The sequence below is a fragment of the Carcharodon carcharias genome, chromosome 33, assembly GCF_017639515.1.
Source record: "Carcharodon carcharias isolate sCarCar2 chromosome 33, sCarCar2.pri, whole genome shotgun sequence".
NCBI lineage: Eukaryota > Metazoa > Chordata > Chondrichthyes > Lamniformes > Lamnidae > Carcharodon > Carcharodon carcharias.
Window position 1 is genome coordinate 16,442,997 of NC_054499.1, and position 71,265 is coordinate 16,514,261.

Genomic DNA, 71,265 nt, shown 5'->3' on the forward strand with positions numbered 1-71,265 from the left:
GAGCCCAAGTTCACGGAGGGTAGAAGATGGGAGGTCAGCTAGGAGTGCAGTGGAACAGTTAAATCCAGGGGAAACAAAGGGACAGATGAGCTGAGGCCGAGAGGAGAGTGCAAGTACAGAGGGAGCAGCAGAGGGCAGGGGAGGGGAAGGAGGACAGAAAGGAAACGGACAGAAGAATGAGACGGTGGAATAAAGAGACAATCCACGCTGAAAAGGTGATGTCAGTCTGCTATTCTTGAGGATTCTTGAGTACTTTGAGTGAGAATGAACCAGTTCCTTTAAACTTTATTTCTCATACACAACCGACAACTTCACATCTGCTCCCCAGCAGTAAAACCAGACACATGCACTCATTGTGTGAACTCAAATTCCGATCGAACAAGTCACTGGCACCGAAGCAACAAAACCAGAGAGCGAAAACCAGCCGTAAGTGAAACAGGGTGACAGTTTGGCCCATTTCACAATACTGGCCTAAGCAGCTTCCAGCGAAGGAGAGGAGGGAGAGGTGGTGGGGGAGGGCGGCTCTGGAGAATCGCAGATATACTTCAATCCGTGCTTGCTACAGCCACAAGGTGCCTCGTTCAGAACGTGAACTCTCCTGTCCCGCCCTGCTCCATCCAGAAGGTGAAAGCCGCTGGCAGCTATCAAAAGAAGAGGCCTCGCATGCGTCGGCCAATGCCCTGCCGATCATACAGGATGTTGAACTTGTTCACAAACTGGTTCATGGTGTTGCAGGTCTTGGTGATGGTGCCAAGGTAAGCCATCAATCCCACATCGTTACATTGCTGTGAGGGAGAGAAAGAGACACAGCAGTGATAACACAGTGATATCTAGTTAGAAAACTTCACATTATCACAGTGCCAGGTACTGCCCGCCTGGCCAGGCCACTGACCTCCGCTCGCCTGGCTGGGCCATTGACCCCTGCCCACTTGTCCGGGCCACTGACAGCTGCCTGCTGGCTCTGCCCGGTTATATGCTCGTGCAATAATTAGGTACAAAAAGACAAATGTAAAAGGCAAGTGGAATTCTTGCCTTTATAACAGGAGCTTAAGTGTAAAAGGGATGAGGTTTTATTACAGTTATAGAAAGCTCTGGTTAGGTCACATCTGCAGTACTATAGCATTCTGGGCACCAGGAGGCTGAATTAGGTTTACTGCGCATGTATGTAAACCAATGAAGTTTGGACAATACAGTTGGCGAGCTCCATACATAAAAAGCCACATGCAAGTGTGATGTTGCTATCAAAGAGACTTGGCTCAAAACAAAGAGAGTAGGACTGGGGTATGAAATATTCCTGGATACAAGGTGTTCAGGAAAGACAGAGAAAGGAGGATTGGCTGTATTGATTACGGAGAATATTACAGTGCTAGACAGGACAGGACACCCTCGAGGGATCAGGGACAGATTCTATTTGGTTAGAGTTACAAAACACCAGAGGTGCCATTCCAATACTGGGTTATCTATAGGCCACCAACTAGTGGGAAAGATATAGAGGAGCAAATTTGCAGGGAAATCACAGAAAGGTACAAAAACTGTAGTGATAATGGGAGATTAATAGGTAGTTATTCCACTAAAAACTTGGCAAGACAGAAGTAAGAGTTTTTAAACTTTTTTTTGATTATTCTTTCATGGGTCACGGGAATTGCTGGCAAGGCCAATATTTGTTGTCCACCTTGAATTGCCCTTGAGCTGAGTGGCTTGCCCGGCCAATTCGGAGGGGCAGTTAACCACATTGCTGTGAATCTGGAGTCACATATAGGCCAGACCAGGAAAGGATGACAGATTTCCTTCCCTAAAAGACATTAGTGAACTAGATGCTTTTTTTTCTTACAACGATCGAGAGTGATTCATGTTCATTAATACCGAGATCAGCTTTCAAATTCAGATTGAATTCAAATTCCATCAGCTTCGAACCCATGTTCCCACAGCATTAGCCTGGGCCTCTGGATTACCAGGTCAATGACACTACCACTAGGCCAATGTCCTCCCCAAATCCTTCTGAATGGTGGTCAGGAGAATTTTCTTGATCAGTATGTTTCCAGCTCAATGAGGAAGGAGGCGCTGTCGGATTAGATTTGAGGTGAGCCAAATGTCAGTAGGGGAACACTTAGGGATCAGTGATCATAATATCATAAAGCTTAGATTAACTATGGAAAAGGAGGAATCTAGAATAAAAAATACTGGGGTTAATGAGACAAAAGCAGATCTGTCCTGGTAAACTGGAAATAAAGATAGGTAGGCAAAACTGTAAACAAATAACAAACTCCCTTTAAAGAGATGGATCAGCCACAGTTGAGGTACATACGTTCATGAGGGGGAAAGGTAGGGAAAGTAAATAAATCCAGAGCTCCATGGATGATGGGAGAAAGAGTAAGATGAAGCAGTAAAATGGGGGTTCTATGACAGATGTCAGGTTGATAACACAAGTGAAAAGCTGGCTGAATATAGAAAGTGCAGAGAGGAAGTGAAGAAAGAGATAAGCGATGCAAAGAGAGTATGAGAAGAGACTGGCAGCTAATATAATATGGAATTCAAAAGTCTTCCATAGGCACATAAATAGTAAAAGGGTGGTACAAAGAGGGGTGGGGTTGATTAGGAGCCAAAAGGTAATCCATGCATGAAAGCAGAGGGAATGGCTGAGGTATTAAATGAATACTTTGGCATCTGTCTTTACCAAGGAAGATAGTCTTCATTAAAGAGGGGATAGTTGACAATAATTGATAAAGAGGTATTAGAAAGGCTGACTGTACTTAAAGTTGATAAATCACTAGGATTGAACTGATTCTGCTGGGCAGTTAAGATGGAGGCTGCAAAGGCAATGGCCATAATCTTCCAACCCTCCTGAGGTACAAGGTTGGTGCCAGAGGACTGGAGAAATGCAAATGCTTTTGTTCCAGAAAGGGTGTAAGTATAAGCCCAGCAACTATAGGCCACTCAGTTTACCCTCAATGCTGAGGAAGCTTTTAGAAACAATAACTTGGGACAAAATTAACAGCCACTTGGACAAGTGTAGATTAATTAAAGAAAGTTGGTATGGATTTGCGTCCGGGCAGGGCAGGTTGAGAAAGTGGTTAACAAAACACATGGGATCCTGGTATTTTTAATAGAGGCATGGAGTACAAAAACAAGGAAGTTATGATGAATCTTTATAAAACCCAGGTTTGGCCTCTATTGGAGTAGTGTGTCCAGTTCTGGACCACATGTTTTAGGAAGGATGAGAAGACATTAGAGGGGATGCAGAAAAGATTCACAAGAACGGGTTCAGGGATGAGGAACTTCATCTATGTGGATAGATTGGAGCAGTTGGGAGTGTTCGCCGTAGAGAAAAAAAAGGCTGAGAACAGATTTGACTGAGGTGCTCCGAGTCATGAGGTGTTTGGGCAGAGTAGATAGATTGGCAGCAGGATGGGAACCAGAGTACACCTATTTAGGGTGATTAGCAAAAGAACCAAAGGCGGCATGAGGTAAAGCTTTTCCTTTTTTTCTTAAATGCAGCAAGTGGTCAGGATCTGAAATGCACTGCCTGAGAGAGTGGTGGAGACAGGGTCAATCGAGTGGTTAGGATCTGAAATGCACTGTCTGAGAGTGTGGTGGAGGCAGGTTCAACTGAAGTGTTCAAAAGAAAATTGGATAAGCACCTGAATGGAAAATAATTGCTGGGTGAAAGTGTCGGGGGAGTGGGACTAGCTAACTTGCTCAGGCAGAGAGCTGGCACAGACACAATGGTCCAAATGGCCTCCTTTGGCGTTGCAGCCATTCTGTAACCAGACCTTAGAAAGAACACAGGAAGTACAGATACCGGACTCCTTATTTGGCAGGACCCAAAAACTGGGTCCCACCCTGGGAACCTCAATCCCCATCAGGCATTATTGTCCATCACATCTGGGTCGCGGCATACCGATCCCCTGCTCTTCCGGTCCGGTTTTATTTATTCCATGTCGGGATTAACGGTGCGGAAGCCGGCCTAGTCCGTCCCTCGTCCCTCCTCTGGGGCAGAGAAATCAGCCTAGCTTTATGTTTTAATTAATTCCCAAAATCCAGAAAATCCGCAAATCCGGAACACGTCCGGTCGCAAGTGCCCCGGATCCAGAGTCCGGTGCCTGTAGTGCGGTGCAGCTTCATGAGAATGTAGCCAGAGCTCCGAGGGTTAGCTTATGACATAAACTAGATTTTTACTCCTGCTGCTGCGGGGGAGTCTAGGAACAAGGGGCATAACCTTAAAAAAGAGTGAGGGCATTTGGGATGGAAGATTGGAAGCTCCGCTTCGTACAGTGGAATGGCAATGATAAACTTTCACTTGCCAAGAGTAATGAGAGTCTGGAGCCTGAAGCAAACAGATTGAGTTAAAATACAGATCAGCTCTGACCTCATTGAATGGTCTCTTCTTGTTCCCACTAAGGCTTCCTGGCAGAGTGATGGGTTTCGTTTTGAAAGTTACAGCCCTATCTTGGAGCAGCTACACTTTCCAGATGAGCGACTGACTCTGACTTACATCATAGAAGTCTGTCTTAAACTTGTCGGTGCTGAGGACAGGCAGCCGGTGACACAGGGCGTAGGCCTCACGCAGGATTTCATGGTTAAACGGCACTTCACCTGTCAGAAAGCATGAATGTGACATCAGCAAACCAGCTCACCACACATCAACCCCATATCGTCCTGCACTGACCCTCAGAGATCCTCCAACACTGGCACCTACGCCCAGCTTCCATACCCCACCGCACCAACCCTGAAACTCCCAAGGCCCTGTCCCCATTCCCCCCCAAAACTGCCTAACACCCCACACTCTCCCTTAGGCACCATCCCTCCTTCCCCCAAACCTTGCACTGGCCCACAGGCCCTGGATGGGACAGCTCGGTGCTTGATGGGTGATGTGGGAGGGGCTCTCTTACCCGATTCCACAGCTTTCACGTACTCCAGGATAACTCGGACCCGACTGTGCAGCATCTTGATGGCGCTGTGCTGCGCAATTAGATGCTCAGCCACTGTAAAAGGAACAGAAATAAGAGAATTTAATTAATAGTTTGGGGGAAGGGGGCAGCAGTAAAGTACCAGGTTGGTGTTGAGGGGGTGGATGCTATTGTGGGTGAGCATATTTGATTCTCACTGAACTACCACTTCAAAGGAACATTACCAGACAAATGATCCCAAATCACAAAGAGGGGTTAGGGTCTATGGCTAAAAACTTGGTCAAAGTGGTAGGTTTTAAAGGAAGAGAGGTGAAGGGGCAAAGAAAGTTAGGTAGGAACTTCTAAAGCTTATGGCTTAGACTGCTGAAAACAATTCCGCCATTACAGAGAAGCACAGAACTCTGAGGGCTTCAGAGCAAAAGGTTACAGGGGTCTGTGGAGTGGGAGCAGATTTTTAAAAAAATGTATTAATTCGGAGGAGACGGTAGCGTACTGGTAATGTCACTGCACTAATAGTCCAAAGGCCCAGACTAATGCTCAGAGGACATGGGTCCAAACCCAGCATGGCAGCTGGTGGAATTTGAATTCAATTAATAAATCTGGGAATTTAAAGCTAGTCTCAGTAATGGTGACCATGAAACGATCGTGGACTGTCATAAAAACCCATCTGGTTCACTTATGTCCTTTAGGGAAGGGAATCTGCCATTTTTACCTGGTCGGGCCTACACCTCCAGAGCTAAAGCCAAATGGTTGACTCTTAACTGCCCTCTGAAATGGCCTAGCAAGCCATTTAGTTCAAGGGCAATTATGGATGGCAACAAATACTGGCCTTGCCAGTGATGCTCACATCCCATGAAAAGAATAAAGAAAAAAAATTCATGGGATGTGGGTGTCACAGGCTAGGCCAACATTTATTGCCCATACCTAATTGCCTTGGAGGTGGTGGTGGTGGTGAGCTGCTTTCTTGAACCTCTGCAGTCCATGTGGTGTAGGTACACCCACAGTGCTGTTAGGGAGGGGATTCCAGGGTTTTGAAGGAATGGCGATATATTTCCAAATTAGGAAGGTGTGCGACTTTGTGGGAAATTTGCACTTGATGGTGTTCCCATGCGTCTGCTGCCCTTGCCCTTCTAGGTAGTAGAGGTTTCGGATTTGGAAGCTGCTGTTGACTGCATCTTGGCAAGCTGCTGCTGTGCACCTTGTGGATAGTACACACTGCTGCCACTGTGCATCGATGGTGGAGTGAGTGAATATTTAAGGTGATGGATAAGGTACCATTCAGATGGGTTGCTTTGTTCTGGATAATGTTGAGCGACTGAGTATTGTTGGAATTTCGCTCATCTGGGAAAGTGGGGAGTATTCCATCACACTCCTGACTTGTGTCTCGTAGATGGTGGACAGGTTTTGGAGAGTCAGGAGGTGAGCTACTCAACTGATGCATTCTCCATGGAACGCTTCTACCAATCAGAGTCCAATTGCCAACCAATCAGCACTCTCTTCTCATACAGTATAAATATGTCGTTTCCCCAGACATTGGTATTTTTGTGAATTGTCCTGAGTGAAGATGAAAAGCTTTGACAAAAAATGTCTCTTTTTTTCAGCAATACTCAAGTTCTGTACTACCAAATGAGTAGCTACTCTCTGCAGAATTCCCAGTCTCTGACCTGCTCTTGAGGCCACGTATTTTTGATGGCTGGTCCAGTTAAGTTTCTGGTCACTGGTTAACTCCCCAGGGTGTTCATAGTGGGGGATTCAGCGATGGTAATGCTGCTGAATGTCAAGGGGAGATAATTAGATAGCCTCTTGCTGGAGATGGTCATTGCCTGGAAATTATGTGGCAGGATGCAGAGGTCTACAGGAGGAGGCTGCAGAGATAGGGAGAGGTTGTGCCAAGGAGTGACGAACTTTAGGTGCAATACCTCTAGAATCTCGAGACCACCCACAGTTTTTAATATGTAGTGTTCGTGTTTTATATACAATTACCAATCTTGTTAAGACACAGAAAAGATGCAAAATGCAACTAAGTCTGTCACTGATTTGACCAGTCTATGGGAGAATGTTCCAAAATCACTATATTGGCCAAATATTAACTGCAAATTTCTCGTCTCTTGTCTTTCAATTTGTATACTTTATACATGCTGCGTGTACTACAAACTGGCCTGCTATTTGATCCTAAGCTGAGCTGCAACCCCATAACCTCTCCAACTCTGCTGCCTGTATCCTAACTCACACCAAGTCATGTTCATCCAGTACCCCTGTGCTCGCTGATTGACACTGGCTTCCAGTCCAGCAACGCCTCAATTTTCATCCGTTTTTTTCAAATTCTTCCATGACCTTTTCTCTCTGTAACCTCCTCCAACCCTGAGATCTCTGTGCTCCTCCAATCCCAGCCCCTTGGACATTCCCGATTTCCATCGCTCCACTATTGGCAGCTGTGCTTTCAGCTTCCTCGGCCCCAAGCTCTAGAATTCCCTCCCTAAACCTCTGCGACTCTTCGGCTCTCTTTTCCCCTTCAGTTCGCTCCTTAAAACCTGCCTCGCTGACCAATCTTTCAGTCACCCCTTCTAATGTCTCGTTCTTTGGCCCAGTGTTAAATTGTCTGATTAGTCTTCTGTGAAGTGTCTTGGGATGCTATATAAATGAAAGTTGTTGTTGAAAGGGTCAGAGGTTAACCTGTTTGGCTTCCTGGCAAGTGAAAAAAAAGATGATCACCATGTGGGGAGGTATTATGGAGGGCAGGGTGAGTGAGTAGGATAGTTACTTCATCACGAGTTGCTTAGTTGGAGAAAGGACAATGTTCGGCCTGGGACACCGGGACAGTAAAGCTTGTTATTTTCCATTCTTGTTCTTGTTGAATGGAGCTAGGGTTTACACCAGTTTCCCAGCAGCTGTGGTAGGACAGGCAGCAACACCCCACCACGCCCCCTCAACTCAACACATCGGTTTACAGAACAATGGCACGCCCTTGCCTGTGGAGTTCTCCCCTGTGCCCGTAGCCGTCATGCGAGCCACATGGTCGACTCCGATGCGCTCCGCCTCCTCTGTGGCCAAGGTGTAGGTCAGTTCGGCAAACAGCACCGTGGCCTGGACAAAGAACAGAACAAAAAACAATCAGCGTGGTGGACTCTGTCAGCACAGGGGAGTGTGAGCATTCTCTAGGGAAGCACTAAGAACTGGGCCCCGCCCACTAAGCTGTGGGTCCTGCTTCAAGTCCTGGTTGTGAGGCAGTGACAGCAGCATCATTATATTCCCAGTCATCACTCACCAGGGTTTGTTGCTAGAATAGGTCGGGCAAGGACAGAATCAGGGTCCTACTGTGATGCACTTTCCAGTGGAATAGCTCGCTGGCTCTCATTAGGACTCAGTACTCACACATCAAGTGTCACTTGGTCAGTCAGCCGGCACACACGGAGCTGTATCCCAGCCGGAGTCAGTGAATGCAGCAGAGAAGGCTAAAATAGGAAGAATGGAAAGGATCAGCCAGCCTGAGAGGGACGGGATGGGGTGGGGCTTTTTGGGGGCTTGATCAGCGCCTGCCGACCTAGGGGCAGGGGCGATGGGTAGTGGTCAGAGCCTGCCTGGCTGGCGGGGGTAGGAGCGAATTAAGAGTTTGCTGTTGTGTGAATGCAGCACCTCAGTTGCGGTGCAGAATGGAAAAGTTGTGTCCCACACCAGGCTCCGAGTCCCTTCCCTGGGACAGAAGAGGCTGGCTGACTCCCGATAGCTAGGGTTTACTGTAGCTCCTGCGTGTGGTCAGTGTTGGCATTTGAACACAGCAGGTGGCTGGGGCTGATCCCAAACCTGGAAAGTCATAGATGGGGAGACTGGACTTCCAAGACATCACTCCTCGAGCATTCAAGCTCTCTGGTTAATTGGCGATGGGGACTGAAGGAGAGGCTGGGGAGCAGAAAGTGGTCTAAACTGGGGAAGGGGCCCAGAGATGCTGCAGCCTGGGAAAGGTGGGGGCAGGTGCTAGGAGATTCCCAGCAGTCAGCACTTTAATTCTTGGCATATTTGGCAATTTAGGCTGAGAACAACTACCACAGTCTCTGCATTTTCTAACAAAAGGAATTGGTAAACAGTGAAGAAGCCTGCAAAAGACCGACAGGTCAACAGAGAACAGGCAAAACGGGGGCAGATACTGTTTAATGTGAAAGGGTCTGAGGTGATACATTTTTGGAGGAAAAATAAGCATTCATATTACATTGAAAGGAAAGATACTGGAAGGTGTGAATGAAGAGAGAGAGAAAGGTCCCGAGGTACAGATAGACTCTTCTTAAAGTGAGAGAGCAGGGGACAAAGGTCAATAGAAATAGCCGTTTTTAAAAGTAGTGACATAGTGTGCAAGAGACAATAAATAATGACAAATTTGCACACAACATTGATCAGTTCCCAGCTGGAGCAGTATATCCAGTTTTGTACATGCCACTAGAGAAAGGACATTAAAGTCATAGGGAGAGTATTGATTCACCAGGGCGATGACAAAAATAAGAAACTATAGTTATGAGGAGAGATTTGTGATACAGAGGGAGATTTAATAGGGGTATTCATAGAGTGAAGTGAGCAAGAATATTTCCTCTTGATGGGGGGTCAATAGTTAGGGGTTATTGGTTAAAAATTGCCACTAAGAGAGTGGCAAAGTCAGCAGAAATTTCTTTACAGGGAGGATGGCTAGAGCTGGAATGCTTTACCACAGGGAATAGTGAAGGCAAGTGGAGGAAGCTACAGAATTGTGGACAACGCTGGCCAATGGGATTGATACAGGGCTAAGGGGAGAGAGCAGGACAGTGGGATTAGTTTGGGATTGAAAAAGGGCTTTGAGGAGAGAGTGAGCAGTGGGGTTAGTTTGGGATTGATATAGGGCTATGAGGAGAGAATGGGGCAGTGGGATTTGTTTGGGATTAATACTGGGCCATGGGGATAGTGAGGCAACGGGATCAGTTTGGGATTGATAGAGGGCTATGGGGAGAGAGTGGGGCAGTGGGATTAATTTTGGATTGATACATGACAATGAGGAGAAAGTGGGGCAGTGGGATTAGTTTGGGATTGATACAGGACTATGGGGAGAGAATTGGGCAGTGGGATTAGTTTGGGATTGATACAGGGCTATGGGGAGACAGTTGGGCAGTGGGATTAGTTTGGGATTGATACACACCAATGGGGAGAAAGTGGGGCAGTGGGATTAGTTTGGGAGTAATATAGCACTACTTGAAGAGCGCATGCAATGGGATTAGTTGGTTGTTTTCTCTAGCAACGAGCCAGTACAGACACTGTCAAATGGCACCTCCCCCACCCCCTCGGTACAACGCCTCTGCTTCAGTGAACAGTTGAAATATAATGCAGCTGGATTGAGAGCTGGCCAACTGAGGAGGAGGTGATAAATAGAGAGCCCCGTACATCAGAAAGTGATGTAGCTCTGCTCTTACATTATGCGAATGGTATGGACCAGGTTTGCTATAGTTAGTTCAACATTTTTTGGTTTGAGAAAGTTTTTCTGGCAGGTAACAGGGAAAGAAGAATAGAAAAGAAATCTAGAGAGAAACTGGAGGTAATTGTGGAGACTGGCTGAGTTATGGCTAATCTAAGTAAATGCATACATGGGAAACATTAAAGAGATGCATAACATTATAAGGCTTTCCAGAGGAAAAGGCCAACCTGAATGCAACATATGCACAGACTGAAAGAACAGAGCAGGACTGTATATAGTGCAGGGTATAAACACAGACTGACAGGAACAGACAAGAGACTGTACATTGTGCAGGGTAAACACACAGGCTGAACATAGCACAGGATATATACGCAATGTACAGTCTCTGTGTGTATACTCTGCACTATGTACAGTCTCTTGCCTGTTCCTGTCAGTCTATGTATATATCCTGCACTGACTGACAGGAACAGACAGGCTGTACATCACGCATGATATACACACAGACTGACTGGAACGGACACAATACTGTACATAGTGCAGTGCAAGGTATACACAGACTGACAGGAACAGACAGAGACTGCATATAGTGCGGGACATACACACAGACTGACAGGAACAGAGACCGTACATAGTGCAGGATATACACAGACTGACAAGGAACAGGCTGGGACTGTACACAGTACAGGATATGTACACGGATTGACATGAACAGGGCAGGACCGTACATTGTGCAGGATATACACACACAGAGAGCAAGGAATGGAGAGGGGCTGTGTATAATGCAGAATGTATACACAGATTGACAGGAACAGAGAGGAACTGTACATAGATCAGAATACAAACACAGGCTGACTGTTATAGAGAGGTACTACAACATCATGCATGATACACACACACACACACACACACACACACACACCGAGACAGGACAGAACTGAAGCCAATTAATTCCATACCTCTCCAGCGATGATATCGATGACTGACTCATAAACACTAACTGGAAGCTGTAAGATAAGACACACAGAGTCAGGCGGCAAACATTTATTACATTTAGTCTTTTTTCTGAAGCCAAGTCTTTCCCAATTAAGTGTTACATGGCGGGATCAAGCTGTGGACCCTTTAGAACAGAAACGTGCTTTCAATTTTCCAATCTGGTAGCTTTTATGTTTTCCTGTAATTACCTGCTGTATTTTCAAAGGCAGCATCCTCCTGTGTTCAAAACCTATCCCACTGGAGTCAAACCTTTCCTACTTGGACACCTTTTTCCAGGGCCCCCTCGCCTCCTTCAGTTTCCAATCCTCCTACAGGTCAATGGCTTTAGAAACTCAAGCTTGGCCCCATCTAACCAGTGCCTTCTACTGAACCTCCTCCTCCCTCGCTCCTTGCTGGGGCCCTACACTAACTGCCTTGTTCCTCCCTCCATGATAGTAGGTTCTGGGCAGCACTCAACAAATTGGAGATGAAACCCCCATAGTTTTACTTCAGGCAAATTTCACATTTAAAATATTAACAAGGGCTCTTTTTTCTATTACAAACAGGTTCAGTCAACTGTAATTAACAGCATCTGTGGGAGCTTCCATTTACATTGAGAAAGCCGAACAAGGAGGATTCATTAAGAGTGAGTTTGCTTTTCTCAGCTGTGATGTCAAACAGCTTTTCAGTATTTAAAGAGGGCTGGAAAAGGAAGGTGAATTTTTGGGCCGTTTTTAACTTTGTTGTTGGGAGATTGCTTACCTTCACTTCTGACCCCTCGTCAAAAATCTCAAAGGGTTCTGGGGCTAGAGGGGTTTACAGAAATACGAGGGTGTGAAGGCATGGAGGAATTAAAAATTGTTTAATTTTGAAGAGTTGAATACTGGGAGCTAACGCAAATCAGCAAGCACAGCGTTGACGGGTGAATGAGGCTTGGTGTGGGTTAGGTGATGGATAGGAGAGTTTTGCAGGGGTAAATAAAGAGGGAAAAACCTACTCGACCTGGTCCTCACCAATGTCTGGCCAAAACAGTATTGGTAGGAGTGACCAATGCACAGTCTTCGTGGAGCCAAAGTCTCACTTTCACACTGAGAATGTCCTCTATTCTGCTGACGCTGTTTCTGTCTGGAACTACCACTGTGCCAAATGGAACAGATTCAGAACAGACCTAGCAGCTCAAACTGGCATCCGTGAGGTGCTGTGGGCCGTCAGCAGCAGCAGAATTGTATTCAACCACAATCTGTAACCTCATGGGCCTGGCATATCCCTCACCCTGACCATGACCATCAACTCTGGTTCAATGAGGAGTGCAGGAGAGCATGCCAGGAGCAGCACCAAGCATACTTAAAAGTGAGGTGCCAACCCGGTGAAGCTATAATACAAGACTACATGCATGCTGAACACCGGAAGCAGCATGCGGTAAACAGAGCAAAGTGATGCCATATCTAAGAAGTCAGATTAAAGCTCTGCAGTCCTGCCACATCCATTGGCGAGGGTGGTGGAAAATTAAACAAATAACCAGGTTGAGGAGGCTCCAACATCCCCTCCTCAATGATGGAGGAGCCCAGCACACCAATGTAAAAGACAAGACTGAAACAGGTGTAACAATCTTCACAGCCAGAAGTGTCAAGTGGATGATCCAGCTCGGCCTCTTCCTGAGGTCCCCAGCATCACTGATGCCAGTCATCAGCCAATTCGATTCAACCCACGTGATATCGAGAAACAGCTGAAGGCACTGGATACAGCAAAGGCTCTGACTACTTCCCGCTGTAGTACTGAACACTTAAGCTCCAGAACTAGCCAAGCTGTCCCAGTACAGCTTATGATCCCCATGGGGGAAACAACAAACCAAAATAATCAAACTTCCTGAATGAGCCCCAAATGAAGAAATTACCAACAAGAGTTCACTTTCTGCAGCTTTTACTTTGATACGAATCAGAACCAACGCATATCAACATCTTGGGGTTACTATTGACCAGAAACTGAACTACAGCAGCCAGATAAATACTGTGGCTACAAGAACGGGTTAGAGACTTGGAATTTTTAGGTCAGTAACTCATTTCTGGACTCCCCAAAGCTTCTCCACCACCTACAAGGCACAAGTCAGGAGTGATGGAATACTCTCCACTTTCCTGGATGAGTGCAGCTCCCACAATACTCAAGAAGCTCAACACCATCCAGGACAAAGCAGCCCGCTTAATTGGCACCACATCCACAAACATTCACTCCCTCCACCACCGATGCAGCAGTGTGTACCAACTACAAGATGCACAGTCATCAAGGCTCCGTCGACAGCACCTTCCAAACCTGCGATACCCATCACCTAGAAGGGCAAGGGCAGCAGATACATGGGAACGCCAGATGGACCACAGAGATTCATGGCGGCAGCTCACTAGCACCTACTCGAGGGCAATTAGGGATGGGCAATAAATGCTGGCCTAGCCAGCAAGGCCCACATCCCATGAAATAATTTTTTAAAAAACAGAAGGAAGGTGGGAGAGGGAGGCCCAGCCAGGACAGCATTTGAATAAAAACAGAAAATGCTGTAAAAACTCAGGAAGTCTGACAGCATCTGTGGAGAGAGCAACAGAGTTAACAATTCACATCTGTATGACCCTTCTTCAGAGCATTTGAATAATTCAGTCTGGAGATGACAAAAGCATTGATGAGGGTTTCAGAGAAAAATGGGCCAAGGCAGAGGAGAAGAAAGGGAATAAATAGTACAAAGGTGCAAGTGGGCGGCCTTCGTGATGGAGAAAATATGGGGTCAGAATTTCAGCTTGGGGTCAAAGAGCTGGTGAATATTCTGTTTCACTCAAAAACAGCGGGTGGGCAAGAAACTGGTGGTGAGGGTATAAAGTTTGTGGCAGCTATGGAAGACAATGCCTTTGCTCTTCCCGGTGCTCAGTTGAAGGAAGCCATGGTTCCTGCAGGAATGTATATCTGACATCACGGGAAGAGTGGAGGGCTTGAGTGCAGTGGTGGTGGGGTAGAGCTGGGCGTCATCAGTAAATGTATGGAATTTGATCCCAAAGGGATGATTCTATCGAGGAGTAGGGGAGAAATGGGAAGGGGGGTCCAGGATAGATCTTTGGGGGAACTCCAGAACTAATAGAGCTGGAAGAGAAGCCATTTCAGGAGACTCTCTGACTATATTGGGGAGCTAGTAGCAGAGCAGGCAAGGGCAGTGCCACACAGTTGGTCAGGAAGGAGAAGTGATGGACAAGGATGGTGTGGGCAACAGTGCCAAAGGCTGCAGGCCAATTGAGAAGGACAAGGAGGGGTAGCTTACTGTGGTCACAGTCACAGAGGATGTCATTTGTGATGCGGGTTCTTGCTGTTTCAAAGCCATAACAGGGGCAGAAACCCAAACGGGGAGATTTAAAACAGAGTTGGAGGTCAGATGAATATGAACCTGGGAAGGTACCAAAACTTAAGAGGTTAGAGGTGGCAGCAAAAGATTTAAGGGTAGAGGCTGTTTTTATTTCAGGAGAGCGAGTGACAGTAGGTATGAAAGGGAGGGGGACGGTTTCTAAAGAGAGGTGACTGTCTGTTATGTCAGCAACATGGGAGCTAGGAAGAATTGTTGAGTGGTCAACGGTTTGATTGGCACCACATCCACAAACATTTACTCCCTCCACCACCAACATACAGTAGTAGCAGTGGGTACCATCTACAAGGTGCACTGCAGGAATTCACTAAGGCTCCTTCAACAGCACCTTTGAAACCCATGACCACTACCATCCAGGACAAGGGCAGCAGACACATGGGAACACCACCTCCTAGAAGTTCCCCTCCAAGCCACTCACCATCCTGACTTGGAAATATATCCCCACTTCTCCACTGTCGTTGGGCCAAAATCCTGGAACTCCCTTCCTAACAGCACTGTGGGTGTACCTACACCACAAGAACTGCAGCGGTTCAAGAAAGCAGGTCACCACCACCTTCTCAAGGTCATCTAGGGATGGGCAATAAACACTGGCCCAGCCAGCGAAGCCCACATCCCATAAATTAATTTTTAAAAAGTTTAGTGGGAGTGAGATCGAGAGAGCAGCAGGTGATTCTTGTGGATAAGATGAGCTAGGAGATATAGGAGAGAAAGCAGAGAGCAGGATGTAAAATCATGGCTAGGGTACAAGGGGAGGGAAGGGATATTTGAGTAGCTGGGAAGTATTAGGTCAAAGAGGTTACTGAATGAATAGTCTTAATTTTCATAACTAGGGAGGGAAAGAACGTCTCATTAGTTGCCAGAGGCAGGAGAAAGGGGTTCAAAGACAATACTTGATGACATTGAAGCCAATAAATCTCCTGAAAGGGAAAAGCGGAACAGACTAATAGTGAGTTAGTGCTTCTGTCCAATCCATTTACACAGAGTTTCTTCCTCCTCCTCTTCTTCTTCTTTAGTCACCGGAGCAGCTTTTCACATGAAACAACTGCAGTTCCTTAAGTATCGACAAAGCTAGGTACTGGAGCCCTCTAACGACAAGATTTAACATAAACTCCTATCAAACACACAGATTATGGTTTTGTTTGAAAGCGGTTTGGCAAAAACTTCAATCTTTGCGGACAATTAAACATTTGTACAGAGGCTAAATTAGTGCAATGTTTTGGCAGCGGTTAGTTTTTCAACTCTACTGTGTATCGTGGCTGGATTTAAATGGTGCAGTCACTATGTCAGAACAAGAGAATAAAAAAACGCATGACACAGATACAATGTGTGCCACTAAGGGGGAAGAGAAGGGCAAAGGACAAGTGATGACTGGGGAGAGAGTTTGCAGCAGAGGGGCAATGTGAAGAGTGGCAGATGTAGCAAACAGAGAGAAGGGCAACAGCAGGAAAGGTGAACAGAAACGAGTTGAACACATAGGTGGAGGAAAATGAGTAGCAACAGTGAGACATAACAAGGGCCAGCTTAATGGTACCGGGGTTTAATGAGGGCCAGTGCAATGGTGGGATTTGACAAGTTCAGTGGGTTCACAACAAGGGACAGTGCAACAGGTCAGCAGGATTTGATGAGGTGCAGTGCAAGAGGGCGGCAGGATTGGCATCTAATGAGGGGCAGTGTAATTTAACAAGGACAGATGCAATGCTAGCAGGGTCTAACAAGAGGCATTGTCATCGAACAGCTGGATCGGGATCCAACGAAGGGCAGTGCCATGGAAAGCGGGTTTGGGATCCAATGAGGGGCAGTGTCACGGAACAGCGGGATCGGGATCTAACGAGGGGCAGTGTCATTGAATAGCGGGATCTGGATCTAATGAGGAGCAGTGTCAGTGAACAGAGAGGTTGGGATCTAACGAGGGGCAGTCCCTTGGAACAGTAGGATCTGGATCTTATGAGGGGCAACATCAGCGAACAGCAGGATTGGGATCTAACAAGGGGCAGTGTCATGGAACAGCGGATCGGGATCTAACGAGGGGCAGTGTCACAGAATATTGAGGTCGGGATCTAACGAGGGGCAGTGTTACAGAACAGTGAGGTCGGGATCTAACGAGGGGCACTGTTACAGAACAGTGAGGTCGGGATCTAACGAGGGCAGTGTCACCGAACAGTGGGATCAGGATGTAAAGGTGGCGGTGCCATGGAACAGTGGGATCTGGATCTAATGAGGGCAGTGTCACTGAACAGTGGGATCAGGATGTAAAGGTGGCAGTGCCATGGAACAGTGAGATCTAGATCTAACGAGGGGCAGTGTCATCGAACAGCAGGATTTAACAAGAAGCAGTGTAATATTACAGCGGGATTTAATGATGGGTAGAGCAACAGCACAGCAGGATTTAACATGAATACTTTTCTTTGAACACAGTCCACCTTTAAGTTAACACATATTACTTACATCTGTGTGCTTCGTCATGGGATTCAACTTGAGGAAGAGTGGGCTTTCAATAATCTCACACACCTGCAAGTGGCAGAGGAAAGGTCGGGGTTAGGGGAAAATTCTTTAATTCTGCACAGGAAGATCTTTAACAGAGGTAGCGGCTACCCAGCACATTTGTGGCATGCAACAGCAAGAGAGCCAGTGGCTGTATAGAAAAAGCACTACTGGCCCAAGAGATCTTACAGGAGATCAGAAAACCAACAGTGCAGCATACAGATAGAGCGCCTGCTGGACTATCTCACCCAAAAACCAGGCTCCAGTCCCTGGTGCATCAGGCACTGGCTTTTCGTTTCCGTATCCTGCGTGCAAATCCAATCAGAGCTGAATCCATAATCAAGGCTGACACAATGCAAGGCCGAGGGAGTGCTGTGGTGTCTTTGGCTGGGGCGTTAAACAGGAGACCTATCTGCCTTCTCAGGTGGGCAGAAAACATCCCATGGCATAACTCAACGAATAGAAATGCAGTTCTCCCTGATATCTTGACCAATATTTATCTGCCACATTGTCTACACATTACAAAAGTGACTGCATTTCAAAAATACTTCATTGGCTGTAAAATACTTACAGAAGTAAAAGTAGGGGAATTTTTAGGCAATAGCAACCATAACATAATACACTTTAAGGTGATGATAGAGAAGGACATAAGTATGATGAAAACCAAGTTAATAGATTATAAAAAACTGATTCTGAGATACTAAGAATCGAACTTGGTCAAATAAAATGGGAAATTATATTGGCAAACATCTATGTGGAACAACAATGGGAAACACTTAAAAAGCTGTTCAAAAGAATGCAAGAAAAATGTATTCTGCTAAAAGGAAAAGCAAACTAAACATGAGTGGGAACTCCATTGATGAATAAAGAATAAGAATAACGAATAAGGTTGAGAAACGTATCAGCCATGATTGAACGGCAGAGCAGACTCAATGGGCCGAATGGTCTAATTTCTGCTCCTATGTCTTATGGTCTTAAAGACATAAAGGAGCAATGGAGGGTTAGGAAAGAGGCAAACATTAAATACAAACAGATAGCAGAGGAGGGCATGATAAGAGAGAATACAAAGGGATTAGGAGAGAAAGTTAAAAAAAAATTAGGAACTATTATATTAAATCATCATGACACACAAAACAAATAGTGAAATAGGCAAATAATAAAAAAGGGAGGCTGTAAAGAGAATTGGGCCATTAGGGGATAGACAGGATAAAACCACAGGTAACAATAGACAGATGGCAGAAATATTAAATCAATATTACACTCTGGCATTTATCAGGGAGATAGAATAGGGAGATATGACGTTGACTGATGAGAAGAGTAATGAGGTAAATGCACTTAGAATTGAAAAAGTGGATGTATTGAATAAACTAAACAACTTTCAAAGAGGGTAATACTCCTGGTCCAGATGGATTGGATCCACATATATTTAAAGAATTGAGGGAAGAGATAGCATAAGCATTACTGATTATGTAATAATTTGTTCGAAAAAGGTGTAATGCCAGAGGACTGGCACATGGATAATGTGATTCCTAAATCTCAGAAGGGGACAGACGATGTCCAGGGAATTATAAACCAGTCAGCTTAACATGGGTTGTCAGAAAAATAATAGAATTCCAACTAAAGGCAAGAATAGAAGGACATCTAGAAATGTGAAACATAATAATAGTCAGCATTGATTTCCAAAGGGAAAGCCTTGCTTGACCAAACTTTTGGAATTTTTTGAGGAGCTAACCGAGAGAGTTACATACAATCATACAAATTAGGAGCAGGAGTGAGCCATTTGGCCCCTCAAGCCTGCTCCACCAGTCAATGAGATCATGGCTGATCTGATGGAGGCCCTTGTGGTCTCAATTCCACTTCCTGTCTATTCCCTGATATCCTTAGATTCTTGACTAACAAGGGAGTCAATCTACATCAGCCTTAAAAGTATTCAATGACCCTGCCTCCACCGCTGTCTGCGGAAGAGTTCCACAGATTCATGACCCTCAGAGAAAAATTTCTCTTCACCTCCATTTTAAATGGGAGACTTTTAAAACTGTGTCCCCTAGTTCTAGTCTCTCCCACAAAGGGAAACATCCTTTCAGCATCCACCATATCAAGTCTCCTCCGGATCTTATATTTTTCAATAAGGTTGCCTCTAATTCTTCTAAACGCCAATGGGTACAGGACCAACCTGTCCAACTTTTCTTTATAGGATAACCCATCCCATCCCAGGTATCAGTCAAGTGTACCTTCCCTGAACTGCCTCTAATGCAATTATGCCCTTTCTTAAATAAGGAGATCAAAACTGTACACAGTACTCCAGTTGCAATCTTACTAATGTCCTGTACAACTGTAGCAAAACTTTACTTGTATCTTTCATTCCCCTTGCAATAAGCAACATTCCATTTGCCTTCCTGATTATTTGCTGTACCTGCATACTAACTTTTTTTTTGTGATTCATGTGCCAGGACATCCATCTCTCTGTACCTCAGAGCTCTGCAATCTCTATTTTAATAATATGCAGCTTTTGTATTCTTTCTGCCAAAGTGGACAAGTTCACATGTTCCCACATTGTACGCCATCTGCCAAATTTTTGCCCACTCACTTAACCTATCTAGGTTCCTTTGCAATTACAATTCCTTACAATTTACTTTCTCACCTACCTTTGTGTCATCAACAAATTTAGCAACCATGCATCCGGTCCCATCATCCAAGTTATTGATACAGATTGCAAATAGTTGAAGCCCCAGCAATAATCACGGTGGCACGACACTTGTCACATCTTGCCAATCCGAAAATGACCCATTTATACTTTAAAAGCTATTAAGGTCAACCAAAACTCTGTTACCTGTGTCCTTACTCACACCAAGTCCAGCTAACCCACCAGCCCTGTGATCGCTGGCCCACACTGGTTTACCAGTCAGCAACACCTTGATTTTAAATTTCTCAGCTTGGTTTTCCATAGAAAAGTTACAGCACACAAAGAGGCCAGTCAGCCCATTGTGTCTGTGCCAGCCAAAAAAAAAACTAACTGACCATTTTAATCCCACCTTCCAATGCCTGGTCCATAGCCTCGCAGGTTACAGCAAATCAAATCCCTCCATGGCCTCTCCTTTCTCGCTATCTCTGTATTCTTCCCCCCGTCCCACAACACTCCGAATCTCTGCGTTCCTCTAACTCTGCCCTCTTCAGCATCCCTGAATTGCTCCAACATCGGCAGCCATTTCCTCAGCTGCCTGGGTTCCGTGCTGGAATTCCTTCTGCAAAAGGAGGAAAGAGGGCAAAACAGGTTATAAAATGCCTTGAAAACTACCCCATCAAGCTTTTGCCCATCTATCCTCCTAACGTCTTATGTGGCCAAGTGTCAAATTTAAAATGTTCCTGTGAAGCACCTTGGCACATTTTATTATGATAAAGGCACTATATAAATATAATTTGTTGTTGCTGTTTTTGATGATAGGGCAGAGATAAATGTTTCCAATAGCAAGACAAGACCTCGGGGTCACAAATATAAAGTAATCATAAATTCAATGGGAAACTCAGAAGAAGCCATGAAGAGAGTGGTTGAAATTTGGAACTTACTATCATGGAAGTAGTTGAGACAAAGGCTGAAAGTGATCATTTAGACACTTGAAGGGTTTAAAATTAATAAGGTGGTGATATTTGAAAGGCTGTTTGTACTTAAATGTTGATAATGCACCAGGACCAGATAAGAAGCATCCAGGGATACTAAGGGAAGTCACAGTGGAAATTCTGGAGGCACTAGTCATAATTTTCCATCTTCCTTAGACTCGCGGTGCTGCCAGAGAACTGGAGAATTGCAAATGTTACAGGAATTCACCAAGGCGCCTTAGACAGCACCTTCCAAACCCACAACCTCTACCATCTAGAAGGACAAGGGCAGCAGATAGATGGAAACACCACCACCTGGAAGTTCCCCTCCAAGCCACACACCATCCCGACTTGGAAACATATTGTCGTTCCTTCACTGTCGTTGGGTCAAAATCCTGGAGCTCCCTCCCTGTGAGCATTGTGGGTGTACCTACACCATATGGACTGCAGCAATTCAAGAAGGCACCACCTTCTCAAGGGGCAATTAGGCATGGGCAATAAATGTTGGCCTAGCCAGCAACACCTACAATGCAGGAATGAATTTTAAAAATCCACATTCATAAAGAGTGTAAAGATAAGCCCAGCAAATACAGGGCACTTTTTTAAAACTTCAGTGGGGGAGCGTCAAGAAACAATAATTCAGGGGGAGGGTGCCCTTCTGGTCCATAAAGAATGACATGGACCTGTTGAGTTGAATGGCCTGTTTCAAGGCTGTAAACATTTAATAATATTTTGTATTACCTCTGTATAGAATAAACTGACACTTCACCCCCACACAGAGACACCAAATACATCGACACATAAGTGAACATCTATCTAATAATTGTATTAGTTTCAAAAAGCGAGTAAGAAAAGACGCTAGCAAGGGATATCAATATCAATACAAAAGAACTGTTACAAATTGATTAGGAAAAAAAAGAGGGCAGTCTGTAGAAATGTAAGCTCCTTGAAAACTGATTGTGAAAATAAGGAAATAACAGGCGCTGAACAATTATTTTGCATAATTGTTTACAGTAGTGGAAGAGGTGAACATGCCAGACACCCCAAAGAAATTAATATTGAATCAAGGGCAAGGACTCACCAAAACTAACATAATGGAGAAATTAATTACACTGAAGAACAACAAAGCCCTAGGTCCAGATGGTTTCCATCTTAGGGTTTAAAGGAAGTGAGAACGTTGCAGATGCCCTTAAGTATAATCTTCCAAAGTTCCCTTGATTCAGGGACCATTCATTTAGATTGAAAAATTGAACATGTCACTCTGCTATTCAGGAAAGGTGACAGAGGGAAAACAGAATTATAGGCCAAGTGGTCTAACATCTGTTGTCAGAAAATTACTACAGTCTATAATTAAAGACTGGGTGACTGAATACCTCGAAAATTTTCAGCTCATCAGAGAGAGTCAGTATGGATTTGTAAAGGTAGGTCATGCCTAATCTTATTAATCCTTTTCGAGGAGAGGTGACTAAAGTAGCGGGCAGGGGAATGTCTCTGGATGTTATTCCAGAAGGCAATTGATAAAGTTCCTCATAAGAGATTGCAGCTAATTTTGAAATTCATGATATTGCAGGTAAATTATTGTCCAAACAGCAGGGGAGAGAGAGAAAATAAGGATAATGGCAGGGACTCTGATTAGCAGAATGTGACTAGTGGTGTCCCGCAAGTATCTGAGTTTGGATCTCAAATATTCACATTATTCATTAACAACTTAGATGATGGTATAGAAAGCCACAATTTCAATTTTGCTGATGACACAAAGTGAGGCAGCATTGTAAGCAGTGTAGATGAAAGCATAAAATTACAAAGGCATAGCATTAGACTAAATGAACGGGCAAAACTGTGGCAGAAGGATTTCAAATTTAGGCAAATGTGTGGTAATTCACTTTGGACCTAAAAAGGATAGATTATGGTTCTATCTAAATATCACAGAATTGTTACAGCACAGGCCATTCAGCCCATCATGTATGCACCGTCTCTCCAAATGAGCAACTCACCTAGAACCATTCCCCCACTTTCTCCCCATAACCCTGTGCATACCTCCTTTACAGATAATAATCCAATTCCCTTTTGAATGCTTCGATTGAACCTACCTCCACCATGCTCAGGCTGTGTACTCCAGATCCTAACCACTTACTGCGTAAAAAAGTTTTCCTCATGTCACTTTTGCTTCTTTTGCCAGCTACCTTAAATCTGTGCCCTCTTGTTCTCGATCCTTTCATGAGGAGGAACAGCTTCTCCCTATCTATTCTGTCCAGACCCCTTGTGATTTTGAATACCTCCAACAAATCTCCTCTCAGGCTTCTCTAAGGAAAACAGTCCCAGCTTCTCCAATCTATTTTCATAAATGAAGTTCCTCATCCCTGGAAGGATTCTTGTGAATCTTTGCTGCACTCCCTCCAATGTCTTCACATCTTTCCTAAAATACAGTGAAAACCTAAAAACATGGGAGGCCAAGAGAGACTTGAGCTCCATGGACTTCGATAATTAATATTTCATTAAAATGTGCAGAAGATAATCAGAAAGGTTAATAAAATGCTGGCCATTATGTCCAGTGGATGAGAATTCAAGGGGGCAGAAGTCGTGCTTCAGCTATATAAAGCCACACTTAGACTACCTCTGGAATAGAGTGTCTAGTTGAGTACGATACTTTAGGAAAGATGTACTGATGGTGACGGAGTGCAACCTAAGCCTATGAGAATTATACCTGGACTTCAAGGGGTAAAACAACCCTTGGCCACCTTCTCAAGGGAAATTAGGGATGGGCAATAAATGCTGGCCTTGCCAGAGATGGCCACATCCCATGAATGACTAAAAAAATTGAGGAGAGATTTCACAAATTAGGGTTGTATTCCCTGGAATTTAGAAGGTTAAGGGGTGGCTTGATTGAAGTTTTCAAATTATTAAGGGGAACAGGCAGAGATAAACTATTTTCACTGGTTGGGGAGTCTAGCACCAATAGGCATTGTCTAAAAGTTAGACCTTTCGGCAGTGAAGTTAGGAAATACTTTTAGATGAAAAAGGTGATCGAAATTTGGAACTTTCTTCCATAAAAGGCAATTGCTGCTTATCAATGGTAAATTTTGCATTTAAGAGCGAATTCTATGTTCCTGTCACCTCCCCAGACATGCAGAATACATCAACACATCTCTGAATGGATTGGATTGAAGTCAGCTCTCGTGCTGTACATGAGTTGGTTGGTGCGAGGTGCAGCTCTGCTCTATCCAATTGCAGACGCTGTACACTGACCTGCTTGTGAACGTGGATATCAGACTCGTCTGGAGGACCCCCAGTGGTGTACCAGCCCAGGAACTCCATGTCTTTAAAGACCTGCTTAACTAGAGTGAGAGAAAAAAAAGAAATCAGACATGGAAAGGCCACAGGTTCCGTGTGACAAAGAACATCTTGGGCAAACAGCTCCCTTCACCAGGTGAGTAAATTGTCAGGGGACAATAAAAGTTGGTGAACAGACAATCTGATGTGCTTCTGGAAAGGACATGGTGGCAGGAAGCACAAGGGGCCGCAGCACAAAGGCAGGGAGTCATGGCACAGAGGGGAGTAATTGTGGGTCAAGGGAAAGCATGGCCCAAAATTGCTGTCTTGATGACACAAGTAGCATAGTGGAGTGGTACGGCGGGCGCGGGGGGGAGGGGGGCGGCTGTTTTTAAAAATTCTTTCATGGGATGTGGGTATCACTGGCCAGGCCAACATTTATTGCTGATCCCCAATTGCCCTTGAGAAGGTGGTGGCGAGTCACCTTCTTGAACCGCTGTAGTCCACGTGGTGTAGCAACGGTCACAGTGCTGTCAGGAAGGAAGTTCCAGGATTTTATTCCCAGCAACAGTGACAAAACGATTATATATTTCCAAGTCAGGGTGGTGTATGGCTTGGAGGTGGCTGTGTTCCCATGTACCTGCTTCCCTTGTCCTTCGAGGTGGTAGAGGTCGTGGGTTTGGAAGGTGCTGTTGAAAGAGTTTTGATGAGTTGCTGCAGTGCATCTTGTAGATGGCAGACCCTGCTGTCACTGTGCACTGATGGTGGAGGTAGTATCTGTTGAAGGTGGGGAATGGGGTGCTGATCAAGCGGGGCTGCTTTGTCCTGGATGGTGTTGAGCTTCTTGAGTGTTGTTGGAGCTGCACTCATCCAGGCAAGTGGAGAACATTCCATCACACTCCTGACTTGTGGAGTGGAGATGACGATGTTGGTGTCAGTTACAAATAGTGTGGGACTAGCCATTTAGTCCACCAGTAAGCAACCCCAGTATACAACCCCTGGCGAGTAGAGCAAAAACTCAACATAGCTCTAGTGGCACAGCACCAGTGTGGTTGGCAACACCAACGCTATCGTGCAGGATGTGAGGAAAGTATGATGCCTGGAGGTGCGATGATTACTCACATTGCTCCTCTTTGGTGTAGTAATACTCTTTATCAATGACGATCTTTTCTTCCACTGTGTGAGAGAGAAGCTCAAAAGAATTCATCACCTCAATGTTTCTGCCCTCCTGCTTTCCAATCAAGGCACCAATCACTGAAAACACAAACCAGATTCAACAGAAAAAAGTTACAGCAAGTGTCACAGTAACACAGTAATACGGGGGTGGAGGTGAAGGGAATAGAAGGGAAGGATGGTGACAAGAGAAGACTACATGACAGTATTAGTAGGAGGGACCATCACAAAGTCCTTATGTCAGCACTCTCCTCTCCGAGTCACGGGGCTGCCAGTTCAAGTCCCAATCCAGGGACTTGAGCGCAAAAATCTAGGCTGACACTCCAGTGCAGGAGAGAGAGAGTGCTGCACTGGTGGAGGTGCCATCTTTCAGATGAGACATCAAACCTTATCCTCGTCTGCCCTCGAAGGTAGATCCAATGGCCCTATTTTATATAGGAGCAGGGGAGTTATCCCTGGTGTCCTGGGTCATTATTTATCTCTCAATCAACATCACTAAGATAGATCATCCATTGTTTGTGGGAGCTCGCTATGTGCAAATTGACTGCTGTGTTTTCTACATTACAACTGTAATTCAAAAGTACTTAATTAGCTGTAAAGCAACTTTGGACTTGCTGAGGTCATGGTAAGTGCTATACAAATGCAAGACTTCCCCTTTTCTCATTTTCACACCGAGGACATTCTCCATTCTGTGGTGTGGCACTAACACTGTGCTAAGAGAACCAATCCAGCCGCTCGAAGGTAGACATTATAGAGGAGTACTGGGCCACGAGCAGCAGCAGAATTGTCTTCCATAACAATCAGCAGCTGTAGGCTTGGCACTTCCCTCACTCTTATTACCATCAAAACAGGGACTGATCCTGGCTCAATGAAGAGCGTAGAAGAGCACGGAAGGAGTTGCTGACATCACTATCAAGCAGCATTTATGCCCCAATAATCTGCTCTCTGATGATCAGTTCAGTTTCTGTCAGGATCATTCAGATCCAGACATCAATACAATTTTGGTCCAAACACAGTGGAAGGAGCCGAATTCCAGAAGCGAGGAGCAAGCGACTATCTTTGGCATCAAGGAGCAAGAAGCAAATTGAAGTCAATGGGAATTGGGGGGGGGGGGGGGAGAGGAGTTTCCACTGGTTGCAGTCATAGCTAGCACAAAGGAAGGTGGTTCTAGTTGCTGGGGGCCAATCATCTCAGCCTCGGGGTGTCATGGCAGGTGTTCCTCAGGGTAGTGTCCTAGGCCCAACCATCTTCAACTGCTTCATCAATGACGTTCCCTCTATCACAAGGTCATACCATTTGCAATTAGATAGGATGGGCTCTTTTCCCTAGAAAAATCAGGATGGCTGCAATGAGTGGTTAGGATCTGGAATGCATTGCCTGAGAGTGGAGTGGAAGCAGATTCAAACGTGGATTTCAAAAGCAAATTACAGGGTTATCTAAAGGGGAAGAATTTGCAGGGCTACAGGAAAAAGACAGGGGAATCAAACTAGCTGGTTTGCTCTAGCAGGCATCTGGCATGGACACAACAGACCAAATGGCCTCCTCCTGTGTTGTAACTATTCTATGATTCCATGATAGAGGTCTTCAATGTTATGAAAGGGCTTGAAAGGGGAAATGAAGACAAGATATATCCACATGCAGAGGAAACCACATAAATCACAAATATATGATAGCCACTGAGAAATCCAACAGGGAATTCAGAAGAAACTTATTTACTCAAAGTGGTTCGAATGTGAAACTTGCTATCATAGAGTGGTCCAGGTAGGCAGCAGAGATGCATTGAAGGGGAAGCTGGATTAGCACAAGGGGAAAGAAACAGAAGGATTTGATAGGGTTAGATGAAGAGGGGTTGGTGGAACTGTGTGGGGAATATAAACACCAGGATGGATCTTTGCTCGAGGTACTGAGGGAAGTGAGAGTGGAAATTGCGGAGGCACTAGTGATAATCTTCCAGTCTTCTTTAGACACAGGGGAGGTGCCAGAGGACTGGAGAACCGTGAATGTTAAACCCTTGTTCAAAAAGGGGTGCAAGGATAAAGCTGGCAACTACAGGCCAGTCAGTCTGAACTCAGTGGTAGTGAAAGTTCTGGAAACTATAGTACGGTATAAAATCAATCTCAGTTAGACAAGCGTAGGGTAATTAAGGAAAGCCAGCATGCATTCATTAAGGGAAAATCATATTTGACTAACTTGACAGAGTTTTTTGAGGAGGTAACAGAGAATGTTGATAAGGGAAACACTGTTGATGTGGTGTATATGGATTTCCAAAAGGCATTTGATACAGTGCCACACAACAGACTTGAGAGCAAAAATCTAGGTCATGAAATAAAGTAAGTAGGCACTTGGATAAGAGATTTGCTGAGTGTCAGGAAATAAAGTAGTGATAAATGGTTGTTTTTCAGGTTGGAGAAATATTTATAGTGGAGTTCCCCAGGGGTAAGTGTTGGGACCCTTGCTCTTCCTGATATATATTAATGACCTAGGCTGTGGTGTACAGGGCATGATTTCAAAATCTGCGGTTGATACGAAGATTAGAAATGTTGTCAACTGTGATGGGGATAGTTTTGAACTTCAAAAGGACATAGACATGTTAGTGAATTGCGCAGACAAGCGGCAGATGACGTTCAATGCAGAGAAGTGTGAGGTGATTCATTTGGCAGGAAAAATATGGTGAGACAGTGTAAAATAAAGGCGTAGCCTCTAAAGGAGGTGCAGGAACAGAGGAACCTCGGTGTATACGTACAGAGGTCATTGAAGATAGAGCATGTTGAGAGAGCAATTAATAAAGCATATAGTATCTTAGGCTTTATTAATAGAAGCACTGAGTACAAGAGTAAGGAGGTCATGTTGAACTTGTATAAGATGCTGGTTAGGCCTCATCTGGAGTACTGTGTCTAGTTCTGGGTGCCATACTTGAGGAAGGATGTGACGGCAGATTCACAAGAATGATTCCGGGGATAAAGAACTGTAGCTATGAGGATATATTGGAGAGGTTTTTCCTTGGAGAAAAGAAGGCTGAGAGGAGACTTGATACAGGTATTCAAGAGCCTGGATAAATCCTGTGAGAAACTATTCCCACTCAAAAGAACTTCAAGAGCTAGAGGGCGCAGATTCAAAATAATTGGCAAAAGGAGTAAATGTGAGGTGAGGAAATATTTTTTCACCCAGAGGGTGGTTGGAGTCTGGAACAAACTTCCTGAGAGGATGGTGGAGGCAGGTTCGATCGAGGTATTCAAAAGGCAATTGAATTGCTAGCTTCAAATAAATGATGTGCAAGGTTACGGGGATGAAGCAGGGGAGTGGGACTGGATGGAATGCTCTTTCAGAGAGCCAGTGCAGGCTCGATGGGCTGAATGGCCTCCTTCTGCCCTGTAAAGATACTGTGATTTTGGGCTGAATGGCATAATTCTGCACTTAGTGTGTAATGCTGCATACCACAGTTACCCTGCAAAGACACTGTCTGTCCCTTTAACCATTTCTGTATATCCCGTGGGCCCTATGAACATTAATGGTTTGTTAATTATACTGTTAGGATACGCAGAAGAAGGGCATTGTTTAATTACGCACTCTGAGCACGGAGCCTGCAACATGGCGTAGCGCGGACAGGCTCAGAAAATGACGGTGCAGCCCATCAATCTTATTTTCAGATACCTTCAAAATCGATCCAGGATCCAAGTGTGGTTATGTCAGCAAATCAAAAAGAGGAGAGGAGGCTGTATAATTGGGTTTGATGAATACATGAACCTTACTTTGGACGATGCAGAGGAAATTCACATGAAATCAAAATCGAGAAAACCATTGGGCCGTGTTATACTGAAAGGGGGAGCAACATCACCTTATTACAGAGTGCCCACAGTTAAGAATCGGTTCACTGGAACTTCATTGTCTGTGCACTATAGCAAATTGCTAACTGTTGTTTTGACAAGCATTTCGGATACTGGTTGTCAGTAAATATATTAAGTTGTGATTTTTTTTGTACCTAGTTATAGCAATGATTTTCTGAAATATAAATAAGGGGCCACTTGGTCACTGGTGCTGTGAGCAGGACAATGAGACTGAACAAAGTCAACACATTCTCTCAGTAAAGTAAAGCTCTGCGTCTTAGTTTTGATTTCACCAACTGGCTTGAAATCTCTGTACCGTTACCCATTCCTGTATGCCCCACCTAGCCTGCACAGACCCTGTCAATTCCTGTATACCCCACGTACCCTGCACAGGTCTCCCCTCCTGAGAGCGCATCCGGATCCAGTGGTCAGAGATGTTGAGAATAACCAGCGGGTGCAATGCCACTGAGACACTCCCCGTCACTCCAGAAGCCATCACGCTCGGTGTTGCTGCAGGGAGAGAGAGAACAAATCACAGCAGAGTTCAGAACTTGCAGTCATCAATTAGCACACAGCTTTCTCCACAAACAGTGATATTATTTCGCCAAGGAGCAGAGATTGCCCAACAACAATAGATTGCATTTATATAGCGATTTCATTTAAAACATTACAAGGTGCTTCACAGGAGCCTGATCAAATTTGACACTGAGCCCAAATTGTGAGTCACAACCCCCGATGGGGTCTCAGGAGTCAGGTTTGTAGTTACGAGCTCCCCTTCCGCTAAGCACCAATGGTGGCTGTGGAGAGAAGACTACCCGATCTGGAGGCACTGACAGGACCACCCCCGGAATCTTTGTGCATCCATTTGGCACAGGAAGAGGCCGGTGGAGACTGGCTGTATCTGAAGTGGGGAAAACCGGTGGTCATGGGGAAGGTGAATGGCATCTTCAAACTTTTCTACATTTGTGCTCCTGTCTGCCTGTTGTACAGTCTCCTTACCCAAGGCTAGCAACTCTGTCTCACAGACACCAGCAACTAGACCAAGTGAGTGGGCAGATAGAGGGAGCTAAGTGAGTGAGTGGGTTGGTTGGTTGGAAAGGGGGTGGAGAGAGGGGCTGTTGAATGGGTGAGTGGAAAGGGGGGGGGTGGGTGTTTTGGGAAGAGGGGTTCCTGAGTGAGGGAATGGAAGGGGGGGAGGATTGGGAAGAGGGGCTGCTGACTGAGTGGGAAGGGACTGCATTGGGAAGAGGGGCTGCTGTGAGGGGAAAGTCAGGGGGTTGGGAAGAGGGCCTGCTGAGCGAATGGGGGAGGGGGAGGTTGGGAAGAAGGGTTGCTGAGTGAGCAAGGAGGCTGAGTGAGTGAGTGGAAAAGGAGGGGGGGCGGTGTTTTGGGAAGAGGGGTTCCTGAGTGTGTGTGTGGAAGAGGAGTGGGTTGGGAAGAGGGGCTGCTGAGTGAGTGGGAGGGAAGGGGGGATTGGGAAGAGGGGCCCCTGAGTGAGTGGAAAGGGTGGAGGGGATTGGGAAGAGGAGCTGCTGAGTGAGTGGAGGAGGAGGGTGGGAGGAAAGGCTGTTGAGTGAGTAATTGGAAGGGGGGATTGGGAAGAGGGGCCCCTGAGTGAGTGGAAAGGGTGGAGGGGATTGGGAAGAGGAGCTGCTGAGTGAGTGGAGGAGGAGGGTGGGAGGAAAGGCTGTTGAGTGAGTAATTGGAAGGGGGGATTGGGAAGAGGGGCCCCTGAGTGAGTGGAAAGGGTGGAGGGGATTGGGAAGAGGAGCTGCTGAGTGAGTGTGTGGGAAGGGGGGCTGCTGTGAGTGAGTGAATGCAAAGGGGGGAGGTTGAGAAGTGGAGTTCCTGAGTGAGAAAGTGGAAGGGGAGCGGGTTGGGAAGAGGGGCTGTTGAGTGAGTGGAGGAGGAGGGTGGGAGGAAAGGCTGTTGAGTGAGTAATTGGAAGGGGGGATTGGGAAGAGGGGCTCCTGAGTGAGTGGGAGGGAAGGGGGGCATTGTGAAGATGGGAGATTGAGTGAGTGGGAAGGGGGGGGAGGGTTCAGAAGAGGGGCTCCTGAGTGAGTGGAAAATGGAAGGATTGGGAAGAGGGGCTGCTGGGTGAGTGAGTAGAAAGGGCAGGTTGGGAAGAGGGCCTCCTGAGTGAGCAGTTTGGTGTATTAGCTGCCTACTAAATAATGTTTAATCATTGTTGCTTTTAGTGTGGTTGTCACAGTAAAAGGATTAAAATGTGAAAACTTGTCATGTGATCCTTTCTGAGTCTGTCACTGGGAATTAAAGTCTTTTTTTAAAAAAAGGTGTCAGTCTTTATGGCGATCGCAACACCATCTATTTTTATCTCTTCATTTGTCTGTAGTTTTTTCTTTGATCATTCCCCCCCTTGCTCCCAGGAATCTGGCCATTCTATTGCAATCACTTGCTAGAAAGTCTGCAACACTGGTTTTGCAATGTTGTTTTCTTTGTATGGGACACTGCTTTCCTCCCTTTCCTCACTATATCCTCCTCTTCAAAGAGGGTGGGTGGGAAGAGGGGCCTGAGTGAGTGGAAAAGGTGGGGGGGATTGGGAAGAGGGGCTGCTGAGTGGGAAGGGGGGCTGCTGTGAGTGAGTGCAAAGTGGGGGAGGTCGGGAAGAGGGGCTCCTGAGTGAGTGGGTGGGAAGGGGGGGGCATTGTGAAGAGGGGTGTGTGAGTTACTGCGAAGAGGGGCCCCTGAGTGAGTGGAAAGGGTGGGAGGATTGGGAAGGGGGGCTGCTGTGAGTGAGTGGGAAGGGGGGCATTGGGAAGAGGGGCTGCTGAGTGAATGGAGGAGGTTTGGGAAGACGGATTGCTGAATGAATGGGAGGCGGGGATTGGGAAGGTGGGGGTTGAAAAGATGGGCTGCTGAGTGAGGTGGGGACAGGGGTTGGGAAGAGGGGCTGCTGAGTGAGGTGGGGACAGGGGTTGGGAAGAGGGGCTGCTGAGTGAGTGGGGAGGCTGAGTGTGAATGAGTGGAAAGTGGGAGTTGGGAAGAGCAGCTGCTGAGTGGGGGAGGGGGGGTTGGAAAGATGGGCTGCTGAGTGAGGTGGGGACAGGGGTTGGGAAGAGGGGCTGCTGAGTGAGTGGAGGACAGGGGTTGGGAAGAGCGGCTGCTGAGTCGGGGAGAGGGGTTTGGAAAGATGGGCTGCTGAGTGAGTGGGGAGGCTGAGAGTGAATGAGTGGAAAGTTGGAGTTGGGAAGAGCAGCTGCTGAGTGGGGGAGGGGGGGTTGGAAAAATGGGCTGCTGAGTGAGTGGGGAAGAGGGGCTGCTGAGTGAGTGGGGAAGAGGGGCTGCTGAGTGAGTGGGGAAGAGGGGCTGCTGAGTGAGTGGGGAGGCTGTGAATGAGTGAGTGGAAAGTGGGAGTTGGGAAGAGGGGCTGCTGAGTGGGGGAGAGGGGGTTGGCAAGACGGGCTGCTGAGTGAGTGGGGGGAGAGGCGTTGGGAAAAGGTTGCTGAATGGATGGATGGATGGGTGGGTGGAGGGCAGTTAGGAAGAGCAGCTGGTGCTTGGGGTGCTTTGGAGGGATGGGAAGACATGAGTGCGTGATTGCGGGGGGAGGGGGGCTTCACCGAATCTTGTCACCAGGGAGTAAGGAGAGCCTGGCTGAAACCTACAGGAATTCAACAGCATTTTTACAAAGTACTTTAAAAACACAGATTTTCATATTTCTATGATGATCTATAATTTGAAAACTTTAATAAATATATACTGAATGTTACCATGCTGCATTATATTGGTGTTTTGTTTCTGCAGGAGTCTGGGGCCACGTTAATTTTCAAGTGTTAAAATGAGGTCACATTGGAAAATAGTGTGAGAAGTGCTGTCGGAGAGATTAGGACAGGTGACCAAGCGTTTGGTCAAAGAGGTAGGTGTTAAGGAGCATCTTAAAGGAGGAAAGGTAAAGGGCAAAGAGGTTTAGTGAGGGAATTCCAAAGCTTAGAGCCTAGGCGGCGGAATGCACGGCCAGCAATGGTAGAATGACTAAAATTGGTGATGCACGAGAGGCCACAACTGGAGGAGTGCAGAGATCTGACGGCTATAGGGCTGGACAAGGTTGCAGAGATAGGGAGGGCCCGAAACTGTGAAACATCAGTCCTTTGTTATCCATTTTTAAAAGTAAAATTAACCATTTTTAAAAGTAAAATTAACCAGAGGATTTAGTATAAACTGCGGGTTTCCAGAACTCTACCTCATGTTTCTTTGCTCATTTGCCAATAGCTTCAAATACTATTTGCAGTGCCTGACAACTTGCATAGTATGTCCAGCACAGAAACAGGCCATTCGGCCTAACCAGTCCATGCTCATGTTTCTGCTCCACTCAAGCCTCCATCCATATTTCGTCATCTAAATCTATCTTCATAACCCTCTATTCCCTTCTCCCTCGTGTTTATCCAGCTTCCCCTCAAATGTATCTATACTATTCCCTTCAGCCACTCCCTGTGGGATTGAGTTCCACATTCTCACTGCTCTCTGGGTGAAGAAGTTTCTCCTGAATTCCCTATTTAATTCTAGGTGACTATCTTATATTGACAGCCTCGAGTTATACCTTCCCCACAAGAGGAAACATTCTCTGTTATCCACAGGATCAAAACGTTTCAGAATTTTAAAGGCCGCTACCAGGTCACCCCTCAGCCTTCTTATTTTCCAAAAGAGAAAGGGGACCCGGCCTGTCAATCCTTTCCTTGCATTTATATAGCACCTTTAATGTCATCGTGTGTGACTGTGACAAAGGTAAACTAGCCCACTTCCTCCTTCTCAAGCTGTCTGCAGCACATGACTGATCATCACACAATCCTCACCCAATGCCTCTCCATAGTTGTCCAGCTGGGTAGTGCCTGGTTCTCTTCCAATCACAGCCATGCAATGGCTTCTCCTCCCACTCCCACACCATTATCGCTTATCATAAAAGAGGAAGTTTACGGCACAGAAGAGGCCACTTGGCCCATTGTGTCTGTGTCGGCTGAAAAATGAACCACCCAGCCTCATCCCACTTTCCAACACTTTGTCCGTAGCCCTGCAGGTTATGGCGCTCGAGATGCATATCCAGACATCTTTTAAACGAGTTGAGGGTTTCTGCCTCTACTACCCTTTCAGGCAGTCAGTTCCAGACCCTCACCACTCTCTGGAGAAAAAATGTTTCCTCATCTCCCCTCTAATCCTACTGCCAATCATTTTAAATCTATGCCCCTGGGTCACTTTCCTTTCTGCTAAGGTAAATATACCCTTCCCATCCACTCTATCCAGGCCCTAGCCTCACAATTTTGTACATCTCAGTCAAATCTCCCCTCAGCCTCCTCGGTTCTAAGGAAAACAATCCCAGCCTATCCAATTTTTCCTCATAGCTGCAACTTTCCAGTCCTGGCAACATCCTCGTAAATCTCTTCTGTACCCTCCTTTCTGTAATGAGGTGACCAGAACTGCACACAGTACAAGTTGTGGCCTAACTAATGATCTATATAGCTCCAATGTAACCTCCCTGCTCTTATGTTCTATATCTTGGCTAATAAAGGAAAGGATGCCTATGCTTTCTTAACCTCTTCATCGACCTGTCCTGCTAGCTAAAACAGTGATAAAATTATCAAATGTATATTTCGAGTCTTAACGTGGCTCGACCACAAAAAGTCATAATCAATAAAGAGAAAATTCCCAACAAAACAACAGGGATGGGTGATGTTAAAATGACCAAGCAGGAGAAACCAAAATCATTGTAGCCACAATATTAGCAAAGTATTGCTCAAAAAGAGACATGTCGAAGCTTTTCGTCTTGCACTCATCAGGACACTTCGCAAGAACACCAATACAAGGGGAAAACAACAATTCATACTGCATGAGAAGAGAGCACTGATTGGTTTGGCCATTCCAATCCGAGTCCACTTAAATTTTTTAATTTTGCCTAACGCGGCAATTCTTTTCCGGTTTCTAAGTTCCGGATGGACATCAACTTCGCGTTCACTCAAACCTGTGTGTCATAAAGACTTTCTCACACAGACCACATCTATAATCAGCGCTGGTGGTTAACTTCACGAATACTCTGCATTTTCCATAATGACATGCAATTGCATTTTCTTACATTTACTACAAATAACCAAAAGTTTTAAAATCCTATGGTTATTTCTACAACGTCCCCTAAATTTTAATATTCAATTTAAAATTAAATATCAAATTTGACATTTAAAGTAACTACAGGGGTAATTTATCTTGATGCCAACTTTCAAATTGTTCTTAGCCAGAACATTGAGCCTGATTATTAATATTATTACTTCTTATAGATTCCCGATTAAAGGAAATTTTGCTGTTATTAGATAATTTGCAATTTGTCTTGTAAACAGTCAGACTTGAACTAATAGATAAGGGTTCGATTTCAAGGAACAAACCAACTTCAGCAGCTGTCCTCTGATCTCTTACACTTCTGTCCTCTTGAGCACGTTTAATAGTCCCATCCGTATTAAGTGACAACTGGTTGCAATCTTCCAAATTAGAAGTTCCACTTATTAACAAAATAGGATTCGTAAAAGGTCTCACAAACTCATCCTCGTCAGTTTGCCTAAAAGAGGATTTAGTAGCCGTGGCAGTGTTAATCGCACCCCGGTCTAAACAGCAACAACACGGAACAGAATTGGTATTTGGGGGAAGTTTAACCAATACGAGGGCGTTTTTGAATCGTTTATCATCCCAACCGGGAAGGACATGCCGATCGAGACTATCGATCATAATATAATTTAAAAGTCCGTAACATTCTTCCACCTGTGAAGAGAAAGTGGCTTTTGTGAACCGCTCGCCAAAGGTTTATTTCGCCTGCGCGATCCCGGAAGCCTGACGGAGTGATAACAAGAAATAATGCTAGCTAAACACCTCACTCAGACATCTGAATCTTGGCACAACTTTACCAGGTGCACTGCTTGGAGGTTTGACCCATTATGGGGGCAATCCTAATATCCACAACTAGTTACTCAGGGATCTGTGGACATTCACTCCAAGGTCTCTTGCTCCATGTGGAGTTCATGGCATTCTCCCATTTATTGTCCGATCCTTCATCTTGCTTGACCTCCCTAACTGCATCACCTCACATTTCTTGGCTTGAATTCCATTTGCCACCTTTCTGCCCAGCTGATCAGTCCATTGATATCTTCCTGCAGTCCACAGCAATACCTCTCATTATCAACCATGGGGCCAATTTTTGCGTCGTCTGAAAACTTCTTGACATCCCCAGCAATTTGTTGCACCCCCCCCCCCCACCCCCCGCCATTGCCATTTCTATTTCTCAACTACATGCTGCCCCCTTGGCAACATCATGCAAAAGCACAGCGATAGTTTTCGCACGTATGCTGACAATACCGAGCTCCACCTCACTCTCTCGCCATCCTCACATCATCTCAAAATTGTCACCGACTGCGTGTCCAGACTGTTCACAACCTTGGTGTCACATCCGAATGAGTTCTGCTGAAGGGTCATTCGGACTCGAAACGTTAACTGTGCTCCTCTCCACAGATGCTGCCAGACCTGCTGAGTTTTTCCAGGTATTTTTGTCTTTGTTTTGGATTTCCAGCATCCGCAGTTTTTTGCTTTTATCTTGGTGTCATAACTGACCCCCATGGGGGAGGGGTGGAGAGAGTTGGGAGGGGAGGGGTGGAGAGACTTGGGGGTAGTGGACAGTAGGGGTGGTGGACAGTGGGGGGGGAGGGGTGGAGAGAGTTGGGAGGGGAGGGGGTGGAGGGTTGGAGAGTTTGGGGGGAGGGGTGGAGAGTTGGGAGGGGAGGGGTGGAGATGGGAGGGGTGGAGAGTTGGGTGGAGAGTTGGGGTGGGAGGAGAGTTTGGGGAGGGGAGGGGTGGAGAGTTGGGAGGGGAGGGGTGGAGAGTTGGGAGGGTGGAGAGTTTGGGGAGGGATGGGAAGGAGGAGGGTGATTGGGGGAGATGGGGTCTCTCTCCGGGCCCCGGGGAATGGGGTTTCTCTCTGGACCCGGGGAGAGAGGAATGAGGTTGCTCTCCCTTCTCTCTCTCAGGCACCAAGACCTCTGATCGGCCCCTTACCCGATCAATCAATCACTCACCCGCCGGTTCCACCTCCATCCCGTTGGTCGCCATCTCGTAACCCTCCCTCCCCCCAACCGGCCCAACTGCGAGCCCTGCACATGCGCACTCAGGAGGGGGGGGGGGCTTGTGACGTTACGGAAAGGAGCCGAGTTAACCAATCGGAGGCCGCCAGGCCGCCATGTTGGTGAGGATGCGGTGACCGGATGTGTCCCGATCTCGGGGGCGGAAGTGCCGCCATGTTGATCGCAAGTCTTCGAATCGGGCGAGAGGCCGAGGTCTGAGGTGGTGGAACATTCAACAAGGACGTTGCGCTAATTTAGCAGCTACTGTTCAGAGTCATTGTTAATTCCCGAATGTCCTTTTTATTCTCACAAGTGGTCGGGTTGCCAACGCTCCAGGTCTGGCCTGGAGTCTCCAGCAATTGAAGATCAATCTCCGGGACATTGCTGTGTTGTAACCCTGGAGACAAATCATCAGGACATTAAAAAAGATTGTTTTTTTCCCCCCATTTCTCTTTACCAGATATAAAAATAGTGAAAATGGGATAAAATGGCCATTTGGCTTGACAGTCAAGCATCTTCCAGTGGGTAATGGGTCTTTTCGCTTTCCAATTGGCGTAGGAAGGCAGTGCGTCACAAGGATGGACATGTTGACCGACTCGTGGCTGGAGTGTGCGGGACAAGGCATGTGATGAGACCTCCAGGAATACATTTAATCACAGTTGACGACTACTCACAGGATGTGGGCATCGCTGACAAGGTCAGCATTTATTGCCCATGCCTGGTTGCCCCTTGAGAAGGCGATGGTGAGCTGCCTTCTTGAACCGCTGCAGTCCCTGTGGTGCAGGTACACCCACAGTGCTGTTAGGGAGGGAGTTCCAGGATTCTGACCCAGCGACAGTGAAGGAATGGCGATATAGCTCCAAGTCGATGCAGGGTCACCAACTCTGAATTTATTCCTGGAGGCTTCGTCCCACCTCTGAAGGCCATACACAGGTCAGACATACTTATCATCTGACCTGGCAACCATCATGCTTACACATTCTCCGTCTCTATCCATGCAGGTCGCAGACCAGTGGCAGAACGCCCAAAATCAAGATCCTCACGGGCTTTGAAAACAGAGCCATCCAGCTGGCCGTTGAGGATCTGGACCACTCCTGAGCGGTCGGTGAGGTTAGCATTGCTCTACCAAGTGAGGATCCAGCAGTGCAACATCCATCGGACAAATAATTTCCCCGAAATGTTAGGGAACCAAGGGCCTAGTGAGAGGGAGGAATTGAAGAAAATCAATATTTGTAAAAAAAATGGTGCTAGAGAAATTAATGGGGTTAATGAATGAAAAATCCCCAGAGTACTAAAGGAAGTGGCCCTGGAAATACTGGATGCCTTGGTGGTCATTTTCCAAAATTCTGTAGACTTTGCAGCATGGCAAATGTAAACCCACTATTTAAAAAATGAGGGAGAGAAAAAACAGAATTACAGACCAGTTAGCCTAACATCAGTAGTGGGGAAAATGCTGGAGTTTATTATAAAAGACGTGGTAACAGAACACTTGGAAAGCATTAATGGGATTAGACTAAGTCAGCATGGGTTTATGAAAGGGAAATCATGCTTAACTAACCTACTGGAATTTTTTGAGGATGTAACTAGTAGAATAGATAAGGGAGAACCAGTGGATTTGGTATATTTGGATTTCGAGAAGACTTTTGATAAGGTCCCACATAAAAGGCTAGTGGGAAAAATTAAAGCACAAGGGATTGGGGGTAATAGATTGAGAGTTGGTTGACAGACCGGAAACAGAGAGTGGGAATAAATGGGTCTTCTTCGGGATGGCAGGCAATGACTAGTGGTGTACCACAGGGGTCAGTGCTTGGGCTCCAGCTATTCATGATATATATAAATGGCTTGGATGAGGAAACCAAATGCAGTATTTCCAAGTTTGCTGATGACACAAAACTGGGTGGGGTTGTGAGTTGGATGTAAGGAGGCTTCAGGGCGATTTCGACAAGTTGTGTGTGTGTGTGTGGGCAAACACATGGCATATGTAGTATAACATGGATAAATGTGAAGTTATACGCTTCGGTGTGAAAAACAAAGGCAGAGTATTATTTAAATGGTGACATATTGCGAAATGTGGATGTAAAAATGGATCTGTGTATCCTTGTACACCAGTTTGTAAAGGTAAACAGGCAGATGCAGCAAGCAATTAGGAAGGTAAATGGTATGTTGGACTTCATTGCAAGATGATTTAAGTTTAGAAGTAGGGATGTCTTACTGCAGTTATACAGGGCCATGGTGAGACCACACCTGGAGTATTGTAAGTATATACTTGCCATAGAGGGAGTGTAGCGAAGGTTCACCAGGCTGATACTGGGGATGGCAGGACTGTCGTATGTGGAGAGATTGGTTTGGACTGGGCCTGGATTCACTGGAGTTTAGAAGAATGAGAGGGGATCTGATTGAAACGTATAAAATTCTACAGGGCTAGATAGACTAGATGCAGGCAGGAATATTCCCCTGGTTGGCGAGTCTAGAACCAGGGGCCACAGTTTCAGGATACGGGGCAGGCCATTTAGGACTGAGATGATGAAAAATCTCTTCACTCAAAGGGTGGTCAACCTGTGGAATTCTATACCACAGAAGGCTGTGGAGGCCGGTTGACTGAGTATATTCAAGAAAGAAATTGATAAATTTTTGTATATTAGGGGCATTAAGTGGTATAGAGAGAAAGTGGGAATATGGCATAGAGATAGAGGATCAGCCATGATCATATTGAATGGCGGAGCAGGCTTGAAGGGCCAAATGGTTGCACTTTTCCCCTGATCAGTCAGGCAGGGCGGCACTTAACCCCAACAACCCCCACTCCCCCCACAGTGCCCCTGAAGCCTGCAAAGGAACAGGTGACCATGGCGGAGCTCTGCAGAACGTTGCTGTACACTCACCTCCAGTTCACCCAAAGTGAAGGCCGCCCAAGTGCACGTCGCCTCTGTGCTGTTGTGAAACACGTCGGCCTGCTTTCCCGCCGATGTGAACGGACGATCCAGCAGGGATGCAAGAGGCTGGCGCGATGGCCTGATCATGATATGCTGATGTATTACAATGAGGTTCCCGACGACCCATGGCAGGAATCGCGGCCTGCTGTCGGCAGGCTGAGCGGACAATCCTGACCTGCCTTCCTGCCATCGTGGAGCCGATCATGCCTTACTGTCTGCTCACACCACCTATCACGCCCGCTGGCAGTGGGCACGGAAAATTCTGCCCAATGAGTCTGCAAAGGGACACAGATAGGTTAAGTGAGCGGGCAAAAAATTGGCAGATGGCCTATGGGAAACTATGAACATGTCCACCTTGGCAGGAGAATTAGAAAAGCAGCATATTATTTAAATGGAGAGAGATTGCAGAACTGAAGTACAGAGGGATCTGGGTGTCCTGGTACATGAGTCAGGAAAAGTTAATATGCAGGTACTGCAAGCAATTAGGAATGCAAATGTAATGTTGTTTATTGCACAGGGAAAGAATATAAAAGGGATATTTTGCTACAGTTGCATTGGCGAGACCACATCCAGAGGGCAGTGGACAGTTTAGATCTCATTTAAGAAAACATATAAATGTGTTAGAAGCAGTTTAGGGAGGGTTCACTCGACTGATACATGGATGAGGGGGGTTATCTTATGAGGTAAGGTTGGACAAGTTTGGCCTGTATCTATTGGAGTTCAAAAGATTGAGAGGTGATCTTATTGAAACATATAAGATCCTGAGGGTGAAAGCAAAATACTGCGGATTCTGGAAATCTGAAACAAAAACAGAAAATGCTGGAAAAACTCAGCAGATCTGACAGCATCTGTGGAGAGAAAAACAGAGTTAATGTTTCAAGTCCATATGACTCTCCTTCAGAGCGGTACTTGAGGGTACTTGACAGGGTGGATTCTGAAAGGATGTTTCCCCTTGTGAGAGACTAGAACTAGGGGACACAGCTTAATAATAAGGGGTCACCCATTTAAGACGGGGATGAGAAGAATTTTTTTTTTCTTTCAGAGGGTCATGAATCTTTGAAGCTCATTTCCCCAGAGTGGTAGAGGCAGGGTCAATGAATATTTTTAAGGCAGAGGTGGATAGATTCTTGGCAAACAAGGGAGTCAAAGGGTATCGGGGTAGGTGGGAATGTGGAGTTAAGGTCACAGTCAGATCAGTCAAGATCTTATTGAATAGGGGCCGAATGGCCGAATCGTGCTCTGCTCCTAATTCATATGTTTGAGAGCTTCAGAGTTTTTGAAGTAGTTTTTTTGCCCTCCCTTGGAATATTGGCCATTTGAGAGTTGAGAAAACAGGACCTGGTCCTGTTTTCAGCCATCCAGATACTTTCCATTATAGTTGATTTGCAGCAGTTTTGCCTGAATGCTTGTGGATTTGGCCTCAAAAAGGACACTAGTGTTTGTTCAACAGTCCGCCCATTGAATCCGGAGGATGCAGAGGAGGCATTGCTGATGGAATTTCTCTCGCACTCTTATATGTGCTGATATACAGTCCAGGTCTCACTGCAGTACAATAGTCTGGTAACGACAACTGCTCTGTACACCAAGACTTTTGTTGAATTGCAGAATTAAATGAGATCAAGAATAGCTTGCTGATCTGGTGTAGAGTGGGCAATGACACTGCAGTCATCTGCAGACTGTAGATATTGTATATATATGGTGCTCAGTTTAGTTTTGGTATGGCAGATGGTTAAAGAGTTTTCCATCTAGACGGTATTTAATACTGACACCAGAGGTCAGTTGATCTTTGAGGTGAATAACCACTGTTAGGTACATTGTAATTAGCATGGAGCTATCACACAGTCTTGCTTGACCTCGGTCCAGATTTTGAAGGTGTACATTTCAGATCTCCCACTCAAGACTGTTGCAGTCATATCATCATGAAGCAGTTGCAGGATTGTGATGAAGTTTCTTGGATGTCCAAATCACTGGAGCACAATCCACAGAACCTCGCGATTTACTGAGTGAAATGCTTTGGTCGGATCAACGATTGCAATGAGGAGCTCCTGGTGTTGTTCTTGACATTTTTCTTCGATTCCTTTGGCAACAAAGACCATGTCAGAGGTTCCTCCGGAAGGCTGAGAACCACACTGTGTCTCTGGGAGGATTTCCTCCGCCGCAGGGAGTGGACGATTCAGGAGAATGAGAGTCAGGATTTCCCCTGCTATGGACAAGAGGTAAATAGCTCGATAATTTCCACAGCATGACTGATCTCCTTTCTTGAAGGTTGTGACAATTGTAACATTCCTGGTGTCTGTGGCGGTGGGGTAGGGGGTGGGGGGGTCAGGGGGAGGTAAAGTTCTTTTCACTCCCTAATCCGCAGGATGCATGCTTGGTGCCTTCATGTGACCAAAAACCCATCAGCTTTGAATACCTCAGCTAGAATACCATCAGGACCGTAGGCTTAGTTGTTATTCGTCAGTTTGACTACTTTTTGGAGCTCTCCCACCGACGGTGGTTCACCCATGGATTCTACTACAGGATGCGGTGGGGAAATAGCCTGGAGAGTATCAGCTGGCACTGTAGATTCACAGTTGAGTTATTGAAAATGTTCTTTCCAGAGTTGACAGATGATACTGTCATCCTTAAGAAGAGAAACACCTTCCTGTGAGCAAAGGGGATTTGACCCATTTGACCTTGGTCAATAGATGGCCTAGGCAGCTTTAAAAAAAGCTTTGCATGATATAATGAAATTGTTTACCAGTTCCTTTGTACAAGGTTGATTGAACATGTGGCTTAGTCACCAGTCTCGTTACGGTGGGTGTTGTTCCTCCTCTACAGGTTGAAGGAGTTGATTTATTATTAGGAAATGACTTGGCTGGGGCTAAGTTGTTGCCATTTCCGGTGGTTTACGTAAGTATGCCCAGGCTGCTGAAACGGAAGTTTTACAGGAAAAGCTGAGAGACTTAAAAGAATCAATGACTTTCTGTACACCTGCTGTTAGAATTGATGTTTGAACTAAAAAGTCTAAAAAGCCCGAAACTCAGTCTGCTAATTGAAAAAATGACGTTGGAGCATCAGGCTGAAAAGGTAAAGTTATTGGCAGCAGGAAAAGCTTTAAAATCACTTAAATTGAAAATGTTGAAAAAAGTGAGCAGGATGAGGTAAAACACAAAGCAACAGTCTCCAAAGCAAATGATAGAACAGAAGAAAAGTGTACTTTGAAAGAGAGTCTGTTATGGACAGGGACGAGAGACACACTGAAACCCCCTGTTCTGTTACTGTCTGTAATCAGTGTGTTTTGGAAAAGGAAGATGTGTGTATTTCTTACCCCTGAGCGCACAGTCAGTTGAATAACCAGCATCACAACTTCAGTGGGTTTAAATAAAGAGGACTATTTATTTACATGTTCACCCGGAAAATCTAGTGCTATGTCACTCATTCACCACTCACACACTTGAGGAAAATAATTCAAGAGGATAGTGCACTTTTACAAGTTACAGATGAATAGTTCATAAGTAGTGATTGGTTCATATTGGTTGCAGGCCTGGTGATGAAGAGGTTTTTTCCTACTCTTGAAACGTAGCTGGGTGAATTCAATAACTGAAGTTGTGTATTGAAGTTGTTGCAGGATTCCCTCGGAGAGGTGGGTTTTCCAGCAGGTCACAAAGTTAGTTGCTTGTGGTCATATTATTGTGAGCTTGGTTTCCTGTACTGGTGGATTTAAAAAGGAACAGGCATGGAGACCATACGATGTTGCTGCAGTCTCCAGTCTTAAGACATAGATTTGACTGCCTTTGCTGCTGCTGCAGCAAAATTCTGAAGGAGAAAATCTATCTCCGCTTGGAGAGGCAAGGTTTGATCAGGGATAGTCAGTATGGCTTTGTCAGAGGGAGGTCATGCCTAACAAATTTGATTGAATTTTTTGAGGAGGTGACCAGGTGTGTAGATGAGGGTGGTGCAGTTGATGTAGTTTATGTGGATTTCAGCAAAGCCTTTGACAAGGTCCCACATGGGAGACTTATAAAGGAGGCAAATGCACATGGGATACAGGATAATTTGATAAGGTGGATTCAAAATGGGCTTAGTTGTAGGAGATAGAGGGTGATGACAGAAGGATGCTTTAGTGACTGGAAGCCAGTGTCCAGTAGCGTACCACAGGGATCTGTGCTGGGTCCCCTATTATTGGTCATTTATATAAACGAGATAGATGACTATGTGGGGGGAAGGATTAGTAAGTTTGCAGATGACACAAAGATTGGCCGGGTGGTTAACAGTGTCGTTGAGTATCTTGGGCTACAGGAAGATAGAGACGGGATTGTCAAATGGGCAGACAAGTGGCAGATGGAATTTAACCCTGAAAAGCATGAGGTGATACACTTTGGAAGGAGTAATTTAGCAAGGAAATATTCAATGAACATCATGACACTAGGAAGTTCTGAGGAACAAAGGGACCTTGGCATGTGTGTCCATAGATCTCTGAAGGCGGAGGGGCATGTTAGTGGGGTGGTGAAAAAGGCAAATGGGACACTTGCCTTTATCAATCGAGGCATAGATTACAAAAGTAGGGAGGTCATGTTGGTGTTGTATAGAACCTTGGTGAGGCCACAGCTGGAGTACTGTGTGCAGTGTTGGTTGCCACATTATAGGAAAGATGTGATTGCACTGGAGGGGGTGCAGAGGAGATTCACCAGGATGTAGCCTGGGATGAAACATTTAAGTTATGAAGAGAGGTTGGAAAGACTTGGGTTGTTTTCGTTGGAGCAGAGAAGACTGAGGGGGCAACCTGATCGAGGTGTACAAGATTATGAGGGGCATGGACATGGTGGATAGGGAGCAGCTGTTCCCCTTAGTTGAAGGGTCAGTCACAAGGGACATAATTTCAAGGTGAAGGGCAGGAAGTTTAGGGGGGACATGAGGAGAATCTTTTTTACCTAGAGGGTGGTGACGGTCTGGAATGCACTGCCTGGGAAGGTGGTGGAGGCCGGTTGCCTCATATCCTTTAAAAAGTACCTGGAAGAGCACTTGGCACATCGTAACATTCAAGGTTATGGGCCAAGTGCTAGTAAATGGGATTAGGTAGGTAGGTCAGGTGTCTCTCACGTGTCGCTGCAGACCCGAAGGGCCTCTTCTGCACTGTGTGATTCTGTGATTCTGCTGCTGTTTCTTGCTATGTTGTTTGCAGACTGACAGGTTTCTCCATGGTTCTTGGAGTAATAAAATTTGTTACCTGTGGTCAGTTTCAGTTATGTGACCATATGATCACTGCTTATATTGCCCACCCAACTGATTTGAAGTGAGAAGCCATTGCTACATAATGGGGAATGGATGGCAGCCATTCACACCTACATATGATGAATTGGTTTCCGCAGCTCTTAAGTATTAAGCTCGGAAACAGTGGGTCTGGGAGCCCACTGATTTTGTCTCAAGTCCGCAATAAGAGGTGTGAATTCCACAAATGGTTGTTCGTCTTGGTATGTCCATTCAAGGGAGGCACCCCACCTATGGTCATTCAATCTAGAGTCTTGAGACATTTGTGACTTTGTGCGGAAATTCCATCAGTCACCTGACCATCGGCAGTCATCTTAGTCTTTTAAATGTCCATTTTTTTAAAAGACAAGGCAGTTCCAGAAAATTCTATTCTGAATACAGTCCATATTTAAAGTTATGAATATGCCTTTACTTGGCATAAGTGGAAAAGCTGAATCCAGTGCTGACACTATATGTAGTACGTTAGACTAAGTCCCATAAAGTATTAATTGTAATAATCTATGAGATCATAGAAGGAAGTGACATATACCTGTGTTCTGAGCATTTCAGAGAAAGCAGCGTTAAAAGAAGCCCCTGTAGGGAAGCATTCTCATAACTAAATATGTCACAATAAAATTAAAGTGTTTGCAGCTGGCAGTCTTTAGGAGTTATTAAAACTACTTCAACCATCAAAAACATCATAATATGGTGGCAAGCAGTAAAGAATGGCACTAGAACAATCTCTGCCTCTTATCAGAGCGCTTCGAGAAAGTTGCAGGCCTTAATGAGGCTGAAGTGGCCAAAGTGGTACAAGAGATTCGCTTGATTTTGCACTGCATCAAATCCAGACTGACAGCAGGTCAGCACTTTTGTATGCAAAGGGGGACTGTCTGTACAGTTTGGTTACCCTGGAGATCAGTGAGGGTAAGGCCACTTATCGTGAACTAATTGATTCATTGGAGACACATTTCATTCTCCACAGGAACATCATGGTGGCGCAAGCAAAGTTCAACGAATGTACCCAGAGACATGGAGAAAGCATTGACACATTTACTAATGATTTATGCCGATTAGCAGAAGACTGAGTACGATAATATGAAAGAGGTGCTAATTTGTGACAGAATAATTGTTGGAGGAGTGGATGATGCATTACCAGATAATTTGCAGTCCTGTGAAGACTTGATATTGGTGAAGGCGATTCAATTAAGTAGACAAGCTGAGATCAGGAGGCAGAACTGATCGGTAGTCAGAGAAGGAGATGGCCTGAACCCAAAAGTAACAGATACAGTTCAATTTGTCAGACATAAAAAAGGGAAAAGAAAGAGGAGACATGTATGGCATGAAAAGCAATGAATGGCAGCAGCTCAGACTTGCTGTTGCTGGTACGGAAGAGAAAGGCAGAAGCATGAGAATTGTCCTGTTAAAGACACATAATGCCATTGATACAAAAAGAGGGGGCATTTTCAGGCAGCATGTCACAGTAGAAAAAACGGAAGTCAAAAAGAAGTTTTAAAAGGAAACAAGAGTCCATGAAGTTGAAGATTCACAAGACATTGAGAAACTGCTTTAATCTCTCCTAAGATGGGTAAGTGGAAACTATTGGAGTGCAGAGACCCCGGTAGGTGGTCACTGGAGAAACTTTAAATTTAGATCCTGGAGCATCAGTTTTGGTTCTTTCTGATGCTCGTTAAACAAGAGAGTTCTTCAACCATCTTGCAAAAAGCTACATGGACCAGCAGGGACAGAGCTGAATGTTCTGTAGAATTAACAGCTACTTTACATAACAGCGAGAAAGTAGTTACTGAAGTACTGTACGTGATTCAAGATCAGAGTTATTCACTTTTACATAGAAAGGCATGTATGAAATTGAATCTAATCCACAGAATTGAAGAAATAAAAAATTGTGAAGGTCAATCAAGAAACTTCAGAGCAGAATTTCCAAAGTTATTTACAAGTTTGGGAGAGCTAAAAACAGCAAGCCCAGAAACAAAACCAATGTGCTTATATACATCCAGAAAAGTTCTGCGCCCTGTAATTCCAAAGCTAAGGAAAAGGATCGACTCAATGGTAAGGCAAGAGGTAATTTCACCCATAAGAGAGTTGGTGCTCGGGGATGGTGTCAGATCCGAAGCCAAACGGTTCCATAAGAAAATGTATAGATTTCACACAACTCAATAAAACTGTGAAAAGAGAAGTCCATCCAATGGTATCAGCAGATGAGAGTTTAGCAAAATTAGGTAAAAGCTCAATATTCTCCAAATTCTCCTAGGCCCAACCACCTTCAATGACCTTCCCTCCATCATAAGGTCAGAAGTGGAGTTATTCGCTGATATTTGCACAATGTTCAGCAACATGACTCCTCAGGTACTGAAGCAGTCCATGCCCATATGCTGCAAGACCTGGGGTCTTGGGCTGATAAGTGGCAAGTAACTTTCACACTAAACACCTGCCAGGCAATGACCATCTCCAAGAAGATAGAATCTAACCAGCTCCACTTGACATTCAATGACATTACCATTTATCAACATCCTGGGGGTTACCAATGACTGGAAACTGAACCAGCCATATACCGTGGCTACAAGAGCAGGTCAGAGGCTGGAAAGTCTGGGGCAGGTAACTTATCCCCTGGCTACTCAAAGCCCGCTCACCATATACAAGGCACAAGTCAAGAGTGTGATGGAATACTCTCCACTTGCCTGAATGAGTGCAGCTCCAACAACACTTAAGCTCGACACTATCCAGGACAAAGGAACCCACTCCCTCCACCACTGACGCACAGTGGCAGCAGTATGTACCATCTACAAGATGCATTGCAGCAACCTACCAAGACTCCTTCGACAGAACCTACCAAACTCGCAACCTCCACCACCTAGAAGGACAAGGGCAGCAGATGCATGGGAACACCACCACATGTAAGTTCCCCTCCAAGCCACACACCATCCTGAGTTGGAACTATCTTGCTGTTTAACCGTCGCTGGGTCAAAATCCTGGAACTCCCTCCCGAACAGCACTGTGGGCGTATCTACACCACATGGACTGCAGCGGTTCAAGGCAGCAGCTCACGACTACCTCCTCAAGGGCAATTAGGGATGGGCAGTAAATGCTGTCTAGCCAGCAACACCCACAACTGATGAAAGAATAAATTAAAAAACTGTTTACCCCTTCACTCTGCTCCCTCAATACATTGGTGTGTACCCTCCTCGCCCTTCCCCTTCGATACACTGGTGTGTACCCTCCTCACCCTGTCTCCTCGATACACTGGTGTGTACCCTCCTCGCCCTGCCCCTCGATACACTGGTGTGTACCCTCCTTGCCCCGCCCTCTCGATACAGTGGTGCATATCCTTGCCCCGCTCCCTCGATTTACCGGTGTACACACTCCTGGCCCTGCTCCCTTGATGCATCGGTGTGTACGCTCCTCGACCCGCTCCCTCGATATACTGGTGTATATCCTCGCCCTGCCCCCCCTCGACACAGTGGTGTACCCCCACCATGTCCTGCCCCCTCGATAGTGTACCTTCCTCAACCTGCCCCCTTCATACACTAGTGAACCCCCTCACTCTGTCCCCTTGATACAAGTGTGTACTTCCTCACCTTGCCCCTCGATACAGTGTGTACCCCCCTTGCCCTGTCCCCTCGATACACGAGTGTGAACCCCCTCACCCTGTAAACTCGATACACTAGTGTAACCCCCCTCGCCCTGCCCAGAGTGTGTACCCCCTTGCCCTGTCCTTTCTACATTAATGCAGGGCTCAGTAACCTTTTTTACTGTAGGCCTTTTTATTTTAGACACAATTTATTTTTGAGCGCGATGAAAATTCAGCATTTCTAAAACAAATAGTTGAGGTTGCCAAATATCTCCAACAGAATGCATAATACACATAGAAATTAAATACATGGAGTTTATTGTGTGTCTGAATAGAAACAAAAATCAGTTAAATAGACCGAACTGAAATATTTTTTGCTGTTTTATTAATATAATCGTCAGTAAACTCATCTTCAGAACAAACTTTAACTTAAAACGCATGGAATTAAGACAATTCTTTTGCCATTAATTCTCATGATAAAAATAATAGGTTCTAATAACATTCAGAATAATTTATGGTCACCGCTATATTAGAAACAATCATGTGATCGCAACCACAAAACCTGTCCCTGGAAGCAAAGGCATTATCTATAACCATGCTGTAGCTGTACCACTCATGTTTATTTCAAGCACAGTGATGTTTTTTGTTAAGATGAAACTATAAAGTGCAGTGTAATGATTAGCCTTTTATCTCCACAATAAAAATATGGCTCTTACTTCTCATGGAAAAAAAAACTAAAAAGAAAATTAAATCATTTTCATGTGATCTGACTAGAAAACATTGGGAGCCACACGTGATCCAAACCTGCAGGTTACAGACCCCTGTCCAAAAGTGTCTCCTTTCACACTCCTCTAATGTCGATGCACGTGTACCCCCTCACCCTGTCCTCTTGATATGTGTGTAACCCCCTCACGTGTCTCGGCGGCGCACTAGCGTGTAACCCCCTCACCCTGTCTCAGCGGCGCACTAGCGTGTAACCCCCTCATCGTGCCTGCTCCTCTCTCAAGATACTGGCCCAACGTGGACTTATAGATTCCAGCAAAGCGATGGCTCCTATTTAGTGCCCAGTGAGTGTGACCCCATGCACCGGCAGTAAGGGTCCCCCTCTTTCCCAGGTGCCGGCAGTGAGACCTCCCCCTCCCCCCTGGGTACTGGCAAGGGGCCTCGGATACCACTCTGCCAGCAATCGCATCTCAAACTGTAACAGGGCAGCCTCCAGGCTCTCAAGAGATGGCGGATTTCCTATTGGTCAGTTGGTGTTCTTTCAGGAAGAAGTCTTTAATCAAGGAGAGACACTTCCTCCCTCTGCTCGTGAGCAGCGAGGGCCCCTTGCACGCTTAGTGGCCGATTAAAACACTGATAGACGCAGTAAGTGAAAGGCTGGAGTATCACCTTGCCCTTTACATCTAAACCATTGGCACAGGCAGGTTGTAATTTGCCCTGTTCATAGCAGCTGCAGGCTTGCCTCAGACTGCTAAGGATCACCAACCAGAAGCCATACTCTGAGAACACATATCAGGAGGGAACAATCCCTTCTCTGAATCGGCATCCTGTGGGTTACTTGTTGTGAACAGTGTCAATTATCAACTCTCTACCCACTGTACCCTTGCCAACACTTCTGACCAACAGGCCCTGGCAGAAAGTATCCCGCCAGTACATTGTCTCGGCATCGGATACCCTTACAATGCAGCCTTGCCCTTGCAATGTCCCTGGGTTGTATGTGGACAGCGCTGTGGCTCGCCACGCCCTCGCTTCACATACGGTTTACCACATTCACAGATACAAAGTATTTCCTGCTCCATCCTCTCTGTCTCGTCCGCAGCAGCTCGATCCTGCCCAGTTTTTCCTGCCTCCAGCTGCTGCTGGGCCACTGGGCACTTGTGTCTCTTCAGGGTGGAAGACTGGGTGAAGGACTTCCTACACAGATCACATTTGTAGGGTTTCTCGCCGGTGTGAGTACGCAGGTGTTTGACCAGCGTCGAGGAAGACACAAAGGCACGGCCACACTCACGGCACACGTGGGGCTTCTCCCCAGAGTGACTGCGCTGGTGATCCTTGAGGTTGGAGGACTGAGCAAAGGCCACGCCACATTCTGTACAGACGTACGGTCGCTCGCCTGTGTGAGTCCTCATGTGACGGCGCAGGCGGGAGCCAAAGGCGAACTTCATTCCGCACAGACTGCATTGGTAGGGCCTGTCACCCCCATGTACCTGCAGGTGAACCCTCAGCGCTGACATTCGCGTGAAGGACTTGCCACATTCGATGCAGATAAAAGGCCGCTCCCCTGTGTGGATCCGCTGGTGGTCCTGTAGCCCCCGCAGTCGAGTGAAGGCCTTTCCGCAATCCGCACACTCGAAGGGACGGTCCCCCGACTGGCGTGTAAGCTGTTGCTGCAGCTGTGACTCCTCACCGAACACCACAAAACACTCTGGGCAGCTGCTGGAGTGGTCGGCACCCCTGTCTGACCCCTGCTCTGTCGCCCATTCCGATTCCTCCTCTGACCCCTGCTCCGTCGCCCATTCTGGTCCCCCGTCTGACCCCTGCTCCATCACCCATTCCGAGCCCCCGTCTGACCCCCGTTCCGTCGCCCTTTCCGGTCCTCTGCCTGACTCCTGCTCTGTCATCCTTTCCAGTCTCTCACCTGAGCCCTGCCCCGTTGCCCCCTCTGACCCCTGGCCCATCACCCAGTTCGGTGCCCTGTCAGGTGCCCTGCCTTCTTCCTGGCCCGACCTCTGGTCTGTCGCCCTGCCTGGTCCCCCGTCTGACCCCCTGACCTCTTCCTGGCCTGGTACCCTGCTTGACCCCTGGTCCGCGCCTTGGTCTCCGTCACCCTTGGGGAGGAATCTCTTGCACTTCCGGAGGTTACTGGCCTGGCTGAGAGCTCTGCCACGGGTGAACGGCCTCAACTCTGGGCTGTGCACCCTGCTGTCTTTCTCCAGGCCTCTGGCTGACGTACAACCCTTGTTGGGATAGGGGATCAATGCACTGTGAACCTCCTGGTGCGGCTTCAGCTTCTGCAGCCGGTTTAGGGAGGGGCCACGCTGGGAAGAGGTGAAAGACCTGACCCTGCGCTGATGATAAAGCTCCTTCACAAAGGTCAAAGTCTGGCATTCCGCACAGCCACGGGGCTTGTTCTCGGTGTGTGCCGGCTGCTTGCGCTGCAGGTGGCACAGAGGGTGGTAGGTCTGGCCACACTGCCTGTTCCTGTACCGGCGCGGGGCACTGTGGAACTGCTGGCATTGACGCCGGGTGGCACGGGGCTGGTAGCCTTTGCTACACTCGGGGCACTCGAAAGGGTGCTTAAGGTCATGGAGGGCGGCCATGTGGTTGATGGTCCTACTGCACTGTGCCTGCCTGTGTGGTCCCTGCTCTGTATCACCCCGTGACGCCAAGACACTGGTCAAGGCCTGCCCACTGCCGCTGCGTTTGTTTGGCCGCTGCCCCTTGTGCACGGAGGGCATTTGGGAGAAACGTTTGCCACACGTCCGGCAGTTGATGGGCCACTCGTCGGAGTGGGTCAGCTCATGTCGCAGCTTGGCTGTCACGATAAAGTCTTTCCCACACGGGAAGCTGCAGGACGATCCGGCCTGTCTCCACTGCAAGCCGTTCTGTCCATCCTCAGGCCGTTCACCCTCGACACCATCCTCCCCAGGCGCTGCCGCTTCGGGAAAGCCGCCCGCCGCCTCTTCCGACTCGCTGTCCCCTCCCTCAGAGTCTTGCCGGACTCTAGCCAGCAACGCCGCCTCCCGGTGGAGCCTGTGTTGTTTCTCCGGCGCCTCACGGTGCTCGGACAGGCCGTTTTGAAGGGAAGCTCCGCTCACCGCCACAGTCTCAGCGAGATCCAACTCCGGGTTCATGGTCACAGGCACCTGAGAAAGAAAGAGACCGAGTAATCCACACTGCACGACGGCGGAACGGGGAAGGGAGAAACCACTGTCTCGAGGGGGAAGGGAGAAATCGCGGTCTCAAGGGGAAGGGGAGAAGTCGTGGTCTCGAGGGGGAGGGGAGAAATCGCGGTCTCAAGGGGGAGGGGAGAAATCGCGGTCTCAAGGGGGAGGGGAGAAATCGCGGTCTCGAGGGGGAGGGGAGAAATCGCGGTCTCGAGGGGGAAAGGACAGCTCATGGAGGGGATATGGGGTGAGTTGCAGGAAGGAAGGAGGGAGGGGACCGGGAAGGAAGGAGGGAGGGGAGGGGGAAGGAGGGAGGGGAGGGGGAAGGAGGGGACGGGGAAGGTGGGAGGGAGGGGACGGGGAAGGAGGGAGGGAGGGGAGGGGGAAGGAGGGAGGGAGGGGAGGGGGAAAGAGGGAGGGGACGGGGAAGGAGGGAGGGGAGGGATGGGGAAGGAGGGAGGGAGGGGACGGGGAAGGAGGGAGGGGAGGGGATGGGGGAAGGAGGGGAGGAGGGGAAGGGGAAGGGGGGGGGGACGGGGAAGAGGGTGGGGGAGGGGAATTGGGAAGGGGGGAGAGGAGGGGGGATGGGGAAGGGGGGAGGAGGGAGGGGACGGGGAAGGAGGGAGGGAGGGTGACGGGGCAAGGGGGAGGGAGGGGATGGGAAGGAGGGAGGGGGACGGGAAGGAGGAGGGAGGTGAGGGGATGGGGAAGGGGGGGGGGGAGGGATGGGGAAGGGGGGGAGGGAGGGGATGGGGAAGGGGGGAGGAGGGGAACGGGGGGGGGAGGGGGGAGGGGGGACGGGGAAGGAGGGAGGGAGGGGATGGGGAAGGGGGGAGGGAGGGATTGGGAAGGGGGGAGAGGAGGGGGAATGGGGAAGGAGGGAGGGGACACTGGGGAAGGAGGGGGGGGGGGGGGGAGGGGAGGACGGGGAAGGGGGGGAGGGAGGGGATGGGTCCTTCCTTCTCCGTCCACTCCCTCTCCCTCATTCCCCATCCCCTCCCTCTCTCCTTCCTTCCCCATTCCCTCCCTCCTTCGTTCCTTCCCCATCCACTCCCTCCCTCCTTCCTTCTCTCCCCATCCCATCGCTCCTTCCTTCCCTCCCTATCCCCTCCCTCCTTCCCTCCCTCCCCATCCCCTCGTTCCTTCCTTCCTTATTCCCTCACTCCTTCCTTCCCCATCCCCTCCCTCCCTCCTTCCCGCCCCATCCCCTCCCTTCTTCCTTCATTCCTTCCCCTACACCTCCCTCCTTCCTTCCCCAACACCTCCCTCCCTCCCTCCTTCCCCATCCACTCCCTCCCTCCTTCCCCATCCCCTCCCTCCCTCCTAACCCCTTCCCTCCTTCCTTCCATCCCCATCCCATCTCTTCTTCCCTCCCTATCCCCTCACTCCTTCCCTCCCTCCACATCCCCTCGTTCATTCCTTCCTTCCCCATCCCCCTCCTTCCTTCCCTCCCCAACGGCTCCCTCCTGCCCTCCTTCCTTCCTTGCCTACCCATCCCCTCCCTCCCACCTTCCATCCCTCCCTCGCTCCTTCCATCCTCCACTCCCCATCCCCTCCCTCCCTCCTTCCCCATCCCTCCTTCCTTCCCCATCCCATCCCTCCTTCCTTCCCCATCCCCTCCCTCCTTCCTTCCCCATCCCCTCCCTCCCTCCTTCCCCATCCACTCCCTCCCTTCCTTCCCCATCCCTCCTTCCCCATCTACTCCCTCCTTCCCTCCCTTCCCCATCCCATCCCTCCTTCCTTCCCCATCCCCTCCCTCCCTCCTTCCCCATCCCCTCCCTCCCTCCTTCCCCATCCCCTCCCTCCCTCCCTCCTTCCCCATCCACTCCCTCCCTCCCTCCCCATCCCCTCCCTCCCTCCTTCCCCATCCACTCCCTCCCTCCTTCCCCATCCACTCCCTCCCCCCTTCCCCATCCACTCCCTCCCCCCTTCCCCATCCACTCCCTCCCCCCTTCCCCATCCACTCCCTCCCTCCTTCCCCATCCACTCCCTCCCCCCTTCCCCATCCCCTCCCCCCCCTCCCCCATCCCTCCCCTCCCTCCTTCCCCATCCCCTCCCTCCCTCCTTCCCCATCCACTCCCTCCCTCCTTCCCCATCCACTCCCTCCCTCCTTCCCCAACCCCTCCCTCCCTCCTTGCTTCGCTCCCCATCCCATCTCTCCTTCCCTCCCTATCCCCTCACTCCTTCCCTCCCTCCCCATCCCCTCGTTCCTTCCTTCCTTCCCTCCCCAATGGCTCCCTCCCGCCCTCCTTCTTTCCTTGCCTACCCATCCCCTCCCTCCCTCCTGCCTTCCATCCCCCCCTCCCCATCCCCTCCCTCCTCCCCCATCCTCTCCCTCCCTCCTTCCTTTCTCATCCCCATCCCCTCTCTCCTTCCTCATCCCCATCCCCTCTCTCCTTCCTCATCCCCATCCCCTCCCTCCTTCCTCATCCCCATCCCCTCCCTCCTTCCTCATCCCCTCCCCCCTTCCTTCCTCATCCCCATCCCCTCTCTCCTTCCTCATCCCCATCCCCTCCCTCCTTCCTCATCCCCATCCCCTCCCTCCCTCCTTCCTCATCCCCATCCCCTCCCTCCTTCCTCATCCCCATCCCCTCCCTCCTTCCTCCCTCCCTCATCCCCTCCCTCCTTCCATCCTCCCTCATCCCCTCCCTCCTTCCATCCATCCTCCTGCATCCCCTCCCTCCTTCCATTCTCCCTCATTCCCTCCCTCCTTCCATCCTCCCTCATCCCCCTCCCTCCTTCCTCCCTCCTCCCCATCCCCTCCCTCCTCCCCATCCCTTCCCTCCTTCCTTCCTCATCCCCATCCCCTCCCTCCTTCCTTCCTCATCCCCATCCCCTCCCTCCTTCCTTCCTCATCCCCATCCCCTCCCTCCTTCCTTCCTCATCCCCATCCCCTCCCTCCTTCCTTCCTCATCCCCATCCCCTCCCTCCTTCCTCATCCCCTCCCTCCTTCCTTCCTCATCCCCATCCCCTCCTCATCCCCTCCCTCTCTCCTTCCTCATCCCCTCCCTCCTTCCTCCTCCCCTCCCTCCCTCCTCATCCCCTCCCTCCCTCCTCATCCCCTCCCTCCTTCCATCCTCCCTCATCCCCTCCCTCCTTCCTTCCTCATCCCCATCCCCTCCTCATCCCCTCCCTCTCTCCTTCCTCATCCCCTCCCTCCTTCCTTCCTCATCCCCTCCCTCCTTCCTCCTCCCCTCCCTCCTTCCTCCTCCCCTCCCTCCTTCCTCCTCCCCTCCCTCCCTCCTCATCCCCTCCCTCCTCATCCCCTCCCTCCCTCCTTCCTTCCTCATCCCCTCCCTCCCTACCTCCTCATCCCCTCCCTCCCTCCTTCCTCATCCCCTCCCTCCCTCCTTCACTGCCAGTTTCCCTGACGAATCTCTCTGTATCTCACCCGGCTGTCCGATCTGTTTCTCACTCTCCGCCTCCCGGTCCACAGACACCGTCATTTCCGGTAATCGGAACCGGAAACGTCCCTCGTCCAGGGGCCTCACTTCCGGCCATAGCAGCGCCACCTGCCGACCAAATCCCGAAAATACAGAAACGCGGAAAACCGTGAGGGAGTGCAGCACCGTCAGAGGGTCAGTACTGAGGGAGTGCAGCACTGTCAGAGGGTCAGTACTGAGGGAGCGCCACACTGTCAGAGGGTCAGTACTGAGGGAGTGCAGCACCGTCAGAGGGTCAGTACTGAGGGAGTGCAGCACTGTCAGAGGGTCAGTACTGAGGGAGCGCCACACTGTCAGAGGGTCAGTACTGAGGGAGCGCCGCACTGTCAGAGGGTCAGTACTGAGGGAGTGCTGCACTGTGGGAGGGTCAGTGGTGAGGGAGCGCCGCACTGTCGGAGGGTCAGTGGTGAGGGAGCGCCACATTGTCGGAGGGTCAGTGGTGAGGGAACGCCGCACTGTCGGAGGGTCAGTGGTGAGGGAGCGCCGCACTGTCGGAGGGTCAGTGGTGAGGGAGCGCCGCACTGTCGGAGGGTCAGTGGTGAGGGAACGCCGCACTGTCGGAGGGTCAGTGGTGAGGGAGCGCCGCACTGTGGGAGGGTCAGTGGTGAGGGAGTGCTGCACTGTGGGAGGGTCAGTGGTGAGGGAGCGCCGCACTGTGGGAGGGTCAGTGGTGAGGGAGAGCCGCACTGTCGGAGGGTCAGTGGTGAGGGAGCGCCGCACTGTCGGAGGGTCAGTACTGAGGGAGCGCCGCACTGTGGGAGGGTCAGTGGTGAGGGAACGCCGCACTGTGGGAGGGTCAGTGGTGAGGGAGCGCCGCACTGTGGGAGGGTCAGTGGTGAGGGAGTGCTGCACTGTGGGAGGGTCAGTGGTGAGGGAGCGCCGCACTGTGGGAGGGTCAGTGGTGAGGGAGCGCCACATTGTCGGAGGGTCAGTGGTGAGGGAACGCCGCACTGTCGGAGGGTCAGTGGTGAGGGAGCGCCGCACTGTCGGAGGGTCAGTGGTGAGGGAGCGCCGCACTGTGGGAGGGTCAGTGGTGAGGGAGCGCCGCACTGTGGGAGGGTCAGTGGTGAGGGAGCGCCGCACTGTGGGAGGGTCAGTGGTGAGGGAGTGCTGCACTGTGGGAGGGTCAGTGGTGAGGGAGTGCTGCATTGTCAGAGTGTTTTAGGGGCTTGCATCGGATCAGGGTTTGGAACTGGAGTTACGCTAACAACGAGGGAAAGTAATAAAGGTTTAAAATTATCCAGAAGGTAAAGTCAGGTCTGTGTTGAAATCATTTCTGAAACCATCAACGCATCAATGGACAGGGCCCCTATGGGATAGACTGAGGGCCATTCCAAACATGTCAGAGACTCTCGGGATGGAGTCTGCATACAGCTGTCTAAGGATAAATGTGGGTTGGGAGATTCCAGTCCAACAAACCCCCTCCTCTCTCTTGCAGGAGATTGTGAACATATCCTCCAATCTGGCTCAATGAGTATGTGTGTTTCTCTGTGTTTGAAACTTGTTTATAACCGTGGTTGCTTTGTGTTGGGATGTTGCTGAAAGACTGAATTGAGTGAGAATCAGGGCTCTTGCTGTGCTATGTTGTTTTTAAAAGGTGTCCTTTAACCAATTTTATCTGCACATAACCCCCCACCCACCCACCCACCCACCCACCCACCAACCAAGGAATTTTGATTTTGAAAACTGGAACATGAGGATCCAAAGAGGGAAGGTTTGTGACAAGGACGAGGACAGGTACTTCCTCCAGAGGAGGACAGACTGAGGACTGATCCACAGGCTTCACCCATGTGAGTTGTATCTGTTTATTACCCCGATTGAGGTTTAATTTTAATCTCTGGGGGACAGAGATGTGAATGAGATAGGAAGAGAGATACAGAGAGAAACACAGTTGGAAGTAACTGTGTCTCCATCTTTGTTTAGCGTCTGATTTGTTATTCAGACATTGCCAAGAAATTGTGTAACTGAGAAAGGGGGAATCCTGGGCTCTTGCTGTGCTATTTTGCTTAAATGTTTTCTTTAGTCAATTATATTCTCTCTCTCTCTTCCCCAGGAATTTTAATTTTGAAGACTGCAATGTGACGAGGAATCCTTGGACAGGAGCTTTCCCCTAGAGAAGGAAGGATGGACTGAGGCCTGTTCCACAGGCTGCACCCACCTCAGTTGTGTCTCTTTACTACCCTGGGGTTTAATTTTAATCTGAGGGTCCCTGGTTTTCGGTTCCTCGGATGAACCAGTTCCTGTTAGATTGCGGGGCTCTGGAGCGTGAAACCCTGAGGTTAAAGTAACCCGGCCTTGCGATTAGTCACAAACATGTTAACCCTTTGGTGCCGTCCAAAAGTCTGTTATTTCAAAATAAGACAAGTGGGAAGACAGTGCGATGAATCTGACTGTTAAATCAGATTCGCAAAGGCCATTACAATTCAGTTTAGTGAGGTTCTGACTTTAGATTTACCTTCTCCCTCTCTCCCCAGCTTTGTTTCTGTTTGTACCCCTCTCCAGCTTTTCTTCTTTCTCTCTCTCTCTCGCTCTTTCTGTCTATCCCAATCTTTCTCCCTGATGGGAAGAAATGGAGGATAGTAGGGAGAAAATTAAGGGAAACAGAGGGGGGGAGAGAGAGAGAGAGAGAGCTTCTGGGATCTTGCTGTGCACAAGTGGGCCTGCACTGCAACAGTGACAACACTAGTATTTTACTGACTGTAAAGTACTCCTGAAAGCCTTGAATAAAAAGTCCTGAACTCGAACATGGGAAAAGGGTTAATTAACCCTTTCTGGGGAATGAGGGGATATTTAGCTCTTAGCACGTTGCTGCTTGTGGGATCCTGCTGTGCACAAATGGATTTTTTTATTTCAAAGGTTTTCTCAGTTTTAAGAGGGAGTTTATTAACTCTTTAAGGGGACTAAAGGCAAGTCTCTGGGCTTGGGGCAATATGCACAGTGTGGAGGGGTGGGGGTCGGGTGTGGTGGGGAAGGGGGCTTACAGCAGGCGTGAGGGTGAGAGAAGGACTATCCCATCTGGCTATGTTCATGTTGCTGCGGCTGGGATCTTGCTGTGCGCGCCTGTGGCCTTTCCTACACTGCAAGGCAGGTTCGAAGGTCCCAAATGAAAAGTCTTAAACTTGAAACAGGGAAAAAGAGGGAGTTAATTAACCCTTTCTGCAGGGGACCGTTGCTGCTTGTGAGGTCTTGCTGTGCAACAGATTGCCTGATGTCAGTTCGTGCACCACAATAATCATGCAGAAACAAGAGAGAGAAATCCACAATCAGAAAGTCAGCTGAATTTTGAAAGTGCCACCATTGTTGGGATCTTTCTGTGCAACAAGCTGTTTGCAGAATTACAACAGTGACCTCACTTGGTGGAGGGGTAGAAGTTCCCTGCTTCAGCCTCTCCAGCTTTCTCAACACCCACCCCGCCAACCATTTCTATCTTTCATCTCTCAGTAAATTTAAAAAAAAAGCAGCGTGATTTGTCATTATTTTAATTGGGGGGAGGGTGCAGGACGGGCTGGGGGAGATTTGGGGAAAGACGTGTGGGTCCCAGTTCCCACTCACTTTCCAGTAATGCTCACCTTAAACACTTTTATCTGGCCACGACCAGGTTGTGGTGTGGGATCTTGCTGTGCGCACATGGCCTGCCCCCTATTCCTTGCACTGCAGCAGTGACTGCATTTCAAAAGTAAAAGACTGAGGGAAGGTGTGGGGGGGGGGGGAGGTGTGGGGGGGGGGGGGGGGGGAGGGGGGGGGGGGGTGGGTGGGTGGGGAGAGTAGGGGGGGGGGAGGGGGGGGGGTGGGTGGGTGGGGAGAGTGGGGGGGGGGGGTAGGGGGGTGCGCAGTGGCCGGTGGTGGAGAATGGGGGCAGAGAGAGAGAGAGGATTTTGAAACTTTTGGGAAAGGGTGGCCTTTCCCTGTCTCTCTCACTCCAGCTTTCTCTATCTTTCCAGCCATTTCTCTCTACGTTTCATCTTTTAATAAGTTTGAAGGAAAGTCCCAATGTGATTTGTCGTGATTTTAATTTGGTGGGGGGGGTGGTGTTGGGGAAGGATGGAGGGGTGGGAAGGAGTGGGTCCCATTTCCCTCTTGCTCCTTCCAGCCCTGTTAGGTTTGGGCTGAATTGTGGATGGTGAGGATTATTCTGTTTGACTGGGACCTGCTCTTGCCCCTGTGGTTTAATGCGGGGCCCATGAGTGGGCTCAATTCATGGCCTAATTTCAGGCCCCCCCCAGGAGGGCTTTGCATTTTCTTAATTCCCAAGTAATGCTTGTGTTGCCAGGGATGACTGTGACGATTAAATAAGAATGTGCAGCAGTCACTTTAATTTATTTAATTGAGGGTCCGACTGTGGATTTTCCCGCTCCCTATCTGTCCCCCGCTCCCTATCTGTCCCTCTTTCTCTTTTGACTTTGAGTTTTCAGAGAGAGTGGGAGAGAGAAAGGGGTGAGGGAGGGAAACCGGGAGAGAGGGGGGCATGGAGGGAAGAGATGAGGTTCTGGAGGGTCACTTGTTGCGTATTCACTGCCCAGCTCCCAGTCTCTGGTGAAGAGACCCTCACCCACATCCTTCCAGAAGGCTGGATTTGTAAAAGGATTCTGTGTAACTGACTCTTGCTGTGCTATTTTATTTAAAGATATTTTCGGTGCCATGCCTTTTCATCAATTCTCACCTAAAACACTTTAATCTGGTTGTCACCACATTACAGTGTGTGGGATCTTGCTATGCACAAACACCAACAGTCAGCATAGCAAACAAATTAACTCATCGACTGCAAAAACACGCAGGAGGGCCTGATATTAAAGTTGTTAATGTGAAGCCGTATTCCGGAATAATGCTGCCGTTTTAGATACAGATGAATTGAGGGTTTACTGAAACGTGCGGGAACCATTTTGAATTCAGTTTTATTGAGGTCCTGACTGTGGGTTTTTCTTTCTTTCTCTGCCTCTCCATATTCTGGCATGTGAGAAACAGAGAGAGTGAGAGGGAGAGGGAGGGGGAGGCACGAAAGAGGACAGACTGAGGGAAATAGGATGGTGGTAGGGTGGGGGGCTGGTGGTAAGAGAGACAGGGCTTGGGTTGTTCTCCAGTGTGGCGATTTCCCTCATGGGGCTATTTGTGGGATCCTGCTGGGCACTACAACCGTAAACGTTAACGCATTGACTTTCAAATGTTTCAGAGTTCCTGGAATTGAATTTCTAAATGTGACGCTGTGTAAAAGATTGTTATATCCCTGAATATTTTCTGTAGTGAAGGCCAAATGATGAATTGGGCAGTTAAATGAAGTGTATTGTTGGGGAGTTGGTGAGTGGCAGGGTGTGGGTGAAGTGGAAGTGGAAGTTTCCATGTTGGCATTGAGTGTACAAACAGCACCAATCCTGGAGTGAGCAGGCAGAGGGGATGGGGGCAGTGAGTGGGAAGGGGGGATGGAGGGAGAATCATCGGTGGTTTGTGTGTTTTTCTTTTACAATGAAGCAGAAAAACAGCCGGAGGCCTTCACTACAGGAAATATTCAGGGATTATAACAATCTTTTACACAGAGTCACATCTAGAAATTCAATTCCAGGAACTCTGAAACTTTTGAAAGTCATTTACAATGAAGCAGAAAAACAGCCGGAGGTGAGAGGTTAAACACAGAGGGAGAGGCACAGGCTGTGGTAGTGGCTGGGCCTCCAGTGGGCAGTCACTGTCCAGCCTCTGGAGGAGAGACCACACTACCCCCAACTCCCTCACCCACTCCCAGGATGCCTAAAGCGTTTAAAAAAAATAAACGCCAGGGCAGCCATGAGGCTTTTGCACCTTCATCTCATTTGAAATCTGTTCCCATCGCCTGGGTTTAATAACAGGGTCTGTGTTTATAAAATGGTCTCTCTGAGATTGTGCACGTCAGTGAGGTGAGAGGAGTCCCGGGATCTGGCCGTGTCTTTTTGTTTCCAAACCTTTGCTTTATTTTAATCAATTTCCATTTCTGTCTCACTCTCTCGCTCTCTCCCAAGGAGAATTGATTGGTAGCTGCAGCTTTGACGATGCAGAGAGTGAATCATTTTGCCGCGAGGAATCCTCAGATAATGGCTAGAACCAAAAAAAAAAATAAATGCATCTGTCTCTTGGTCATTTATTTCTTCAGACAGATAATGGACTTGTGGAATTTTACACCGAGGGTCGGGTTTTTTTTGTGGAGGGAGGGAGTTACTCGGAAGGATCAGGGTTGAGACACACTGCTCCAGAAAACCCACTATAATCCTACAGATTTCAATCTCTCCATCTCCCTGCAACTTCATTCCCCTTGTGGGGGAAGGGACAGATCAGCCACAATCTCACCTTGCTGGGACAGGCTCAAAGGGGCTGAATGGCCTGCCCCTGACCTTGTGTGTGTGATTTCCCTGTGTGGGGGAAGGGAGACATGTTTCTCCATGTCTTCCTTTAAATCCCTATCTCTCCACATCCTTCATATCTCTGCCTCTCAAAATTTCAACAAGTTTCCCTTTTTATTTCTTTCTACATCTCCCTGCACCTCCCTCTCAGATTTTGTCACTGTTTTTCCAATCCCTCCTCCCCAAGCCCCTCTATTTCTCCCTCTCTCATCTCACTGTGTCTTAATCTCTTAGTATCTTTCTAAGTCTCCACATCTCTTCCCCACCCTCCCCTCTCTGGATCATCCTTTCTATCTGCAACACAGTAGCATTTTCTCTTTCTACATCTCGATCTCTATTTCTGACTCTGTCTGCCCACCTCTCTTGGTACCTTGGTACCTCTGCTCTCAGGTGCTCTCTCCCTGCCTAAATCTGTTACCCTCAGTTCTGCCTTTGTGTGTCCCGGTCCCTCTGACTGGGGGACGAGTTGGACTCGTTGCAATGGTGCTGTACAGCGGATAATGATCCAGGATCCACCTGCTTTCCATCCCTCCCAAGTTTTATTCCTATTGATGTGAAAATAGACAGCCGATTCACAAGCACCAGTTTGCACAATTGCACCAAGCCTAATTCTAGCCCCTGTGTTCCCTTTCCCTCTCGACATCTCTGCTTCCTGACTGTCTCTGACTCTCTCCCTTGTGGGAGAAGGGACAGATCAGCCACAATCTCACCTTGGTGGGACAGGTTCAAAGGGGCTGAATGGCCTGTCCCTGACCTTGTGTGTGTGATTTCCCTGTGTGGGGGAAGGGAGTTTGCCAAGCAAGGTTTTGCCTCCCCTCTGCTGGTTCCTGATAAAGGCAAGGGAAGCAGGTGAAACACCTTTCTGCAGTGAGGTGAATGCCTGGGATTGTGCTGTGCATTAATGGGTCAGTCAGAAGGCCAGTTCGCCTCTGCAAGCCCTCCCTCTATATCCAGACCCTTGGCGATTGGCTGGATCTGAATTGAAGGGTGGGGGTGGTATTTTCTACAGTTCCATGCTGCTCATCTGGACAGGAATGAAACTGAATGACAGACCGGCCGGGAGAGAGATTCTGAGCCCAGGAAAGCTATTTCCACAACAGTCAGGAGGACTGGCATTGGCATTCTACATGGAAGGAGGCGTATGGGGGATGGGTCGTGGGGTATCTGATTTTACAGAGAGGGTCACGAGGCAAGGCAGGTGTTTGAAAATGGAGAGATTACACGAGCTGCTCAGGGAGGGAGGTGGCAAATGGGAGATTATACAGCATGGGGGATACTGTTCACAAGGAGTGAAGGCCCAGGTACACAGCAGAATTGGTGGGTGGGGGTCATAATTCAGGGGGCTGCTCGAGGTGGGTGCATTAGACAGAGGGACTGTTGGATGGGGGAGGATATTATAATACAGGGGGCTGCTCAGGCAGGGGGGAATTAGTTAATGTTTAAAATGAACATTTCCTAATCCAGATGTAAAATGGTGAATTTTGAACAGGGACTGAGTGAAGGTGTGAATGTCAATTTACACAGAGGCTCAGAGAAGGGCTGACAGCAAGGAGGGGGCAGGCGTGTGGTGATTGGGGTGGGGGGCGGGTGGGGGAGGGTTGAGAAAAGAGTGTAGAAGGAATAGGGGTCGTAGGTCTGAAAGGAGGGGTACAACTCGAGAGGTGTCTGGAAAGGGGATAGTTTGACTGGGGGAGCTGTTCACAGGGATTGGGGGGTAGTTAGATGGGGTCTGGTCATGGGGAGGAGGGAATCTGACAAGGGGGTCTGTTAACAGGGAGAAGGACAGGTTAAACGGGGTCTGGTCACAGGGAGGAGGGGGATTTAGACAGGTAGTTGATTGGGTGATGCGAGTTAGGGTGGTGGGGGGGGGGGGGGCATCCATAATTAATTGACGAGTGGTTAATGTTTAAAATGAAGAACCCAAGTTTGACAGTGGCTGTCTATGGTGTGAGTGTGGATCTGCACAGAAGGTCAGAGAGAGAAAAAGAGACAGAGGGTGAAAAAAGGGACAGAGAGAGGTGGGGGTGGGGGCAGTTGCAGAACAGAACAGGGAATTAATTAGAGAGAAAAATTTGTCCTGGTAGAACAGTCCAGTGGTGGAAAATGGGAGACAGAAGTGAAGTTGGAAAATTAATGGAGATTGTTTTAGGGGCATGGGCTGGAGATTAGACAGGGGTCTTTATACAGAGAAGCTGAGGGGGGACATTTGCGGAGCTGCAACTTTACAGGGAGGGAATTTGTGAGGGGGAAATTTATGGAGGGAGTCATTTGTGGGGTGGAGGGATCTGCAGCAGGGGAAATCAGTGGGGGAGGGAATCTAGGTTGGGGGGAATTTGAGGGGTAGAGAGAAAGAGAAAAAGGCCGAAAGAGGGAGGAGAGGAGAGAAAATGAGAGATGAGGACGAGAGAGATACAACAAAAAGATAGAGGGAAAAGGAGATGGAGAAAAAGAAGGAAAATGAGAGATGACAAGATAGAGGAGATAGAGAAAATCTTGTGATAATATTGATACAACCCCAGTCTGCAGGTGGATCACAGCTACTGCAGGCGCTGGTCTTGGAGTCTTAGAGTTCAGTAACCAGGTGGCTGCATCTGGAAACAGTTTTTTTTTTCTTATCCCATCTGTCATCTCATGACTCTTTGTCTCCCCCAAAAAAGTAACAACTCAACCTTCATGCTGGCTGAGGCAACTTATTCTCAAAGACTGGAGTGGAAATCTGAACCCATTCAGCTCTCTGGGCCTCAGTACCACCCTGAGTGAGATCATCAACCTCAACGGTGACCACGGCAGCCCAAGGTGCTTTACAACCAATGAGATGCTTATGTGTCCTCACTGTTCTAATATAGGAAATGCAGCAGCCAGTTTACACACAAGCAAGCTAGGTTGCTGACTGTGCATTCCTGAATTCTAGATTGTAGCAATTGAATAATGATGTGTTAAACGTGGAAGTCAGAGAGAATTTACCTTGTTTCCATTAAAAATTCACATGTCAAAACATATGATGGAAGCTATCAATGTAACCATATCACTCTGCAATCATGTCTCTGTTTACGCTCTGAGACGTCCAGATGAAAAAAACATCTTAAAAATATGGAAAATCGAGTTGATTCACAGTGATGGAGCAATGGAGGTTCCTTTTCCCACAATCCCCCACGGCTAGGACAGGCCTCTATCAGTAACACTGCACTCTGGAAAGGATGACAAGTTAAATGAGGATTAAATGAAGTTAAATGCGGATGTTTGATACAGGAACAGGGAACAATGTTCAAGAGATGTGCTGTGCTCCAAGGCTGTGTGGCATCTGTGCCACTGAGCGTCAGACGCAAAATGCAAATGGCCTAAATCAGAGCCCACATCTTAACCCAGGAAAGTTGACATGACTACTTAGTCCAGCTGGTTAGTGTGTTAATAATGCCCAAATAATTCCCCAAGCACGGCATCAGAAGCTTACTTTGTTATTTTATGGTTTTCCTTAACTTTCAAAATTTTACAAATAAAGATCACAGGAAGGTAACATGTTTTTTTTCTAATCTTTGTATTAATATAAGTTCTTCCTGCTGGGATGGTGGAGGCTCAATAATGAGATCCTGCAGAGTTGTGTATTTAAACATGTGGCTGACTCTTAAATGCCCTCTGAACAAGGGCAATTAGGGTTGGGCAATAAATGCTGGCCTAACCAGTGACGCCCACATCCTATGAACAAATTAAAAAAAAAACTCCTTACTGTCGGTCTTTAACTACTTACAGTTCCGAGGCCACTGTCATGCATGGAGCCATTACTGCCATGCAAGTAGGCTGCTCACAAAGTGCTGTTTCTAGAATGTTCTGCCAGAGTATACCATGTGATTCTATACACCATATCATGGGCGGTGCAATTCTCCAGACCCATGTTAGCCCTTGTTCTGTGTAGCGCCTTTACATCAGAGTGCATGTGGACTGTATATCACAACAATCTTTGATTTCAAGTTATTAATTAAATTTAAAATTACAACCTGTGATATATCTTTACACCTGCAGCACAGCAGCCTTTTTATTTGCCTTCCTTTCTTTTGATGGGATCATCTTTCTGGGTTTCCAGCTCTTTAAACCTGTCAGTTTTTCTCATTTCATTTCTCCTATTTTACTCCAGGATGTGTATTTTTAAAAATTTTCATGGGATGTGAGCATCACTGGAAAGGCCAGCATTTGTTGCCCATCCCTAATTGCTGTTGAACTGAGTGGCTTGCTCTGCCATTTCAGAGGGACAATTAAGAGTCAACCACATTGCTGTGAGCCTGGAGACACATGTAGGCCAGACAAGGACAGCAGATTTTCTTCCCTAAAGGGCATCAGTGAACCAGATGGGCTTTTACAAAAATTGACAATGGCTTCATGGTCATTATCAGACTTTTACTTCCAGGTTTTTATTCCAGGTTTCCCACCACAGGGATTCAAACCTGGGTCCCAGAGCATTACCTTGGATCTTTGGATTACCAGTCCAGTGACAGTACCACTATGCCACCACCTTCCCCCCTTGCTGTCCAGGGAAATGGAATACACATTTACAGCCATAGGGCTGCAAGGAAAGGTGTTACTAAAGAGAATGTCCCAACTGGGAGAGACCATAATCAAGTCAACTGATCCCCAGTGAAAAGGAAGTACCTGGGATATACCGAGATCTAATTGATAATGTGGAATTAGATAGTGAAGATATTAGACTTGGAACTATACCCCACTATGCACACAGGGAAATCAGTAGTTTGAGTTTAATTAACCTGGAGCAAGGAAGAAGGGAGCTTCTGATAGCATAGTAGACCAGTGGCAGGAAAAAGAATACGTAGATTTTGTGGTGACTGAGGGTATAGCCCCTCCTGCTGTCTATCTGGGGGGCAGGTGATATTCTATTAAGGCTCCAACCAGTGAGCCCTAACTGTGGGCAATCTGGTGGGAGTGGGGGGTGGGGGGGGGGGGGGAGCTTCTAACGAGAGTCCAGATCAAGCACGTAGCACCTGAAAAGCTCTCTGTAATAATGTTTAGCTGTTTCTTGTTGAAAACTATCCGCTCTGTAAAGTCATTACATTTGGAGATGAGGGCGAAATTAGCTCTGACTTTGTACCTTTCCCTATTACTGTGAGTACACCCAATTTTAAGAAGACTACTCAGCAGTCCTGCCACTCTTTGACAGATTCGATCCATATGATGTGACTATGGAAGGTTGGAGCCAGTATGTAGAGAGCCTCGGATTTTATTGTGCAGTGAGCAAAAACACCCCGGAGAAAAAGCAGAAAGCCACCCTTTTGAGTGTATGAGGTGGTGAGACATACAACCTCATTCACAGCCTGATGGCCCCGAGTGCGCCCAATTCTAAACCTGATAACGAATTAGCGGACCTCGTGAAAACACACTTCCAGCTGAAGCCATCCGTAATAATGCAGCTTTTTAAATTTAATTCCAAAGTTAGGGCCCTGGGAGAGTCCATCGCAACCTATGTAGCGTAACTCAAGCAGTTGACTGAACACTGTGACTTCGGGGACAGGTTAAATGAGATGCTGTGGGACTGATTAGATTGTGGAGTTCAGGACGATGCCATTCAGCGCTGTTTATTCGCCGATATCAACATCGACTTTAAGCGCGTCCTAGAAATTTCCCCTGCTGAGGAAAGTGCTGGGTGAGACTTGCAGGTTTTGCAGCAATGTACAACACAGTGCCGTTCATCACGTGGGGTGGGAACCTTCCGCCGAGCGTGGGGCAAAAACTAGACCCATCGAAGCGAGAGGCAATGTCCGCTGTTAGAAACATGAAAAAGCCAAGTAGAAACACCTCAGCAGCGGCTTCAAGATTAAGTTGTTATAGATGTGGAGGTGAACACGGAGTGGACCCCTATAAATTCAAGGAGGCAGAATGTCATCACTGCCTTAAGAAAGGTCACGTAGTAAGGCAATGCCAGGCAAAGATGAAGCAGCCTCAAAACAGCAAACCAACATGATCGAATTAAAGAATACAGCAGAGACTGAAGCTGCCAACATGGACATTTATTCCCCATATAAAGTAACTGCTGTGAAAACAGAACCTATCAGTGTGACAATCCTAGTTAATGAGAAGCCACTAATAATGGAGGTAGATATGGGAGCCTTAACCACAGTGGTGGGAGAGCACACTTTCAAATACCTTACTGAAGGTAGACAGACAATAAACTGCTAAATTAAGGATATACATGGGAGAATCCATTCAGGTGACGGGCATTGCCTAAGTGCCAGTTTATAACAGCTGCCTGTAATAATTGTGAAAGGAGAAGGGCCCAGTCTTTTAGGCCGAGACTGGCTGCAGAAGATCGAGCTCGACTGGCCTGAGATACTTCACCTCAAATCTGATGAAGCTCCAGAACTTCTAAGAAAATACAACAAAGTTTTTCAGGATGAATGAGGGAAGTTAAAAGGCACACAGGCCAAGATACATGTGGAGCCACAGGTGATACCTCACTTCTTTAAGGCAAGACTTGCACTTTATGTATTGAAATAAAAGGTTGATGAGGAGCTGTGCCGGTTAGAAATGCTGGGCATTATCCAACCTGTTCAGCTCTTGGAATGGGCTGCGCTCATAGTTTCAGTGGTTAAGCCCAACCGTATCATATGTATCTGTGGAGAGTATAAATTGACCATAAATAAGGCAGCTAACAAGACAAGCACCCTATCCCAGGGATAGATGACTTATATGCCAAACTGGCTGGAGGCAAGTCTTATACAAAGTTGGATATGAGTCATGCATACCAGTAACTCGATAGCACATCGAGGGACTATGTAACCATTAACACACACAAGGGTCTACACCCGTCTACCCTTCGGGGTCTCTCCGGCATGCGCTAACTTCCAGAGAAGGAAGGAGTCCCACGAGTAATTGTATATCTAGATGATGTCCTCATCATGGGGTTAACTGAGACAGAACACTTGACCAACCTGGAGGGGGTGCTAAGGAGGTTCATGGAAGCTGGCATAAAGGTAAAGAAGGAAAAGTGCACATTACAGGCACCAGAAGTGACTTATCTAGGCCACAGGGTGGACGTCATGGAACTACACCTGGTAGAAGACAAAGCTCAGGCAATAAAAGATACACCATTACCATCCAGTGTAACCGAACTCAAGTCTTCCTGGGCGTGATCAACTACTATAGCCTCTTCTTACCAAATCTATCAACTGTCTTGGCACCATTACACTCGTTTCTAAAAACCATTGGTTTTGGGGGGCACAACAGGAAGAAGTCTTCGTGAAAGCAAAGCATTTGTTGCATTCATCATGTCTATTTGTACACTATGACCCATTGAAAGAGCTGGTATTAACATGTGATGCCTCTCCCTGTGGGGTGGGAGCTGTGTTATCCCAAAGAATGGCAAATGGGTCAGAAAGGCCCATTGGCTATGTTTCAAGAAACCTCACCAAAGCTGAGGAGGGCTATTCCCAGCTTGAAAAGTAAGTTTTATTGGTGGTATTCAGGGTGAAGAAATTCCACCAGTTGCCATTTCACCATTGTGCCAGATCATAATCCATCAATGGTTTTGTTCAGTGAGAACAAGGCAATCCCACCAATATCAGTGAGGATACAACAACGGGCTCTGACATTATCTGTATATAAATATACCTTTATGTACTGTCCTGGCCTATACACTGCAAATGTAGATGTACTCAGTCGTCTCTCATTGCCAAAATGTATTGTGCATATTGTGCAGTCCATGTCCAAATGCAGCAAGATGTGGACAATATCCAGGCTTGGGCTGGCAAGTGGCAAATAACATTCATGCCACACAAGTGTTAGGCAATGACCATCTCCAACAAGGGAGAATCCAACCATCGCCCCTTCATATTGAATGGCATTGCCAAAACTGAATCCCCCACTATCAACATCCTGGGGTTTACCATTGACCAGAAACTGATCTGGTCTAGCCATATAAATACTGTGGCTACAAGAGCAGGTCAGAGGCTAGGAATCGTGTGACGAGTAACTCACCTCCTGATTCCCCAAAGCCTGTCCCTCATCTACAAGGCACAAGTCAGGAGTGTGATGGAATACTCCCCACTTGCCTGGATGAGTGCAGCTCCCACAACACTCAAGAAGCTGGCCACCATCCAGGACAAAGCAGCCCATTTGGTTAGCACCACATCCACAAACGTTCACTCCCTCCACCGTCAACGCATAGTAGCAGCAGTGTGTACCATTTACATGGTACACTGCAGCAATTCACCAAGGCTTCTTCAACAGCATCTTCCATTCCCACTACCATCTAGAAGGACAAGAGCAGTAGATAGATGGGAAGACCACCACCTGGAAGTTCCATTTCAAGACACTCACCATCCTGAATTGGAAATATATCGGTCGTTCCTTCACTGTTGCTGGGTCAAAATCCTGGAACTCCCTCTCTAACAGCACTGTGGGTGTACCTATGCCATGGGCTGCAGCAGTTCAAGAAAGCAGCTCATCATCAGCTTCTCAAGGGCAAATAGGGATGGGCAATAAATGCTGGCCCAGCCAGCGAAGCCCACATCCCGAGAATGGAAAAAAAATGCTCTCATTCTGCAGGAGTTAGTGCTATTATCGTACTTCTTAGATTCTTCGCTTGTGTGTGTGAAACAAATTAGAAATCGGACAAACAGAGATTCAACATTTTCGAATGTCAGGGGCCTTGACTTGAAAGGATGCCCAAAGTTAC

General features: G+C 47.6%; 2 protein-coding genes and 1 pseudogene across 4 annotated transcripts; 1 reads left to right on the forward strand and 2 right to left on the reverse strand.

Annotated features, from left to right (window-relative positions):
* Window positions 1-269: 269 nt before the first annotated feature.
* Window positions 270-37,211, reverse strand: cops6 (COP9 signalosome subunit 6). Of its 3 annotated transcripts, none has more exons than XM_041178902.1 (10): window positions 37,104-37,211; window positions 29,425-29,550; window positions 25,166-25,297; window positions 24,020-24,108; window positions 17,144-17,206; window positions 11,292-11,339; window positions 7,877-7,991; window positions 4,890-4,982; window positions 4,493-4,593; window positions 270-785 (listed from the first exon to the last, which is right to left on the reverse strand). In XM_041178902.1, the coding sequence occupies exons 1-10, from the start codon at window positions 37,135-37,137 to the stop codon at window positions 645-647; spliced, it is 942 nt and encodes a 313-aa protein (XP_041034836.1). In that variant the 5' UTR covers window positions 37,138-37,211; the 3' UTR covers window positions 270-644. The 3 variants fall into 3 exon arrangements, with proteins under 3 accessions (XP_041034836.1, XP_041034837.1, XP_041034838.1); XM_041178903.1 differs by lacking the exon at window positions 37,104-37,211 and adding an exon at window positions 36,423-36,558; XM_041178904.1 differs by lacking the exon at window positions 37,104-37,211 and adding an exon at window positions 36,401-36,532.
* On the forward strand, window positions 28,805-29,076 carry LOC121272307 (annotated as a pseudogene).
* Window positions 37,212-49,224: 12,013 nt separating the features above from the next.
* Window positions 49,225-56,224, reverse strand: LOC121272176 (zinc finger protein 835-like). Its single transcript, XM_041178679.1, has 2 exons — window positions 56,175-56,224; window positions 49,225-52,762 (listed from the first exon to the last, which is right to left on the reverse strand). The coding sequence occupies exon 2, from the start codon at window positions 52,748-52,750 to the stop codon at window positions 50,573-50,575; it is 2,178 nt and encodes a 725-aa protein (XP_041034613.1). The 5' UTR covers window positions 52,751-52,762; window positions 56,175-56,224; the 3' UTR covers window positions 49,225-50,572.
* Window positions 56,225-71,265: the final 15,041 nt, after the last annotated feature.

Excerpts from the sequence above, each read along its gene's own strand:
- cops6 (XM_041178902.1), bottom strand. The coding sequence starts at position 37,137 with ATGGCGACCAACGGGATGGAGGTGGAACCGGCGG. Across the intron at positions 24,109-25,165 it reads CTACACCAAAGAGGAGCAAT|TTAAGCAGGTCTTTAAAGAC; the intron begins GTGAGTAATCAT and ends CTCTCACTCTAG. Across the intron at positions 4,594-4,889 it reads CGTGAAAGCTGTGGAATCGG|GTGAAGTGCCGTTTAACCAT; the intron begins GTAAGAGAGCCC and ends GCTTTCTGACAG.
- LOC121272176 (XM_041178679.1), bottom strand. The coding sequence starts at position 52,750 with ATGAACCCGGAGTTGGATCTCGCTGAGACTGTGGCGGTGAGCGGAGCT.